A 72,089-nucleotide genomic window follows, 5' to 3' on the forward strand; every position below is an offset into this window, starting at 1 on the left:
TAGAGACATATCTTAACTTTAATGTCACTTTTATCATATCAACTACCTAAATACAGCATGTTATATGCATATGTGTTTGGGACAGAGGGAATTCATCTCATTCGTAGCCGATATATGCTGCCCATCATAAATCAAAGCACGAGAAGACAGAGGTCAGAGGAAAACAACAGAAAAGGTGACAATGGACGATACACAGCGCGCACGTCAAACGCTGTGAAAGCAAAATGGGCTCCTGCGTGCACTGTGAAACCTGCGTTAAACTTGCGCTCACACTGGTCACCAGATTGTTGAAAGTAACATCTGATATGATTATGAATACTGTGTGAAACACAGTAAAAACATTTGTTTTGTGTGCATGACACTTCGTTTTTTTTTATTTTTATGCAAGTTTAATGAAAAGCAATTATTACTTGAGAATACTGATAAGGACTGACATGGAAAACAAACATTAATTAGCCTAGCGTCATCTAATATGTTCTGCCTGGTTTTATGCAAGCAATAGAGGAAAAAATGAAGATGATCCAACATACTCTAGCTTGGTGAGGATTTCTATACATACCATGATGATCAACGAAGAAGACTGGTGCATGGTCTTTACATTTCCTGGATTATTATTATGAAACATCCTCTGTAAAATGTAAATTTCTTGCAATTAACCGTTAGCAACCAACAGCACACATGCATGAGCGAATGTAACTATCACTGCCTCTTAAATAAAGCAACATGCTGCATAACATCATGTTTCTTGTTCTGGACTGAAGCACAGTCTCTACTCTTCAGCAGATGGTGACCCACAAAACTCAGACAGAAACAGAAACCCTTTAAATCCTGACGGAACATTAAACAGATCTCAGCATCTTCACTTATTACACTCCAGTTTGTATTGACTATTTATTTAATAGAACATTTCCTATTGAGGATTAACAAAGGTGTAGATAAAGGTCTTGAACATTGACTTCTTAACATTAGTTTTTCTCTGTCTGCCTTAACTGTGTTTGTAAAAGACATTATTATGGTAAAGATTGCAAGAGAAATTCTGACCAGATGAAGTTGGTTACTTTCTTCACCCTTTTGATCCAATACAGCCATGAGTCTTTTTGGGAAAGATGCAACAAGTTTTTCACACATGGATTTGGGGATCCTCTGCCATTCCTCCTGCAGATCCTCTCCAGTTCTGTCAGGTTGGATGGTAAACATTGGTGGACAGCCATTTTCAGGTCTCTCCAGAGATGCTCAATTGGGTTTAAGTCAGGGCTCTAGCTGGGCCATTCAAACAAGTCACAAAGTTGTTGTGAAGCCACTCCTTCGTTATTTTAGCTGTGCTTAAGGTCATTGTCTTGTTCCCAGGTGAACCTTCGGCTGAGTCTGAGGTCTTGAGTACTCTGGAGAAGGTTTTCGTCTAGGATATCCCTGTTCTTGACCGCATTCATCTATCCCTCGATTGCAACCAGTCATCCTGTCCCAGCAGCTGAAAAACACCCCCACAGCATGATGCTGCCACCACCGTGCTTCACTGTTGGGACTGTAACAGACAGGCGATGAGCAGTGCCTGGAGTCCTTCAGGTGTTCTTTTAGCAAACTCCATTTGGGCCTTCATGTGTCTTGCACTGAGGTGAGGCTTCGGTTGGGCCACTCTGCCATAAAGACCCGGACTGGAGGAGGGCTGCAGTGATGGTTGACTTTCTACAAATATCTCTTTTGGGTTCTTCTTTACCTCTCTCACCAAGGCTATTCTCCCCCGACAGCTAAGTTTGGATGGTCGGCCAGCTCTAGGAAGGGTTTGGGTTGTCCCAAATGTCTTCCACTTAAGGATTATGGAGGTCAGTGTGCTTTTAGGAACCTTAAGTGCAGCAGATTTAAAAAAAAAAAAAAAAAAAAATTGTAACTTTGGCCAGATCTGTGCATTGCCAAAATTCTGTCTCTGAGCTCTTCAGGCAGCTCCTTTGACCTCATTTGCTCTGACATGAACTGTGAACTGTAAGGTCTTATATAGACAGGTGTGTTGCTTTCCTAATCAAGTCCAATCAGTATAATCAAACACAGCTGGACTCAAATGAAGGTGTAGAACCATCTCAAGGATGATCAGAATAAATGGACAGCACCTGAGTTAATATGAGTGTCACAACAAAGGGTCTGTCTGAATATAATAAATGTGATATTTCAGGTTTTCTTTTTTAATAAATCTGCAAAAATGTCAAAAATTGGCTGTTTCACTGTGTGGCTCATTTCAGTGACAAAAACACATCTGTATTGACCATCATGGAGAGATTATGCATCCAACCTTATGTTTTATCCTGTTTCTGATGAAGATAAAGGTTTTGAGATTGGAAATGGATGCTTTTGAGTGGTAAGTTTAGTCTTTATTTTCAGTAAGACCTACAAAACGTAACATCATTATAGCTATAACTTCCGCCTACATGTGAACTAGCATATAACATTAACTTTACACGTTAACTCATATCGTCAGTAGTCACAACTTTTAGCTAAACAGCGAACTGGGTAACGGTAGTGCACAAATATGTTGTTTTTACAGTACAGGGTTTTTTTTACAAATTGAAGATGCCTTGTCAAATTACTATCGTTTCAACTTAAGTGGTGGAGAAGGTGACATTAGCTAGAAGGATAGAGTGAGCGATCTGTAAGCAACTACACTAACAGTTAGCTCCTGAGTAATGTTTTGTTGATGAAATAGGCTAAATTATAACTCTGTCTGACAAAAGTGATTGCCATATGTATCTACTGTTGTATTTTGTAGATTTGTATGACAACACTGGCAGGAAATAATATTAAGTTTGGCATTTGTCATACTGTTGTATACTACTTGGAGTTTCTTATTGTTACTGTACTAGCATCTTGGGTATCTAGACAACACAGGATATTATCGCTAATGTTGTCTCACTAAGAAACTTTCAGTTTAATCAGAAGTTGCTTAGATAGTCAATAAGTGAATAAAATCACCACTTACTGCTCGCGGGGATATTAGTTCGAATTGCCGCTTCCCCAGTATCAGACGCTGAGTGAAGCCTGCTATTGTTCAGGCTAGAAAAACTGTCCGTGTTTCTTTGTGGGAGCGGGGCTGATTTGTTTCCATTTCTCCTCGAGAGGCTGTGCGAGCCTCAACAGCGCAACCGTCAATTCATTAGCTAATCACGTACATTATATATTATTATCCGGGCAAGCCTTAATCTCGAGCCCTGAAACTGATGTAACGAAAATGTAACGAAACGTTGTAGAAATGTAGTGGAGTAGAAAGTATAATAATTGCTGCAAAATGTAACGAAGTAAAAGTAAAAAGTATGCACTATTTATTCTACTTAAGTAAAGTACAGATACGTGAAAAATGTACTTAAGTAAAGTAACGAAGTATTTGTACTTTGTTACATTCCACCACTGCTTGCATCCTGTCGTCATCATCTATGTGGGCTGCCTTTTACATTGATTGGTTTTTAAACGGACATGCATCTGACGTCCAACATCTTTGACAAGAATGAATGAACAGACCACTAGTAAACAGTGCGCATTGCTTGAGTATTTACTTTCGTTCAGAATTGTTTTGTTTACAAGTGGACATTTCAAAATATCTATACACATATTTCTCATGTCTGTGAGGCAAGTAGCCTGCTGGGTTTTGGGTTATTTATGAGACATATGCCAAGAGCAATGCAAGGGATAGCTGCGGCGCCTGCATGTCACGATTGTTGTCTGCTATTAATTAAAATTAAGATACAATATATACAAAACAAAATTCACTTTAAAGAAAGGCTTTCTACAAAACTTAATGAAGAGGTCAAAATCATTTCTGACCTTCTGTCTTCTGTCATATTACGCATCTTTTCTCCTTTCTTAATCAGTATAGCCTAGATTACATTTAAAAATAACATTATGATATTTAAACATAAACAGGAACTTCCTAATAATGTATGTATAATGTAAATAATCTGAAAGTCCAAAGCATACAGAAAATGCTTTCACACTAGAAACGAAACAAACCTTTGTTCAGTTTGATCTGGACGGAGACTACCTGTTTGTCTGACCAGATTTCATCTGTTTGGTCCGGACCGTGTTCCAGGGGAGGTTTCACACCTGTAATTTTGATTCAGATCAAAACTGAAAAGTCCAAAAATCTGGACCAAACAAGATAGGTGTGAAAGGGTCCTTAATGACACTGAATCGAATGATAACTAAAGCAAACACTGATCACCATAATGGTGACCAAACATTTTCAATAAAAGATCAACATCTAAACCCCTGGTAATTCTCAAAAAGAAATATAGACAAATTACTGAAATAAAGTCAGTTTTAGTAATAAGGTAGGAATACGAGAGATTTAATGTCTTTTCAGTTGATTTGATCTAAAGCTGAGGCTGAAGTCAGATGACACTGTTATTGAACTGTACTTAACACTAAACTGAATTGAGCTAAATAATTACACTATTGTCTTTTTAGAGCTGATTTACAGCAGAATTAGAATTAGTCTCATATTATAAGTTAACATTTTTGATTCTGTTATGTTCCTGTTTATTATTGAGAAGTTGCTTTGAAACTATATTGTATAAAGCACTATTAAATGAAGGTGACTTAAGTTCAGGCTGGTGATTTTGTGCAACATTGTATCCCTAATGAAAAAATAATTGAAGAGTAAAAGAGCACAAGAATAATCAAATACCTATATTAAAATCACAACCAAAATCTTGATCATCTTCTAAATCAGCTACAGTCTGAATGTAGTGATCACTTGAGCATTGGAGTCGTTAAATCAACAAGGGAGTCAGAATTAAATTGAAACTAAATTTAAATAAAACAAGTGATTTCTTACAGAAGGGCAAGAAAAACATACATGCAGTATAATATATAACCCACAGCATTGAATTCAGTCATGGGCCAGTGGACGGTCCTTATGGTACTGCAAAACAACACAGGATGTCAATATTAAGAGAGTTATTAAAGCAATAAGCTGAATGATTTGATCATGCATGCAGTTTGATATGCTTTAGAAATCTTGCTGTCTGGATACTTTTACAGTGTCTAATTCATAATTACTCAGCGTATTAAAGCAACGAAGCACCGCAGCCTGTATATAGATAGACTTTGCACACTTATCCTGAAGTGAAATACTCAAAGAGTGTATCCTAAGACAGAAGACACCACAGACTTCAACTACACCATGTACCCCAAAGTAAAATCTGACATTGAATTTAAAAAAAAAAAACATTTTAAAATATCAAAGTTTTAAGTCTTATATCAAGGTTCTGGTTGGTTGAGAGCGGAGCGGTTTGTGTGGACAGATTTTAACTGTATTGTACAGATCCACACATTACTGGAAGTCAAATCTCATCTGTCTTTCAGACGTCAGCTGCTCAGACTCTGAATAGAAGAACAAATTATAATAGGCACATTAGGCAGTGCATTACAGTGATTTTACCATCATTTACATTTTATATATTTTACTTTATGAGCTGGGATTGATTATTGATTATAATTCATATAATGATTATTGATTATTGCTAATTATTTGTTACCTCACAGGAATCGTCACTCTCCTTGTTCGGTGAGATGTCATGCTTTCATTCTCTATAAAAAATATTTAATAAAAAAACTGAAATAAAACTGGAACAAGATCCAAGGAAATGTTCTGTTATTATGTGTTTAAAGCTCAAATGTATGTGTGTGTGACAGTGCAGCCCTAAAGAAATACTATTATAAAACATTACAGCGCAAAAACTATTTATCATGGAGTTTGTCATAACCAGCAGCAACTTTACTTTACTTTACTATGCTTAAGGTGTTGTGCTGGGAAGCTCCACTGGGCAAAAGAAATACTCATCATACATGGACGAGGGGATTTTGAAAGTTAAAAAAAAAAAACATATATCACAAATGTTGAGACAAATTGCTTGTGGCTGGAATTCTGTCCCATTACAGGTCAGGAAGCGCTGTAATAATTAAAGGGGGTATTTTTGCAAACTGTTGGCCATGATGTTCAATATTGTTGTGAGAGTGTGTGTGTGTGAGAGTGTGTGTGTGAGAGTGTGTGTGTGTGTGTGTGTGTGTGTGAGAGTGTGTGTGTGTGTGTGTGTGTGTGTGTGAGAGTGTGTGTGTGTGTGTGTGTGTGTGAGAGTGTGTGTGTGTGTGTGTGTGTGAGAGTGTGTGTGTGTGAGAGTGTGTGTGTGTGTGTGTGTGTGTGTGTGAGAGTGTGTGTGTGTGTGAGAGTGTGTGTGAGTGTGAGAGTGTGTGTGAGTGTGAGTGTGAGTGTGAGTGTGAGTGTGAGTGTGAGTGTGTGTGTGTGTGTGTGTGTGTGTGTGTGTGTGTGTGTGTGTGTGTGTGTGTGTGTGTGTACTTGGAGTTGTGTGGCTCTGGTGGTTGGTTATCCTGAAGTGTTTTCCCCAGCAGTGCATCTTTGAGCCGTGCGAATGAACCTCTTTGATTCAGTGCACCGTTGCCATCCTGCACAAACACACACAGACTCAATGCACAACATACACATGCATACACACACATTAGTTTGGGCCACTGTATTCAGAACAGAGTACGGTAGTTTGATTATCTCAGTGTGTTGCATTATAACTGTTTCATAGAAAGTATAAGCCTTTATATTAATCTCACACACAGTGTGTTCTGTTTGCTTTATTCAACACAAATCTGCATTTCTGCTACACATTTCTGCACCAGAATTACTCAGAAAAACTATGTTTGACAAAAACGTCTCGGTTACGTATGGTAACCCTTGCTCCCTGAAGGAGGGAACGGAGACGTACATCGGAACCACCGACGAATTGGGATCACTTCTGGGAGCCCCTATCAGTTTTGAGATTAAAGATAACAGGCCAATGGCCATTGGCGTGCGTTTTGCATACCGCACCCCGCCCCGTGGCGCGGGTATAAAGCGGAAGCAATCACCACGCACTAATGTTTTTCCCTGAGGAGCCGAACTAGTGACTTGTCCTGCAGTGATGGTACAGCAACTGTGGCGACGGGACGTACGTGTCCATTCCCTCCTTCAGGGAACGAGGGTTACCATACGTAACCGAGACGGTCCCTTTCAGTCAGTTACGTTCGACGTACGTTGGACGTCACCAACAAATTCCCGGAGGTGCATCCGTCATGCACCTCCGGGAAGAATGGCACCGGGGTGGGACGCGGAGAACCAGCGTGACCGCCCCCAAGAAACCAATCATCCAACCTAGAAGGTTCGGGATGTGGTGGAGGGTTCCACTCAAGTCCGACCTTTTTCGATGGCCTGGGAAAGCATAGCATCAACCCGGGGTCCGACTCGACCGTTGCCAGTCTCCCAGAGGGAGGCAGTACAGTCGAATCTTCATCCTCTGAGGACTGAAACTCCCCACCGATCGACATCTGCTCATCCATGGGAGCCCCGAAAGTCACAACTGGACGCTAATGGGAAGGGCCAGAAGCTTCTCTCGGAAGCACCACCGGCTGCGGAGCTTGTGACGTACCTCGAACAAGGGATACAGCGATTTACATATTGAAATGATTCTGGAGACCTAACTCAACTCTAGATCATCAAATATTTCAACCCAAAATAAGCACAAAACAAGGGAATTTGGCATAATGAAAATAAAGCCTATTTAAAGAACACCGACATACTTTTTAATTAAGCACATTGTCCTCCTCGTTGTAATGTGAATAAAAATAAAATTGTAAAATATTAATATATTATGGTTATACTGTATACTGCTATACTGTGTAACACAGGTTAAATAAAGGGGATTATTTAATTGATATACTATCTAATTATATCATATTCCCTTAATAAAAGATATCAATAAGAGATGTAAAAATTAATAAAAATAAATAAATACATGCAAATTCGTTCTAGATTAATCCTCAGTGATTGACGAATGAGAGCTTACATTTACATTTATGCGTTTAGCAGACACTTTTATCAAAAGCGTCTTACAACTCAGGAGTACAGGAAGTGATCTGTCAAGAAGAGGCAAAGAAATGCAGAAAGTCCCCTAAATACCAAGATTTGTATACTACTCAAAGTAGCAAAAACCAGAAAAAGGGAAGAGTTATTATTATTTTTTTTTTATGTTAAGATTAAGTGCTCATGGAGCTCTTAGTCATTTTGCGCCGTGTGTGTCAATGAGCATGCGCGATGACAGAAGAGATGACCTTGATGGAGAGAGCAGACGTGATCGATCAATGCAATCCTATCTGATCAAAATTTTGATTTACACCCTTCGAAAAGTACAAGGAAGTTCAAAATGTAATTACTTCGAGGCATTCTGAGTAAGAAGCTGCCTGGATTGAGTAATATATTCTATTAGGTGAGTCAGTATAATATAATTTATGACAAATAGACTGTATTACTTCATACTAAGATAGAATTACTGCTACTAAACAGTAATTAAGTTGCTGTAGATTGGTTATTTTCTCTTTAAATTGTAGTTTTGTTCCAATTAGTTGTAAATGTCTAATGTGAACGTGGTCATTTGTACATTGCAGTTGGCGACGCCATTTTATGACCTCGCACGCCTGTAGTCGAGGTGGGCCTGTGTGAGAGAAAACAAATCGATCAAAGGTAATGAATTAGTTCATCCATCCTGTGAAAATGATGTATGATGCTGGTTATGTGATTACTTGAGTGGTTATAGTGAACCGAGTGGTTATTTGTTCATTTCAGAGTCTCAACGTCACCATTGTTGGCCACGTGTCTGTATAAGCGAAACGCTTTTGATTCAGATAAACTGATGTGATTATATCAGTTTATGAAGAAATTGTAAAAGTAACTGTGTATTAGATGTTATTCTGGATCTTTGATGTGGAATTTATTTAGAAATTCACTAAATGAATATTCTGGTCTGTTATCAGGCCAGGGTTTTTGTCTGTCTTGTTTCTTCTCTTTCTTCTTTCTTGATTCTTGGAAACGTGACACCCGAGCGATCTTCTGTAGCACCCTGTGAACTTCACCAGATGGCGAGCCAAGCAAACCAGAGTAGAAGAAAATACGTCATGGAGAGGATGACGATATCCTTTCTTTGAGTCTTCTCATGAAGCAAGACATTTCGATCTAAAGAACTCTTAAGGGTGTATGGTCATCCATAGACCAGATCAAGAGACGTTGAAACCTTATGAGAACACTTGAGGTCTTTTGCGACGGCAGCCATATTGCGCCAGAACGCTCACCACACACCAGCTGATTGGTGGAGAGGAGAAAGAGTGATGAAGCCAATCAGGAGAGGGGGATGATTAGGAGGCCATGATGGACAGAGGCCAATGGGCAAATTTGGCCAGGATGCCGGGGTTACACCCCTACTCTTTATCGAAGGACATCCTGGGATTTTTAACGACCACAGAGAGTCAGGACCTCGGTTTAACGTCTCATCCGAAAGATGTATTGATGTACTGAATTTTTTAATTTTTTTAATTATTTTTTATATTTTTCTTTTGCATTTTTTAGCCCTATTTTAATTCCTTTCTATGTAAAGCACTTTGAATTGCCATTGTGTATGAAATGTGCTATATAAATAAACTTGCCTTGCCTTGAATTGACCGGTCTGTGCATATATTTAAGGGAAAAAACGAGTGCAATAAGAGGGAATTTTTCAGTTTTTTATTGTGTATTGTCCATGTGATCTTGTAATTCAATTTCTTTTATTTTATTAACTTTCTATATTATCTTTAAAAGTGAAATAAATTATATTTCTATTTCTAATTTAATCTTGTGCTTCTCAGTACAACCTGGTACCTCCTTAGCGATCCCTAAATCTTCTGACAAGTCCAAATCCTAAATGTATTACATAGTAAGCAATCCACTTAACTATAGCTAATTTTTAGACAAGTGCTACGACTGCCTAAGTAAAATATGTTTATTTTTTTTATAAAGATTAATTTTTTGAGATTTTAATGTAATGAAAAACACATTTTAAAACCAGCCGGTGCTTATTATTATTATTATTATTATTATTATTATTATTATTTTTATTATTATTATTATTAATACAAAAATAGGCCTAAGTTCTCACTTCTTTTTTTGATTTTGGGGTAAAAACTGATCTGGGTGTATTCTTGTGAGACCCTGACACCTGCAAACACACACAAATAAAGATCAAAAATCATACTAAAAAAACCTAAAACTAAAAGCATCTTGTGTGAGATGATCAGTGTAAAGTAACATATGCCGCTAATGAAATGGGTTGCGCTTCATTTACGCTGCGCTGAAGGATGTTGAAAAGAAGCATCAGCATCACTAATGAGCTGCGAGAACATCTTCAAAGCTCAACCAATAAAGAAAAGATGTGAGACAAATGACCAGAGAGGTTTGTCCTGTACCTGTTTCTGAGATCTCGAGGCACATTCCTCCAGCATGTCCGCTGCGGTCATCTTGCCCTGTCTGCGGTACAGAATGGCTAGATTCCTCAGCGTCACATTTATGATCGGACTGCAGACAAAACAACTCATCCGGTCAGGAGAGATACGAAAACAAGAGAACAATCAAACAAAACTCACAGTGCAAAAATGATAGAGTTCAATTTCTTTCTCCAGGATATCATTTCTTGTTTTATTTCTTTTTGGTTTGGGGGGTCGTTTCATTTCGACCCATTTATCTTCTTGGTTGAAAAACACTGTTTGACTATGTGAGGACTCATTCATGACTACAAAAACTTAAACTAAGAATCAGGAGGAAACAGCTTTAAGAACATAATGGTCCTGCTCTCCTGCCGCTTTGTGGTGTGTTTGTGGTACCTGTCGACTTTACTGGCTTTGTGCCAGCTTCCATATTCTTCACACGCGGCGCCGTCTCTGTGTTTCTCCTGAATAACAGCAGACAGACGGTTTGAATGACAGCAGACGGGCAGAAACACAAAAACGAATTACATTCATACAGGAGCGGACTTAGCCTATCAATTTAGGCGTCAACCTGGGCCCCCCAAAAACCAAGGGCCCCCTAAAATGCTTTTTATATATGATACGTGTTCAGCGTGGATGCACAAGCGGTTGCTCTGGTGTTCATTACCACGAGAAACACGTGTGCGTCCACGTTGAACGTGCATCATGTAGAAAGTGTAGGGCCTTATGATTTCCGCTATTCTGTAAACGCGTACATAAACACATCATGGAATGAATGCCGCAGATCCGCTGTTTCGTTTACTACTGAAGCACACATGACGCTCGCCTTCATAATTCATGCACACAGAGACATAACACATGCAGGATTCATATTTAAATAGCATTTTTACCGTTTAATATTCACATACACTAGTGGTCCATATCGGGCCATATCGATTTGATTAAAGTTTGCTGACTTGCACTGGATTTATTCATTCAAAATTGGACAAATTGTGTGTTAAACTAGCCTAGAAATCTAGACGCACCCTAGCGGCAGGAAAATCTAATCTGCCGCGAGTGTCGTCTAGCAACTCTCAATACCCTTCTAAGCTGTATTCCCCTAACTCTTGCCGGACCAATCACATCGTGTATAGAGTCGGTGGGCGGGGCCATAATGACAACAGCCGAGTTGCGTTTGCGTGCTTCTAGTAAACACAGAAACTGGCGAACGGCGGTGTTTTGACAGCTTTGACTGTCAATTTTTTTTGGACAATTTTTTGGAATAAAAGATAAGTGTTGTATGCCTTCATTTGATTAGCCTACCATAAAAATGTAAATACATAAAACAAATAAATATATATTTTGTTAAACTGGTAATAAATTGTTGTTAAATCAAACACTTTGTGCCTTTGTGCCAAGGCACAAAAAATGTGTGCCTTGAATGCAATGTAAGTCGCTTTGGATAAAAGCGTCTGCCAAATGCATAAATGTAAATGTAAATGTAAACAAGTTTCAAAATTTCAATGAATTAGACATGCTTTTTGATTAATACAATTTAAACCATCCAGAATAAAAATAAAATAAAAAAAGGATTCTGGATTTTTCTTTCTTTCTGGAATTTGGAATTAAAATAAAACTGATTACATAGGGCTCTACAAATGAAAATGGCATGCATCTGAAGTTATAATTAAATACAGAGCATTATGTTTATCATTTTAAATGGCGCTCACATTTATTTCTGTGAAGGACCCGAGTAGATGACTCATGCACAGTTACTTTCCACACAGACACACTTCATTTTGGATTAAAATAATTATTATGTGCCTGATTCTGTAAAATGTAATTTGTGGGGATGGAGGGGTCGTGCAGCAGCAATAATCACAACAGTGAAAATAACCTCAAGGTTATAAATGTACAATTGTATACCATTACTGTGTTTTGCCTGGGGCCCCAAATCACTAAATCCTCCCGTTACACAACACACACCTTGCTCATCTCCTCTCTCTCCTCAGCGTGCATCCAGATGGGTTTGTTTTCAGCTGAAATAGACACACAAGTAACATCATTACCCATTAAAGGCACATAAATGAGCCAAAGTTTCAAAAGGAATGTAAATGTAATAATCAAATGCCATTTCAAGTATCCTCATCTCATAATGCTTGTAGTTTTCATGTCAATAGAATATAAACTTGATTTTAAAAGGGTTACCTCACATTCTCAGAAAGCACTTTATTGTCTTTTATTAGATTTGTCTCAGGTTTAGTCCTCTGAGCAAAGGGGATGTCTCTCCATCCATCTTTGTGGCCCTTCAACACTAATCTACTAAAGTCAGTTTAATAAGTGCAAAGAAGAAGTGCATTTAAATAGAAGAAAGAAAGAAAACTCCCAAGCCACGTTTCCACTGTCAGGGCTAACTAATGTTAGTTTTGTTCTCTGTCACTGTTAGGGCTTGATCGGGCCTCGTCGGGGCTTTATAAGGGCCAACGGCCAGTGTTTTTTGGCCCTCCGAATACCTTGGTCCAAAGAGGACCAGCTCAGGCTTAAGGAGTGGTTACGAATAAATCTGGAGTTTAACCGAGTCTGAAGATGGCAGCGCCGCGGATGATTTTATATATCAGCTAACATCAGCATTATCACAATTGTGTATTTATTTTATCTGTCAGTACGACTCGTCTCTTTATACCAGACTGTGTGATATCCATGGTTAGCTCCGCATGTGTCATAAAATAAAGTAACTTCGGTTTATTGGGACTTTCCTCTGCTTCTCTGACTGAAAAGATAAAGTGTAGGCTATTGGGTCTGTGCTAAAACTCTGTGTAACATGTTAAAGAATGACATACATTGTTTTTAATGTTTTATTTTCTATTTTGTGGTTATGTGAGTTTATTTCACCAAAACGTTGTATTGTTCAGTCATTTTATGTAGTTTTTGTAGGTATTGGGAGTGTTATTTGTAACGTAAGTGAGCAGAGTGATGGTAACGTATTGAATTCTCGTGTTGCTCTCTCAGTTTGCTTTCTGTTTGACTGAGAGAGGTACGTGTTTACTTCAGTGCGATGTAAACGTGAAATATATCTGTTCTGACTTAAGTTTTTGTGCACATGGTAACTTGTACATGTATTTTATGATGAATACATATACATTTATTTGAAATGTGTCAATAACTTTTTTTTTTTGAGCACTTAAGAGATGTCTAACATAGCTAACCTCGTGTTTTGTGTTCATCTATTCTATAAGTTTTATTATATCATGTTTCAGTTGTCCTATTTCTTATGTTAGGCTGATTCTGATTGAATATAAGAATCCTGAACTCTTGCTCTTTTAAATTGTACAGATATTTACTCCCAATACCGGGTTTAAAATATAAAATGTTCTTGTATTGATTTATATTCACTGGCACTGAACAACAACATTTACATTTTGTTTCTTGCATTTGATTGAATGCAGTAACTATTGAAAAGTAGATGGTTGTGCAACACAAAGTGGATGTTAATGTAAAGTTGTAGGCCAGTGGTTGATGATGGGAATGGTGTGCGATATTGTGCACATGAAAATTGATCTGTATATAATTTTCTGATTTTTGAATGTGATTAAATATGCAGTTTGCTTCCTGTTTGATGGAAAGTGGCTGATCCTGATTGAAGATAAGAATCCTAAACTCTTGCTCTCTTAAATTGTACAGAACACAACGCAATAGTCTGCGAAGTGTAGAGCGTGCCAGCTACATCCGCAGGTCCTATTTTTGGTGGAAAATTTGTTATTATTATTAAATTATTACTTTCTAAATGATAAACAGAAACAGACGTGACTGAATAAGTGTGTCCTCTTTCTTTAATGAAATAACTGTAAATACCACTTTTCTGTGGGACTAATGTGTAATCTTGATACAAATTAATTCATTACGATCAATGCATCACTTATTATTGTAAAACTGTGGTAAAATAGGGTTTTAAATATTTAAGTAGGCTAAATGACAAAATGGACACTTATCGTGTTCGTTTAGTGATCTTGCTAATTTACAGTGATTTCCCTTTTGTTTTCTGATAAAGCTTCCATTTGTTTATTGAAATGATGGGTTTGTGTGACGTTGGTCCAGTGAGGAGTGTTAAGTGCGGTGGAAAACTAAGCATGGTTTTGGGCTCGGTGCTACAGGTCTGAGGCAAGCAACAACATCCCAGTCTCTCTCTTGAATCAAACACGGAAGTGACTTAAACTGCAATTCATCGACTGGCCGCCAGAGACAGTATCTGCATCTCCCCCATGTTAAAATGCCCAACTTTACAGCAGAAAAAAATGTTTACAGCCTGATACAAAAAGGGGGTTTGGTCTATACAGCTAATTTTGTCCTTCATGACTGTATTGCAGAGTTCACACATTTTCAATCGCCGACAGGTCCAGATATTTAGTATGCCAAATCTCTCTCGCCGTCTGTGATTCTCTCAGAATCTTGCCCATTTTCAGTTATCTGGATGGTGGCGGCCAGCGCTGCCCACTTTGGGCTTTAAAACTGCTCTTCAGAAACCTATGACACTACGTCCATAGTTTTATACAGTCTGTGGTCCATGGTAGCCCAGCTCGGCCTGTTGAAAGCCCTTGCTTGCAATGGCCCAACAGTAGAAACACGGCTAGTGTTCATTTTCCTGTCCCATGAACTCGTGCCTCATTACAGACTATACACAAATTTATAGCAGCATCATTGTCAGATCTTTCTGAACACACCACCACTGAATGGGCCGTACTACATTTTCTACTCTACTGTCCAATCAAATAAAGGCAAAAAGTGCAAACAAACAAAACAAAATTGACAGCTCACCATCCACCAATCCAAACTCCTTCTCATGAGCACAGGTCAGAATCTCTTTGCAAAGAATCTCTGCTTCTTTACTTTTGCCTTGTTTGAGTAAACAGAACGCCTGCAAAGAGACGAGGAATATTTCACTGCTGTCATTCAATGAAGACTGAATAGAGTAAATCTGAGCATGGCTGATGATTGGACGGGTATGAACATGCATGTGTGGGTGAAGAGAACAACCAATGACTGATAACAGAACAAATATAAAATAAAGAGCTATGTCTTGAGTTTAAGAACCCACACATCATCAAAACTGAGAGTTCAACTCCACAGCAACAACACGTTTTAATGGAAATATTAATATTTTCCTATTTTATATTACAGTTTTGCATATATTTGGTTAATTAATTATGATGGCCACTTAACAAGTGTTTTGTTTAATGTGGTCTACAGAACCTCACACTATTTTCTAGCAGAAAAGCAGTTTGAGAAACTAACCAGGTTGTTCTTGGCTTTGGCCACGTTGGGGTTTCCTGGCCCGAGGCTGGACTCGAAGGTCTTCAGAGCTCTGCGATAATAACGCTCACTCTCCTCATACTTGCCCTGATTCTGACACAGCAACGCCATATTATTCAACTGCTTTACCACATCAGGATGATCCTTCTGCAACACCTGTAAGACACACATCATGTGGTCCGTCTATAATGACTAAACTCTTTAATTATACATGTATGCGGCAGAGTGGAAATCAGGTCACAACGATACTTTTTTTTTTTTAAACACAAGACAAATTTACCCATACAGGGGCAGACTGTGACTAAAAAGTGGACTTCTACCACAGTGCGGACCATTATGCCTGGTCCACAACACACCAAACATAGCACAGTGGCTCGTTAAGTGCAGAGGATTACCATGATTAAAAATCACCAAATGAAATAACAGGTCTTTTTTTGCTTATTAAAGGTGTCATGAAATCGTTGATTTTTTTGATGATTTTTTTATTCTGTTCTCTGAGGTCAACTAATGACGTTTGTGTGGTTTTTACATTCAAAAACTAATAGGTAATGGGCTATTTTCTACACTGGTTTTGAGGCTCTCTCCTGAATGCTGGGTTTTGATGGGCGTGACGCGCTGGAGACTTGAAAGTAAACGCCGACGGGCTTACGTTTTGGTAGCCAGTCTGGAAAACACATAGGCCTGGGACTACGATTACATTTAAAAAAAGACTTTTTACTCACATAAGTGTGTTGCACCATTCCTTTCAGATCCAATATAGAAGACCTGAGAGGATACTGCAGTTAAATGAAGTGATTGCGAACACACGTACGGTCTTCCCCACTTGAGCTGGAACTTCATTAAAAATAAATGAAGTATCACACATTCCTAATATTAGGATCTGAAGGAAGCTTATTGTGACTGTGAAGACTGTGTTCTTCCACAATATCTTGCTATCTTCTTCGATATGTTTAGTGCTGCTGACTAGCGTGATCCGATTAATCGGTGGGAGGCGCTACTGAATTAGACGTGCTTATTATTCTGTAGAGGCGAGTTTCGTCACTCGATGACATCAAGATGCAAACACGATCGTTTTCTGAGCGTTTTCAGCTCTGAAACTTACAGGATATTTGTATATTACCATTACCTTTTATAAATCAAAAGCTCAAGGGAAAGTTGATTTATCAATTCATCACCCATTTAAAAATAATGAACGATTGCCTTACTTCTTTAAGGGGGTATATTCCCATCCTAAACATGGACAAAGTTTCAAAAAATAAGTTGGATGTTTGATGGAGAATTACTGTGTCAAAAATACTCCTTCTGGTTTCGTAAAGTTTTTTTTCCGAGTATAGGTCAGCTTGACGTCAAAGGGTCGGAATGTCCTTGTATGGGCCATACGGGCTCTCACTGTAGTCACAGGACCTCACCAAATCAACAATGTCACCAAAGAAGTGTGTTTTTGATGGAACGGTGACGATAAAGGTTGCCGGTCGTGCTTTGGAAGCAGGCGGTGAGTAAAACTGCTTCAAATGTCTATGTTGTTGGCTATCGTAGCGTAAGTAAACATCAGTAAACAACACGATCGTATAGATAATTTATCAATAAAGCATGCGATGTATGGTGTGTGTTTAAATGCATTGGTTTAGCTGACCACTATATGTGTCTGTTTGTTTATTGTAAAACCACCCAAACATAAACCTAGGGGACGTTCTCACAATGCACATTCAAATGTGCTACTCCATTGTTTTTCTGTGTAACGTTACAGTAGTCTGACATGCGAAACCGTTTTGCTTGCTACTGCTAAGGTTTAGTCGCATACAATAGTCCATAAACCGAATCATGTCCTCATAAACTGCGAGTAAACACACACAAATGTTGACAGGCCACTAAATACAGTCCATACCACAGAGACGGACGTCCTGCTGCTGCTGTTTCTCCTGTTCAATTTATTTCAGCCTCCGAATGATTCTGGATCATATCTGTATTAGTTGAATCTGATCGATAGCCATGGTTTATTGGGGTAACATTTTCTTCTCCACGCTTGAGGATGTCAGCTTTCAGATGCTCTCATGTAGTAGCTGCGCGCTCGTCATTCTTTAGCTCCGCCCACTCGATACGCCTCCAGCCGCTCGGTTTTCCGGAAAGACTCGGTACAGCCTATCTTTCTTTTATAATATTATAAAACTAACGACTTTTCGGAGATATGAAGGATGCAAAACTTCTCTATAGGTACTCAAGATTGACATGAGATTGATACCCCCCTCCCCCCCTTTAAGTTACCATTTGTATGGTGTCTTTTAGTACACGTGAATTTTGAATAATTGTTTCTGATCTCAACATTCACCCTCTGCTGGTGTTTAGTGTAACATTTCTCATGAATACTAAAGGCATCATATGACGTTAATGGGTTGATGACCCTGCTGAGTTTTAAGGGGTGACGTGGTGACAGGGCGGTCATTCACTGACCTTCTCTCGGATCTCCAGGGCTCGTTTACAGAGTGGCTCGGCCTTCTTATTCTTGCCTTGTTTCCCGTATATAACACACAGATTATTGAGAGTGGCTGCCACCTGAAACACAAAAATATAATACATTTTAGACAAATTTGATTCATCTCACAACTCAAGAAATGGAAAATCATTCATGTCGATACCATGCACTCCATGCTTCTGACGAACCATTAATAAATAGTTAGTAAAAAGGACATAAACAATGAGTGATTACAACAATGATGTTTAAAAGTGTGTGCTGCAGACATGATGGAGAATTATGCAAAGAAATGACATTTGTTTATACAGTCATTATAAGACATTAGTTCATATTGAAGTAATATTTAATCTAGATATTAGTACATGATTCTTCATGTACTGTTATTGTACAGTGTTACAGAGTAAGATTTACACATTTATGCTACATGAACAAAACCAGCTAACCATGTGATGCTTGTATCTTAGAGCTCCATCAATTGAGAATAACATTCATCTAATGCTCCAAATACATTAACCACTAAGAAATCTGACATGCTTTCAAAATAATTTGCATCTTTTCACCAGCCTTTGCTTTGATATTTAATAAATGCATATAATAGTAATGAAATACTTTTGAGCTGTGTTTTCAGTATAATATCTCATATCTTTAAATACCGGTTTACATTCTAACACCTTTTTTGTTGTCATTACACACGATAGTAAATTTCACATGAATTGCTCAAATCAAGATTAATTTGACTTACGGCAGGATGGTCTTTCCCAAGTGTCTTCTCTCTGATGGAAAGAGCATCATTCAGAAAGTGAGCAGCTTCTTTATATTTTTGCTGATCCCTGAGACAGACAAACAGAGAGACTTCATCCAGTCACTCAGATGTATGAAGTAATGTAAATGGATTCTGATGTTTCTTAATCCTGAGTGGAAAAGCCACTTTCAAATTAGCTTGAGCCAAATGTTACGGTGGTGAAATCCAATTCAATGATTTAAAGGGGTGGTTGATTAGGATTTGACTTTTTGAACTTCAGTTAGTGTGTAATGTTGCTGTTTAAGCATAAACAACATTTGCAAAGTTACGACGCCCAACTGAGAGATATTGGAGATATCCCTTATATGTGCAGACGCCCCTGTTTTTTTATATATATACAGACTTCTTAATGTTTGTCAGATTTTATAAAAATATTTTTGTAACATGGGATTTTTTAGTTTTGTAATCGTTTTTTTTTTTTTTTTCATTATTAGGGGCCAAGCACCAAAGGGCCTCTTGAAATCGTTAGATTTCTTATTATTATTATTATTCCGCCATTGAAGTCTATGAAAAAGTTATGAAACTTTGCACACTCATAAAGGTCAATACCAATATTAACCACACCATATTTGGAGTCTCTAAATCATTCCCTCTAGCGCCACCAACTGTCCAAATTTTCACTCATGTTTATGTTAATAACTTTTGAACCCTAATAGGTAGAAACAAAAACATTTCCTCTGATTCTGTGGCTCAAGCCGATTCGTTTGAACCCTATGGCGTAATTTTCCGTCAGGTAAATTTTCCCGCCATTTTTAATTAAACGAAAACCAACTTTTTCGAACTCCTCCTAGGCCGTTGGTCCGAATTACACAAAAATGTAACCCAATCAACTTCAGACCATGCCGACAAAAAGTTATGGAATACAAGTTGATTAATCAAATTGTTTTTGATAAAATCGCGAACAAATTTTTACGTAGCCGTTGCAAAAATACACTTAAGGCTATATCTCCGCAACACTATTATATTTAAAACAAACTGGTACGTCATCAAGCGGCAACCTCCCGCAGTTTCTCTTGAAGCTAATACGGAAGTAATTTAACGTAATGGCCACTAGGGACAGGCTCCAGAAGAAGCAGGATGTCATTGAGCCTCATGTTAAAATTCCCAACTTAACAGCAGAAAAAAAGCATGTTTACAGCCTGGTACAAATTGTGGCTTTGGTCTGTACAGGTAATTTTGCCCTTCAAGACAACTGTGAGGGAGGTGATTTTTTTATAACCCATTTGTTTACATTATATAAAGCCATAATGTCCTGCATAATTAAGGGCGTGGCCACATTGATTGACAGATAGCCATTTATTCGGTTGATATTTTATAATCTAGTTTAAATCTAGTTAACGTCTTATTTAGTTTATCTTAGACCATGGTGTATATATTGATATTTTATTGTAATCAGCAAAATAATTGTGTTCTTCACTGAACCTGCAATAATGCTGAAAAAAAGATGTTAATAAAATCTTACTATCTATCATTGTCAATCTAGAATGTAAAATGGCATTTTTTTATTACAAAACAAACACATGCTCCTCATCCTCACTCCATGAAGCAGGGCTTTTCTTTTTACCTGTATACAAGGGCCAGGGTGTTGAGCATGGTGGCCACGTCGGGGTGATAATGCCCGGATGTTTTCTCCAGTTCCACCAGATGCTGTTTGCAGAGCGACACGGCCACCTCATACTGGCCTTTAGATGCGTACTCAGTCACCAGCTTATGGGTGGCTCTGAGGTGGGGGGGAATCTCTTTGCTGGCCTGCTGAGTGGCAGCTGCACTGATGTCATGGTGCTGCACTGGAGAGGTCAAAGTTCACAGGCAGGGTTAGTGTGACAGGACAGACAACAGCTCAGATGTGAGAGTTCAACAATGACATTCACACACTTCCTTGAAGGTGATCCTCCTCGTCGTTGGGAAAGATATCACTCAGAGGACCCTGGACAGGCAGATCATCTACAGACTCGCTGTTTTGGACGATGTTCTGCATCTTCTTCCAGACTCTGAACGGCAGGTTGTCCAAGTAACGTGACACATTAATCAAAGCTCCAGAAGCCATCTGTGGATCCGGCTGTGAGATCTGGACTCTGGAAGAACATTCAGGAGTCAGAACTGCAGTGGCTTTGGATCAGAACCAGAGAGACCAGAGACCCCAGCAGATCACTCACCTTTCCATTAAGACTGGAAACTTCTGCAGAACAAACACACCATTTATCATCAATCAATCAATCAACCAATCAACCAATCAATCAATCAATCGATAATAATCAAAAACTCAATCAATGATGTGAAATCAGACCTTCAGAAAGCAGACGTCGCTGGCCGTCATCATCTCCTCCATGTCTCTGATTGTGTGTGAAAGAGCCGAGATGTGTCTGTCCATCTCCTCCAGCTTCTCCTTCATCATCTGCTTCTTCTGCTCCTCTTCCTCTCTCAGTGCAGTGATCTTCGCTGCTTCTTCATCTCTGAGAAACCGATGAAGCTTCTTAAACTCTTGTTTAATCTGCCTCTCTGTGTCCTCGGCTTGAGACTGAAATCACATCACATTCACTTCAATCGTCTGAATCTTATTCTGGAGACACATATATCTAAAATCGCATTAGCCTCCATTTACAAATGAAGCCATTTTAAATTACTTTTTATTAAGATATAATAATTATTTAAAAGCACATACTGAACTTCAGTAAAATTAGTACTAGCCCAATTCCCAGTTGGGACACTGTACAAATAGTAAATAAAAAAGAAATGTAATAATTTAAAAATCTCAAATTATATTTTATTCACGATAGAATATAGATAACATCCAATTTTGAAAGTGAGACTTTTTGAAATGTCATGCCAAATATTGGCTTATTTTGGATTTCATGACAAAAAACTAAAAAGTTGGGACAGGTAGCAGTAAGTTAAATGTACATATAAGGAACAGCTTTTGCAACTTATTAGGTCAATTGGCGACATGATTGGGTATAAAAAGAGTAGCATTGTCTCTCAGAGGTCAAGATGGGCAGAGGATCACCAATCCCCCCAATGCTGCAGCGAAAAATAGTGGAGCAATACAAGAAAGGAGTTTCTCAGAGAAAAATTGCAAAGAGTTTGAAGTTATCATCATCTGCAGTGCTTAATATCATCCAAAGATTCAGAGAATCTGGAACAATCTCTGTGTGTAAGGGTCAAGGCTAGAAAACCATACTGGATGCCGGTGATCTTCAGGTCCTTAGACGGCACTGCATCACATACAGGAATGCTACTGTAATGGAAATCACAACATGGCCTCAGGAAAACTTCCAGAAAACATTGTCGGTGAACACAATCCACCGTGCCATTCGCCGTCGCCGGCTAAAACTCTACAGGTCAAAAAAGAAGCCATGATTCAGAAGCGCAGGCATTTTCTCTTGGCCAACGGTCATTTAAAATGGACTGTAGCAAAGTGAATAACTGTTCTGTGGTCAGACGAAACAAAATTCGAAGTTCTTATCGGAAAACTGTGATGCCATGTTATCCGGATTAAAGAGGACAAGGACAACCCAAGTTGTTAGCTCTCAGTTCAGAAGACTGCATCTCTGATGGTATGGGGTTGCATGAGTGTGTGTGGCATGGACGGCTTACACATCTGGAAAGGCACCATCAATGCTGAAAGGTATATCCAAGTTCTAGAACAACATATGCTCCCATCCAGACGTCGTCTCTTTCAAGAAAGACTTTGCATTATCCAACATGACAATGCCAGACCACATACTGCATCAATTACAACAACAACATGGCTAGAAGGACCCGGGTACTGAAACGGACAGCCTGCAGTCCAGATCTTTCACCAGTAGAAAACATTTGGCGCATCATAAAGAGGAAGATGCGACAAAGAAGACCTAAGACAGATGAGCAACTAGATGCCTGAATTAGACAAGAATGGGACAACATTCCTATCCCTAAACTTGAGCAACTTGTCTCCTCAGTCCCCAGATGTTTGCAGACTGTTATAAAAAGAAGAGGGGATGCCACACAGTGGTGAACACGGCCTTGTCCCAACTTTTTTGAGATGTGTTGATGACAGTGTTTAAACATTTAATGTCATATGTTGTATTCTGAATAAATTATTTAAATTTTAAACTTCCACATCATTGCATTCTGTTTTTATTCACAATTTGTACAGTGTCCCAATTTTTTTGGAATCGGGTTTGTATTTTTATACTAGACTACTTTTTTAACTTTAGTTAATGTGTAATGTTGCTGTTTGAGCATAAACATCTGCAAAGTTAGAACGCACAAAGTTCAAAACAATGTAACATTTTCTTTTAAAGAAATCGTTTGTTAAGGACTACAACAAAGTGGCTGGTAGGGACTGCAATGATCTTCTCTTAAATGTACATAAACCTTGCCCGCCAGAACACGCAACAAATGGGGTGAGGCCATGTTGAGAAGATAGGTTACAACCGTATTTAAACTAAACTATACCTGTTCTTTCTTAATGCAGCAGATATTCTCTGACTCATCTTACAACAGTTTCCACACAAGCGGTTTATAGATTTCATGTCAGATTAATCGATGACTTGAAGATAGTTAACTCCACATCAGCTTAAACCATTTAAGCTAATAAATTGATCAACCAACCATTTAGAAACGTCCTGTCTCATTCTACATGTTGTCACTTCTTCTTGAGTCTCTCCATCATTGTCCGACTCTGATTTGAACATAAAAGGCTGATGTTTTCAGAAGCTCATTTGCATTTAAAGTGACACAAAAAAATGGGCCATTTTTTCTCACCCACAAAAGTGACAATTTTAACATGCTATAAAAATTATCTATGGGGTTTTTTGAGCTAAAACATATACCAAGTCTGGGGACACCAGACTTATTTACATCTTGTAAAAAGGGGCATTATAGGACACCAAAACAAAATTTGGTGATGATGGAATTGCTGGTGATGTTTGGTTTCAATGGTCTGTGAAGACTAACAATTATAAGGTTTCAAATTAAAAAGTTTGCTAAAATTTACTAAAATTTAAAATATTTTCATCTGTTTGCTTGATGGTATTGTCCCGCTAAAATGAGTCAAGATCCTGTGGTAGCCTAATAAGATATCAGATCAAGTGTGCTCCTAATAATTAATAAAATGTCAGAGTGAGATCATATTTGTGTAGCGGGAAAAACCTGACGTTTACTCGAATAATATTTTATTAGTGTTTTTCTACCTTTACTTCAGTACAGGGTTTGTGCACACCATTGCAGGATGTAGGCTAGTGTTGTATTCTATGTGCATTATAGTGAAGACAACACCGAAACACATTTTCATATGATATATGCCTATGAAAGACAACAATCTGAGTAAGTATGGGGTGGTGTGACACGCGTAGATTTCTCATCTAATGGCTGACAGACTATTGGGTTTATTAATCACATATCCTGTGGTCACCCAAACTTGAGAATCAAAATGCGGAAGGTGATAGGTTAGCAGCTATAGCTAACAGAGACTTCCGCTTGGTCATTTTACACAAGCCACAGTGTGTGAGTGTGTATTCAAATCAATTAACATGTAACTGTCAGAAAACACAATTCAGCTGTTCTAATAAAATGTGCAAATATGTCAAAAGAATCGATCCCTTACCTTAATTTGTTGAGCTGTTTTCTCAAACTCTCCTTTAATGTTTTTATTGCGTTTGATTTTCTCTTGTAAGGACTTCAGTGCTGTTTTGAACTCCTCCTGGAATTTAAAAGTGAATAAAAGAGATTTCTGTCATATTTTTAATGTGATATATAAGTAAAATGGTGCAGAGAAATTATATTATATACACGATATACAACTTATATAATCTTTTATTCTCACATATAAATCTGGCTTACCTTATGCGATGAAACCACTTCCCCAATGGGTCTGAATTTTTGATTGTCGTGCTGTTGTGGATCTCTGCACACCGGCTGTTTGTCCTCCAGGCAGAAGAGTTTGAGTTTCTCACTGTGTAAACTGCACAGCTCCGCAGATCCTAATGAACGCCTCTCATTTCGCTCCTTCAGGAACGACTCACACAAGTTTTTTAACACAAGATTACGCGGAGGTTCATGTCTTGACACACTCCTGCAGACAGGACACTCCTGAGTTTTCTTGGTTTTCCAAAACTTTTGAAGACACTCTTTACAGAAACTGTGACTACATGATAAAATAACAGGATCTTTGAAAATGTCCTGACACACAGGACAAGAAATATCCTCGTCAGACAATGAAGCCATATCCTCTGTTTGAGCTCCAGCAATCTGAGCTTTACTTTCACTGTCTGAATGACGTTTGCTAAAAGTTATCTGTTCAGAAACAAACTTTTCCAAAAATCCTTCTTGAAAGTGTTTTTCTTTGATCTCCACTTATTCTTTTATGACTCTGTTGAGACATTAAAAGAGTCAGTATGACAGAAATGAGAAATGACAGTCACTTCCAGGTAAGTGTCGTAAGAGGGAGGAGTTTTTGCACCTGTATGATCTTGTCTGGCGTTTTTTAACAGGTTGTCTGCCTCATTTAATGCTGGAAGGTGATTTAAAATATGAATGATTATTTGTCATCATCAGACATCTGATCTTAAAAGACTTCAGTACATGGATACAGATGACATGTTTTTATAATATTTCAAAATCTCTATTATTGTTCCCAGAATAAAAAGCAATCAATCCTTCACCTTTTCAGATGTATTTATAAAGTGCTTCAACCCGAGTGTTATGCAAAAACACACCTGGAAGACTCTGATGCCATCTGGTCTGATGCCGTCTGATGAGACCAAACTCGACATTTTTGGACTGAACTCCAAGTGCTATGTTTGGCGAAAAGCAAAGACCACCCAAAACACACCATACCATGTGAAGCATGGTGGTGGCAGCATAATGTTGTGGGGGTGTTTCTCTTCATCGGGGGGTGGGCGATTGCTCAGGTTTGAAGGGAAAATGGATGCTGCCAAGTACATCCAAATTCTTGAGGAAAACCATAGACTGTAAAAAAAAAAAAAATATGGACGTAGTGTCTGTGACGTCACCCATTGGATTCCGATAAGCCGTTCTGACGCTTAAAGTAGGGGCGAGCTGGGCGTTGCCATCTTGCGAGCGAGTCATCGCGTGTCACTCCTGGATAACAGAAAATGGGCAAAAGGCGGGACGTGGGCGGAGCTGAGGTGATGCCATGACTATCGATGGCAGGTAAATGGCTATCCACCTGTCACTCAAAGTAACCACGCCTTTAATTATGCAGAACTTTAAGGCTTTATATAATGTAAATGAATGAGTTATAAAAAAATTCACCCCCCTCACAGTTGTCATGAAGATCAAAATTAGCCGTATAAGCCAAAACCAAAATTTGTACCAGGCTGTAAACATGTTTTTTTCTGCTGTAAAGTTGGGCATTTTAACATGAGACTCAATGAGATTCTGCTCCCTTCTGGAGCCTGCCTCTAGTGGCCAGTCGAAGAATTGCAGTTTACATTACTTCCGTATTGGCTTCAAGAGAGATCGCGGGAGGTTGCCGCTTGAGGAAAACCTGTGTCTAAGACAGCTGAAGATGGGCAGGTCATTCATCTTCCAACACGACAATGCTCCTAAACATACCACCAAAAACAAACCAATGGCTTAGGATAGGAAGGTGAATGTCCTTGAGTGGCTTGAGGAATTCTGCAAGGAGGAATGGGCAAATATTCCCTAATCTAGTACAGTCTAGGGTTGTAAAGGGGTGGACTTTGATTTGATTGTAAGTAGAACTTTGAGCAACAGAAAAGCATAAATGTTGAATGTAATAAACATATTCCCTATCATTGCTGTAAAATAAAAGCACCACCCACCCAATTTAGCATCTCTGATTTACTGGTTAGCTAGCCACTGTATAAACACATTTTGGTATTTGCTAATAAAATTTTAATACCATAGATCAAATACATAGCTCAGGCATGACCTAACATTGTGTTGGTCCCCCTTTTGCTGACAAAACAGCCCTGAACCGTCGAGGCATGGACTCCACTAGACCCCCTGAAGGTGTGCTGTGATACCTGTCACCAAGATGTTAGCAACAGATAATTTAAGTCCTGTAAGTTGCGTGGTGGGGCCTCCATGAATCGGACTTGTTTGTTCAGCACATCCCACAGATGCTCGATTGGATTGAGATCTGGGGAATTTGGAGGCTAAGTCAACACCTCAGACTCGTTGTTGTGCTCCTCAAACCATTCCTGAAGCATTTCTGCTTTGTGGCCAGAGGATTATCCTGCTGCAAGAGCCACAGCCACCAGGGAATACCGTCTCCATGAAAGGCTGAACATGGTCTGCAACAATGCTTAGGTAGGTGGAGCATGTTAAAGTAACATCCACATGGATGGAGGACCCAAGGTATCCCAGCAGAACATTGCCCAAAGCATGTGTTCCCCAGGTATGTAATGCACTTACCAGTAGCTCGTCTGTTTGATCGGAACACACAGGCCAGCCTTCGCTTCCCACGTGCATCAGTGAGCCTTGGCCGCCCATGACCCTGTGGCCGGTTCTCCACTGGTCCTCTTGGAGCACTTTTGATAGATACTGACCACTGCAGACCGGGAACAGCCCACAAGAGCTGCAGTTTTGGAGATGCTCTGACCCAGTCGTCTAGCCGTCACAATCTGGCCCTTGTCAAACTCGCTCAAATCCTTACGCTTGCCAATTTTTCCTGCTTCTAACACATCAACTTTGAGGACAAAATGTCCACTTGCTGCCTAATATATCCCACCCACTAACAGGTGCCGTGATGAAGAGCAGAGGTGGTAAAAGTACTCAAAAGTTATACTCAAGTGAAAGTATATATACCTAAATAAAAAATACTCCAGTAAAAGTAGAAAATCCTCCATTCAAACATCACTTGAGTAAAAGTACAAAAGTATCCGATTTAAAACGTACTCAAGTACCGAAAGTAAAAAGTAAATATTCAAATTAACTGTAAATATCAATAAGCAGATAAAATCTTTTGGGACTGATATGCAATGCTTTAATTGAACAAATGATAAGATTAGATACTGCAATTAAGAATTTGTTAGATTTGCAATTAATAAGAGACAATGAAGCACCTTAACGCAGTATAGGGGTTAAACTTAAAATAGACATGTTCCATAACATTAGCTCCATAAAACAGATGAGGAGCAAGATACTATTAACAAATTCAAAATTAATTCAAAAGCCATAACCACAATGACATATTACATAACAATTAGTTAATAGTCATGTGCCTCAACAAGTAAAGTCATACTATAATTTTGCCAATTGTTATGATTAATAATGAATTAAACAGACAACTGAGAGTCGGAATGCGTGGCTTTTATATGACTTAATCAATTAATCATAGAGAATCTCCATTAGTTGCTGATGCAGTAATCATTAATAAATGGGTTAGTTCTTCATTAGTAATATATTAACTCATGATTATCCGTGCATTAGTTAGGCATGAATTATAATAGTGCACCTGTATTGTAAAATGTTACCGATGTTTTCATACACTGTAAAAAATTTGTGGTGGTTTTTGTTGGTTTAACTAAAAAAAGTAAGTAACCTGGTTGCCTTAAAATTGAGTTTATTGAAATTAAAAATTTGAGTTGATACAATGATGGAAATTAGTTTAATAAATAGAAACTCAAAATATTTTTGTATCTGAACCACTTAAAAAAATCTGATAAATCATGAAAATAGCACAATTTGGCATGTTTCACTGCGTTATCAGAAATAACACACACATAATTACCCAATATGCTTACAAAATCTTTTAATAATATTTTAATAAAGGCTGTCGAATCTCAAAAAAATTTCATTGTATTAACTCAAAATTTTAATTTCAATGAACTCAAAATTTTAAGGCAACCAGGTAACTTTTTTTCGAAATATTTTTTTACAGTGTAGTAAATAGTGTGCCGCAAAATAAAAAAGTTGGGGAAACACTGAGCTAACGTTAGTGTGGCAAACCTGACTTGACAGCTTTTCCAAGTCTATACCCGACTGGATCATCCATGACCGACCAGACCGGTTTGGAAATCAAGTGTAATAAATACTTAATACTTGGAGCGGGCATGGGGAAATGTATTGGAGTAAAAAGTAAACTTTGCCTTTAATATTGTAGTGGAGTAAGAGTAAAAGTAGATGCAAATAAAATATACTCAAGTAAAGTACAGATCCCTGAAAAAAATACTTAAGTATCAAAGTATTTTTACTTGATTACTTACCACCCCTGATGAAGAGATCATCAGTGTTGTTCACTTCGACTGTCAATGTTATGCCTGATGGGTATATTTACCCAAGCAATATCATCAAAACTTACTCAACTGGATGTAGTCCTTGGGCTCAAATGCACACACAAGTGTGTCTTCAATAGTCCTGTGGAAGTCAAAACCTGGAAAATGTGGAGAAATCTCCCTTTTGTGAGTTATGGGGAAATTTTTTATCTATTTAATTTTTTTCAGGGAGTGTGTCATTTTTAGACATTGTTGCTTTAAAAATGATCTCACCTTAATGTTTACTCAGGCAATGGATTTGTTTTTACAATGCCAACAATGGTATCATTTTGTTGCACAATTGCTTGCAGCACAAGGAAGTTTTAAACATAAATTACGTAATTCATGTGAATCCTTGCCAAGATGGACGTTTTGACATTATTTTGTGCAGGATTCAAGAAATGCAGGGTGTGTGGCCTCAATAGCCCTGCAGGAAGTGCTGTGTGCATGTGTTGAGGGATATGCAGGAGGAAACAATTCAACTGAAATTGCATTATATCAGGTTATTTTAGCCAAGATTATGCTGAAAGATTTTTGTCAACTACATTTAAGTTCCTTGAAATAGACTAACCAGGAATTTTTCAAAATGTATTCCCATGGAAAGTTTCTAGCCTTAAAAAACCTGGGAATTTTTCAACCCTACAGACATATCCAACAACATGAATGGCTGTAATAAAAGTAAAACATTTTAAAACAGGGGGCTGGTGACTTTTTAACCCTGTTATCCTAGTTTTGTTTTTTCAGGCTGTACTGCAAATAAAATGACTATTTCAAAGGGAGGTGATGATTTTCTGTGGGCACTGTATATCTGTAGTCTTTGGTAGTATTGACAGCTAGTGGTTGGCAATGGGTACTGCAGGCCAAAAAAATTAAATATACACTGTTTAAACTCATCAAAATAAGTTTTTTTTTTATAAGTTAAACAAGATGCAACTCATTTTTAAAAGTCAGTTTAACAATTTAAGTTGAAATAACTTAACATCCAAGTCGATTGTCCTTAATTACAGGCTGTAACTTCTTTCTTTTTTTTTTACAGTGTAGTCTTTATTGACAGCTAGTGGCTGAAATGGGTACTGCAGGCCAAATTCAACATTTTGGAGAGTTATCTCTCCCGCCCCCTCCTCCTTAGACTCACACTGGTTGCCAAATTGAGGACACAAAGGCGAGGAGGAGTCTTAAACGGCAAGTCGGTTTATTCTGGTTTTGATACGCCTCTAGTCACAGAGCTTTTAAGATGGAGGCTTTTTAGGTTGGGAAGAATCTGTGATCTCTGACCCAGTCAGATTGCAATACATTGTGTTTTCCACCAACTGGCAAGCCGGGGTGACAAAATACTATTGGGTAAACTGACACAGGGCGGGATCACACAGATATTTTCACACAAAAAGAGACATTCTGAGACAGAAAGCACATTTCAAAGTAGAACAGCTTTGTTTTTCAGGGGGGGAAAAACAAGTATTTGAACTCGGCATATTTCTTAAATCTCTGCAAACACACAGTATTTTTATGCTTTAGTACAGTCGAATAAAGTACATACAGCACCTTTAAATTCCACTCTAGAATTAAACAATGAGTATATGAACAGCAAACTCTCTCGCACGTCAGAATAGCAAAGAAAGTTCATTTTAAAACACAACCGTTTAGAAATATACTGAACATAAAAGGCCTTACCATCAGCTGATCGAGATTGACATTATTACACACAGGATGGATAAAGAGAGAGACAGTTCTGTGTGAATGCACTGAAGTCTCAAATGACAGAATGAGAGTATATTATAACCGACCACTTGCTTCTGAACAAAACACAAAAGCAGATTCACGCGTTTAAAGCATTTCCTTCAACTGGAACGGTGAATGTTTCCGGGTAATAAAAAACATTAGTGCTCCATTCGAGACTGCCATGGCAAAGGGATAAGATGAACCCCACCACCACATTCAATTGTTCTCTTGACTATAGGCGTCACTTAATCCCATTTGTGTTAAACTTTTACACATTTATTATTTACACATTTACACCCTCTATACACCGGACGTGAGCACATCAGAAACAATTCCTCATCGGTCAACCGATATTGTTTTTTTGATGGCCGATATCTCAGAGCACAGGGCAACATAAAACCGATACGTCACACTATTTATCAATTGCTGCAATTAATATTTTACATAATATTCTCTAAATTAGAAAACGAATCAATATGAACAAAACTGATCTTGACTCAACTTCTTGATGTACTCCTATTATAGTATTTTCACCATTATTGGGATGGGTGCCTCCATATCATTCAGTGCACTTACTATTGAAATAATAAAACACTATTTCTGTAGTTGTTTCCATACACCTATTTTTGATGCATATTTCAGGATATCGCATACAACACGCTGGATGGCAACATGTGCGTAAATTCAACAAAAATGCACATTAAAAAAATATGTGCTTAAATGAGTCGGCTAAAGAAGAAACCATGTGCTTAAACTACAATAAAAACACATTTCCCGATCAAATCCTTGATGCGCATCTAAAAAAACGTGACTTTGCGTGGTGGGACGGCATAACTGGACCAACCAGCGGACCGAAACGCCTGAGCAAAGTCTGTCATCAGAAGTGGTTACGTTTGCACGAGCTCTGAAATCTGACACTCTAAGTAAAGTCACGTCAAGTTTACTTATATAGCACTTTATACAATAGATTGCTTAAAATCAAGCAGCTTTACCGTATTAAACATGAAAAACGGTGTCAGTGTCTCATCTCATCACAATTACAACATTTTCTACTATAAAGCAGCTCTCCAGTGTTCATGTTTTCACTAGCGGACGTCTGACCTCCACGGATTGAACAGGAGAAATAAAGCGGAAAAGAGCTTCACAAAAGAAGGCGGCGCCTCCGCACACACACCCATCTATTACGCAATCGCCACGGACCAATGGGAGTTTACCAGCCGGAGAGAACTTTTCCAGAAAGTTACGCTTTGGCAAGCCGTTTCGAACCCCCAAAACGAACTTTGTTTTGGCCTGATTTTGTTCAAAATTACATCACATGAGTTCAATTTCGCTCGATAAGGTGCCGTTTACACGACTGCATTCCCAAACAGCGGGTATTCGCCTCACAAAGCAAGATAACATGACCGCGTTTAGGCACAAGTAATTTATTACATAAGAAAATTATTATATACAGTGGCTTCTCCTACGTTTCTTTGTGACATTGAGCGCCAGTTTATCAGAAAGTGACGATTTTGTTCTCTTCGACTCACTGGATGGAAACGGTGCTTTATTTACAAATGTTTCACGCGATATTTCAATGTTGAAGTTAAATTCGCATTTTTAGATGGAAACAGCCATTGAATTATTGTAAAACTATTGATGGCGAGTCGACTCTGAATAGCCCCAGGTGGACTCCAGCACAAGAACCAACTCCTGTGTCCAAAAATCACTCACTTTTATCCTACACGTAGCTTACTTTAGGAATAAATAACAGTCAGTGTAACGTTAGTTTGGAATTATACTGTATATATCTAATTGCCAGCTTTGTAGTTTAATTGATGTTATAAATATGGTTTATAAGGCAATATAAATATTCTTGTATAATTCTGAAACAATATTCAACCTTGACTGTTTTGTGTCGCAATCTTCCCTCTGTAAAAACAGACATTGCAATAGCTAAGAAAACGCTAGCTATTCAGCTTTTAAAGGCAATGTCATTGCTAAACTGGTCTAATTTGGACAGTTGCACAAAAAGTGTGTTTTTAATAAGGGGAATTTAAGGCTCAGTGTGTGAAAATAAATAAATAGTGTAATAATGACTACAATATTGTATTATTCCTGACTCTGTTTTGATGTTAAGTACATGAGATGATTCCAGTTACAATCAAATCGACTCGACTTGGAATGGGACAGTCCAAACCGAAATGAGATTCATCAGCGTTTAGCTCACGGGAGCACTAATCTTCACAATGGTAACTTTAAATAACACAACTGAAAATTCATATTTAACGCATATGAGACAATGCACAAAAACGTATTTGACTATTAAAAATATCCGCAACTCTCGCATAGACCTGCTTCATTAATTGTTCAAATACAACAGCCAATGGCAAGTCTCTGGCAACATTTCATTATGTATATTTTTTGTGTTCATGTCACGGATATAAGAAAGAGGTCAGTTTTGAGAAATGGAGTATGTATTGTTTTTTTTGTTTGTTTTTGTTTTTGTGTGTGTGTGTGTGTGTGTGTGGGTGGAATTGAATAGCTTTTGTGACTCCGGGTCACGAAATGTATTGGAGTGGCAAGCGGTGCCTTCTTTAACCGGGTATGCCGGGATGCATGTCGAGAAATGTGACACAAATAACTGAAAAGTGTTAGCTACTCTCAGTTGCTTACACATAGCAACACAGCTAAAAGTATGTCGGACCTTTTATTGAAAATAGCCTAAATTTACCTGAGACATGCCTTCACAAGCACCTGTGATTGTGATGTTTGAGTTGGGGAGGCGCAACGCACGAAAAGGAAATTAAATATTTATGTATTTCCGCAAGGTGCCACTAGTCTCGCGGAAACTACACCCTTCACCTTTAAAAAACATCGGCTTATGACACTATCTAAAATCGGAGATGACGAATAAGAAACACTATGACAATTGTCAATTTAAATGATGCCGGACATTTATATTTTTTAATTAAGAATTAAAAAATAAGTATAATATAATAAATAGAAGTAGCCTATTATAAATAAAATAGCCTATTTTTCCATTGAAATGATGCAAATTGATGACTTTAACAAACCTCAGATAGTTACAGTAGAGGTCTGTCTTTATCAGTTTAGTAAACATTTAATTTCCCTATGAAGAAAATGAAATACTAAGAAAAAATTACTCATTACTTTTTTCTCTCCCACTTGAATCAGTCTATTTAGTTGTGTATCAAATATAACGTGATTTTCACTGATCGAGATCTGGCGGCAGCAGCAGGACATTTTTTCCTCTTGGACATTTTTTCCTCCTTTAGCTTTTCCCTGTGCATGAAATCCCCCATATGCCAGATAAACAATGAAAAATTGGGACAATTATGACACATAACAACACAGCTTAGGCGCCAAAGCTGCTGTGCATTCGCTTTCCCGAGACTCTCCGAAAATCTGAAGGTTAATTACTGTCGTCTGGCAAATAAATAAGTGTTACATAAGTTTAACCAAAATTATATCACGTAAGCTTTATGGTACACCTCAAAGAAGGGCATTTATAGTAATTGATAGTGTTAATTATCAAGTCCACGAATGGCTTTGCAGTTATTATGGTGTATAGGCATAATGCAGATGGTGTATTTAATTAATTTATCTCAGTTGTTGTAGGCAGGACTCGTGCGTTTTATCCTGCTTGGCTTCATTTAGAACAAAATATCTGCTCATATTCTGTCCGGATAAGTTGCTTGATATTAACGTCTTGTTTATTGATCTGTTGCATAAAAGCAATATGACATTGTCAGTGTTGCTGTAGTGCTGGATATCAGTCATGTGATCACCAAATCACAGCCGTACTGATATTCAGATCAACAGCACTCTTACTCATGTTATATGGATTAAATACTGGAAACATGATAAAAGCAGGTCGGTCCAGACCTACAGCTCACGGGTAACGTTTACTGACTATCTGACGATAAGATCCTCAGAGGGAAAAAACTATAGAAGAACGGAGAGACCGTGTCATTGAAGGTGGTTGTGATGGAGTGTAGATAAGTGTTAGATACAGGATCGGAGAACGACACCATTCCTCGGTCATAGTCCAGATCGACTCTCACACGGTCAAGCTTCTGTTTAACCAGATAACCAGACTCTTCAACCAGTCCGTACTGCACACTCCAGACATCAGTGTTAAAGAAATCACCTCCCTTCCTTTGGTTTGACGCCGTGGTTATTCCAAGTCTCCAACGTGAGCTCTTTTTAACCTCCACATCCCAGCAGTGTGTTCCCGAGTTAAAACCCTCTGAACCCAGAACACAGGGATAGAGGTCAAATCTCTCTGGATTATCCGGAAGCAGTTGTTTGTTCCCACCCTGCTTCACTCTAGTCAGATCATCAGACAGGATGAGACACGGATGAGCCGTGTTTGGATCCAGAATCACAGGAGCTGAAGAGACACAAACAACAGGTGCTTTTATTCTGATGTTCATATAATGATCAAGGGCCCTGTTTTAAGGATCGGAAGGTGCATTTAGGGCGTGTCCGATAGTTTAACTACGGAAAAAACGGTCGACACATGGTCTAAAAGGGTTATATGTAGTCTCTTGATGAGTCATGGGTGTGTTTTGGGCGTAGCATGCAATAAACCAGAGTCTCATCCATTCCCTTTAAAAGCCAGTTGCGCTTGAGCATGAAGGATTCACTATTTTGCGAGTGCATTTGCCATTTAAACAATGCTCTGGAGGACGTGAAAATGATAACTGGGTTGGGCTGAAACTAGCAAAAACACTTTCCTGGCGTCGCATTGCGCCGGGTGTATGACAGAGCCCAAAGAGTAAACCGTACACAGATTATTATGAACTACGAACACAATTTATCAAGCACATCTGAGATCTTTAAATCTGTAAATATGTGTGTAACAGGACAGATCTTCTCTAGACTCACTGTTTTGGACGATGTCCTGCATCTTCTTCCAGACTCTAAATGGCAGGTTGCCCAAATAATGTGGCACATGAATCAAAGATCCAGAAGCCATCTGTAGATCCGGTTCTGAGCTCTGGTCTCTGGAAAAACAATATTCAGAAGTCAGAACTGCAGTGGATTTGTGTCAGGGGGAGATTAATTTAGGTTAAGCTGTAGTGGTTCACAGCAATCAGGTTTTTACTTTAATGTCTTTCAATCTATTTTAAAACTGCCTTGTCATACACTGCAAAAACTGCTTTTCTTACTTAGTATTTTTGCCTTGTTTTTAAGTCCAAATATCTAAAAACGCTTCGATTAAGATGCATTTACTAGACAAGTTACAGTTTGTAGTTTTGTGAAAAACTAGCTAGAAATTAAGTGACTTTTACTTAAAATAAGCAAAATAATCTCCCAATGGGGTAAGAAAAATAATCTTGTTTTCAGTTTTAATTAAGAATATTTTTCTTACCCCATTGGCAGATTATTTTGCTTATTTTAAGCAAAACCTCACTTAATTTGGAGTTATGTTCCTCTAAAACCTCTAATTTTTGCTTATCTAGTAAATACTTCTTGTTTTATTTATTTTTTTGATGTTTGACCTAGAAACAAGACAAAAAAAAATAAGTAAGAAAAGCCTTGGATGGATGGATTTTTTAAAATAACAGGCAATTGTGACCAGTGTGTATTAAGTGCTAAAGGATTGATGAATTGATCTTGTTAGTCCAAAAACAGCTTTTATTTAAACCAAGCGGCCCAAACAACTGATGATATTTGATAGTGTTGCATTTTTTATTACTATCATTATTAGCCCTACTTGGTTTTACCTAAGGTTTTACCACTATTATCTAGGTTGTGGCGTGCCCCTAAGGTTGCTTTGACCCCACTTCGCTCTAAGGAATTGTTTTGGAGCCTTTTCCTCCACATAACACAGAGTCTGAGGGGGATGTGCGGCCCCACTGGCTTGGCAATGGCATTAGATTGACAAACCAGTGGCATAAGTCTGATGAACTGCTCATGTGTTTTGGTGGTCAAAACAGAGGAGCGGCTATCACCAAGCAGAGGATGTCTCTTTGGGTGGCATTTTTGCAGCCAATGAGGATTGCGGCTTAACTTCACCTCTAGGTGTATGTGCTAATACTACTAGAGAAATGGCTCTTTCTGAGGCCCACTTTTCTTCCTTTGAAGATATATGTGTTGCGGCAGGTTGGTCCTCTCCGCACACTTTTATCAGCATTTACCGACGTATAAAATCTGGCTAAAATATTTGCCAAAGCCAATCCTACTGCTAAAAAAATGTCTTCGATAGACATTCAAGCTTACCCATGAGGAAGCCATACCCCTTGTGGACTGTGCTCAACTCCCATTGGGCATCGCAAGCTTTCTGAGCTGTAAGCCAGCGCCATCACAACCACATCTCAATGTGATATCTGTTGTTTTGAAACAGGCTGTCCTTAGGTGCGACCACAAAAGCACACACAGTGCTTATCAGAGAGCTTGAAATGTCCGATGCGCTCAACATAAACGTGCAGCTCTGAATGGAGTCAAGTGCACTTTAGGAACATAACCCTTTTTTTGGTTTCAGCACCAGTCTACAGTCATTTGAACCAAAGTCCATGCAAGACTTGTTAACTGATAGTGTGCCTGTCTAAGCTCTTAATACCAATGGCAAATGCCATGAGGGGACTGTAGAAGAGCATGGCAGGTTATGTCTTAATAAAGTAATCAAGTCAACTGGCTGATTATCTACTTCGCTATGGAAGACATAACAGCCACATACTTTAAAAGCATTGAGGGGTGCGGCAGCCGTCTAAGCGCTTCTGCAAGAAAGACAGAAAAACTAGAATGGGGCAGTTTAAAGGATCCACTCTGTGAGCAACACCAGCTTTCAAAGACTTTCCATTTATGAGCATAATGACGCCTGGTAGAAAGGGCTCTTGCTTCATTGATAGTCTAAAACACGTTGAATTCATGCGAAGATGAATTCAGTATAGAGTTGGCGAGCTCTATACTGGGTAAACCCAGCCTGATCTGCCGGCGATTTGATTTCGCCCTGCAACTCAGTCTGGAAAACCTGTACATTTATTTCGACTTCTTCTGTTACACTTTTGAGGGAACCAATCACAGACTAGATTATCCACCTGACGGTTTTAACACGATGACGGATAGAGAACCGATGGGTCGTTGCCCGTTGATCAAGCCTCTTGTGGTCTGATTGGTTGAAAGACAATCCAATTGCGTACAGTGTCTATTTGAACTATGCCCGTTGATCACACCTCTTGTGCAGTAGAAAATACAGAGCGGACTCCCCAGACCAATGTTCAAAGCTTGGTCTGGTGACAGTCAGACAAGGCGAGCTCTGCTCAGCGGCAAAATATGCAGATTGCACAGCTCTTGAGCTTTTTACCCGACCTCGGTGCTCCAGGAATGGATGTCACTTTAGCCCTATTCGGACGGGATTAGATTCACATGGGGACATGGGGGTAAAGACATTTTACCTCAGGACGTCTGTAATATTAATGGCCAATTCGCACAGGATAAGACATCTCAGTAAAACTAGCAGAAGTGGGAGGAGTAACTTGCTTTACGCACCTCCTTGACGTCATGTGCGTATGACGTTACCGTTATAACGTTAGCAAACACAACCTGAGCGCCAGTCTGAGCTCCGCCTCCAATATATATGTGTGTTTTAATAAACAGTTCGGTCCAGTCTAACGATTCTGATTGGATTATGTTGGTAATAGACACTTTCCTAGAGCTAAAATGTGTTGTGCCTCTAATAAGTGCTTTTGATCTTCTTTTTGCTTTAAATGATATGCGGAAAATACCGGACATTTTCCACAGATTTGTCCCACCACCTACAACGCAACCGAATGCTTCAAGCGCCTTCAAGTTCGCAAAATGCGCTTTTTTAAAAACTTTTAAACAGGAAATGACGAAATTTTCCCATACATTTTTACAGCGGGTCTATTCGAACGGGATTAGTATTACCCGAGGTCATTTTTCCAGACCTTTTTACAGAAGGTAAAAGTCTCGGTAATCTTTACTGACATTGTCCTTAATGTCTACCGAGATGGCACATTCGGGCGGGACTAAAATCACAGAGAACCTCTGGTAATAATTACTTTACCCCCACGTCCCCATGTTAAACTAATCCAGTCCGAATAGGGCTTTTGGCTACGAGATCTTGGGATGCACAGAATGACGAAGTGATATAGTCAAGGAGAGCAAGAATGCGTCCAGTATGATTAACTGGAGCACTTTGCAGGACAGCTTTCTCTGAGTCCTTGAGGTCTGTGAGGGTCAGGCACAGGTGCTGGTCCAAAATGACCAAACTCCAGCCAATGGATTGGGGCTTGCCACATCTTAGTCACTTCTCTGAGGCCTGCTCTTTCACGGCTTGACTGGAGAAAGCAGGAAAATCCGAATTGTCACTATGATGCATTGTAGAGTCCACTGTAGGGCTTTAAGACCAGCCCAGTTGTCGCACTCCACATTTAGTGCTCCTGAGGAGGGGCAGGAACTAATTCACTTAATTTCGCCACTGGAATCATCAAATTCCATCTCAGTTTCCGCTGCTTCTTTTTCTGGGGCTCAGAGTAGGCGGTGGAAGGATGCTGTGGCAAGATGCCAGCAAAGGCATCACCAATAACAAGGGCTATCCTGAGGCGGAGAGTCCTGAGGCTCATGGCTTCTGTATTGGTGCAGCCCAGGCAGAAAACGCATCTGCCGTGGCCATCCATAAGCTAAATGGGTTATGAATAGGCTAAGCAATGGGGCTCGGTGCAGATTTGTCAACCGCTGAAGCAATGAACCACATCAAGACATACTCATAAAGGAGAAATATACTCATAAAGAAGCAATGTTGCTCAGCGCTGCTTTTTATAGGTAGTTGGCCCACCCCTATTTCACACACTTAAACACGACTGAACCAGTGCAATGGCGTTACTTAATCAGGCTTCAGTGTGTCTTCATAAAAGGAGTTTCCCCATAGCGTCAGCTACTAACGCAATGTCGAGTGAACCGAAATCAAAAGGGAATATCGAATCATCATAACAATATTTATAGTGTTGTCCAAAGTACCGACCGCGATACCGGTACGGAAATGTAAAAAATGTGACGCTGAGCGCTGCTGAGCAGGATCGTAAACCACTCATATTGCCCATTGTGCTCACTCGCTCATCGAAGATGTCTGTGAGAGACAACAATGACCAGCGCTTTACAAACATGTTGTTAATAAATGCACATCAGTCCCGCTTTTCACAGAGCGCTTACACGGATACACACGGGAGCGATTGAATGCAGTGACGCCTGCTTGTGCTTTCAAATGCTCCCGCTCTCAAAACACTTTCAAACACTCCTGTGCGTTGATCATTGTAGCCAATCACAGGCACATCCGATGAGCGCATGAGCACTATGGCCAGAGGTGTTTATTAGAGGTCTGCATTCCTGCGGCTGTCCGGCGGGACCGACCAGATATTTTTCGCTGCAAGCTTAAATTTTCAGACTAAAACACGGTAGCAGTCGGTAACTCTGGTGTAATTTGAACGAGAGCGGTCGGTCATTCAATATCACGCTCCTGACGTCCTTTCAGAACAGCATTTTTTCGCTTTACTTAATCTTATCAACCACCTGGTATACAGGCTGCACTCAGCACCGTTATGCACTGCATGCATGGATCAATTCTTTCTGCGTCATGCATTGTTTTTAGGGGGGTCTGTGCATAACGGTCCTCAGTGCAGACTGTATCGGTGGTAAATATACAGCCCTCAGAAAGAACAGGCGCAGGTTGTCGATGACTGACAGAGCAGAATAAGGATGGCAGAGCTAAATGGTAAATGGACTGCATTTATATAGCGCTTTTATCCAAAGCGCTTTACATTTTTGCCTCACATTCACCCATTCATACACCGACGGCGGTGTCAGCCATGTAAGGCGCCATCCAGCTCGTCGGGAGCAGCTGGGGTTAGGTGTCTTGCTCATGGACACCTCGACACTTGGTCAGGTGGAACCGGGGATCGAACCACCAACCTTTCGGTTTGTAGACAACCTACATGAACCACTGAGCCACTGCCGCCCAGAGCTAAGTGTGGATGCGCTGTCCTTGAAGGACGTTAAACTTGGACTGAAAAATGGTCAGTTTACTGCTAAAGCCACGTTAGGCAAGTCTGATGTATGGGAGTCTTTTTCATGCGGCTCAGATTTCACGATGGAAGCCTACATATTTTGCTCGTAATGAATGACATGTCGTATTTTATTGTTTCTCAGACACTTTTCCTGTGTTGACAGCAAAATGTTACGAATTTTGTATTTTGACAATATGAATAAAAATGAACAAATAGGCTTTAATTTTTGTAGGCTACATTTTTATTTTTTCTCTGCAACATTTTTTCCCCTACTGATTAAAATTTAGCAAATGGTTGGAACAAAGACGGTATATATATCGGAAACGGATGGGTGCGGCGAATAATCCCAGCGAGAGCGGGACATAAAAAAACAGCCCCGCGCAGACCTCTAGTGTTTATGATTCCAGCTCAACAGAGTCACATTTCTTAAAGGTCCCGTTCTTCGCGTGTTTTCGAAGCTTTGATTATGTTTACAGTGTGCAATATAACATGAGTTCATGTTTTGCGTGTTAAAAAACACAGTATTTCACACACAATTGACTTATCTGTACAGCGCTGTTTCCTCTGTCCTAAAAACGGCCTGATGATCTCCTTGTTCTATGAAGTTTCTATGAAATCGATGGTGTCTGAATGAATTACTACACTTTTATATGCTAAGTTTTTCGGATTAGTTTCAATTACCATCTAACGTTAGTTAACAAAGCTAAACAGCGTTGCAGTTTGTGTCATGAGTTACATAAACTGTTAAACGGACCAACTTAAATAATAAAATACACTTAACGGTTACGGTCCATAAACAACGCCTTCTCCAGACAAAGAGGGAACTGTGTCGTCTCTTAAGAATAATCTTTCTGCGCATCCGGCATTAAACTGATTGAGATTGAGGAAGCAGTCCTCAGCAAAATGTGCTGCACAGTTTTAAATTGTGATTATAACTTTCCGGAACCGAGTTAACCATAAACTGTAGCCATTGATCTCTACGTACAGCGTCCGTGGGAAGGCCAAACAAAGGTGATTTGACTCCGGGATGAAAATAACAGCGTTTCAATGGCATGGCGACAAACACACTCTACAAAAACAATGCTTGCTATTCTCGACCTGCGAGAGCAAAAGAACCATGCCCCCGAATTTGCGTGTTCTTGTGGGCGGAGGGTTAGTCAACAAACGGTTCTAGTGACGTCACTCCTGAAGGAAGTGCAGCGCTGTAGTCCAAACCGGCCGTTCGCTGTAGGCTTTGAAAGGGAACTTCTGTTAAATAAAAATCTCGCTTGGCATTGAACTTTGAGCTTTATAATTTTACAGGTATTATTTATGCTCTAACAGCAACATTACACACTAACTAAAGTTTGAAAGATGGAATCGCAAAGAATGGGACCTTTAAATTTCAGTACCGACTTGGTATCGCGGTCGGTACTTTTGACAACACTAATCTGCCCAGAAACACAGAGACTGCCCTAATCTGTGATCTGTGGACCAAAGTCTGTGGTTTTCTGAATGGAAAACCATTTTTTCTTCTTCAGTTCCTCCTGTTTTTTTGCCATTTCAGCTGTAGCAGAGACTGTTTTATGTCCACTGTGCTGATCCCCCATACAAAGCACACAAATACACTTCTGGTCATTATAGCAGTAAATCTCCAGTGCTTTATGATGCTTAGGGCAGATCTGTGTAGTTTAGGGCAGATCATTTAAAAGGAAGAAATCAGCAGACAGTAATGTCTGAAAGGTAGATCATTTGGCATTCTGAATCTGAATCAGTGGGAGTCTATTATTTCAGGTGCTCATTTTTTTAGGGTCTCATCCGCCTATCACACATTATTATGTGGCGCTCATGATTGCTGACTAGTAAACTGTATAATAGTTTTTGTTAACAGTGTACACGGATAGTTTGTACTTTGACATATTGATCATATTAATATACATTGGCAGCTGATTAATGCATGATTACATTTTTGAAAATGTTTGGTTATACAGATGTTACGTTTGGTAGCAATTTGTTTTTGTCAGCTAAAAGAGAGTATATTTGACTACAATGAATGAATATGACAGCATAATTAATAAATCAACAGGATATTTTCATCAACTTACATGACTTAAAATATCAAAAAAGTATTTGTTGGGTGTGAATAGTGTGTGTTTTTAGTTCTGAACCAGAGAGACAATAGCAGATCGCTCACCTTTCCAGTGGGACTGGAAACTTCTGCAGAACAAACACAGCATTTATCATCAAGAACTCAATCAATCAATCGATCGATAATAATCAAAAACTCAATCAATGGTGTGAAATCAGACCTTCAGAAAGCAGACGTCGTTGGCCGTCATCATCTCCTCCATGTCTTTGATTGTGTTTGAAAGAGCTGAGATGTGTCTGTCCATTTCTTCCAGCTTCTCTTGCATTACCTGGTTCTTCTGCTCCTCTTCCTCCCTCAGTGCCGTGATCGTCGCTTCTTCTTCGTCTCGGAGAAACCGATGAAGCTTCTTAAACTCTTGTTTAATCTGCCGCTCTGTGCGCTCGGCTTGAGACTGAAATCACATCACATTCACTTCAATCGTCTGAATCAACGCACATCATCAGCCCAAACGTCTGGACACAAATTGATTGATTTAATCGCAAGATCTAAAGGGTTTGAATGTCTTTACAAACCATGAAGATGTTTGAGAGACCATCCAGAGTGAGCAGAGCTGTTATCAAGGCAAAAGGTGGCGACTTAAAAGATTAAATATGATTTTGACTTGCTCACTACACCACTCCCATGTTTCCATTTGTATGATTTCATAGTTTTGATGACTTTGCTATTATTCTAACATGTGGATAGTCCTAGTAAAGAAACAGTAGGTGTGTTTAAACTCTTTGTGTTGGGATGGTTGAGTATTTGACTCACCTTGATGTGCTGAACTGTTTCCACACACTTCTCTTTAATGTCTTCGCTGTGTTTAAGCTTCCTTCGTGAGGATTTCAGTGCTGCACTGAGCTCCTTCTACAAGTCAACAAAACAAAACAATATTACGACGAGAATGCACTGATATGTTGAGCAAAATGATAGAGAATCAAGAGTTCATGGGTGTGATGTTATCTTTATGACCTGTATTTATTGTCCTTTACACATTACATGAAAATATATTTGCCTTGTCCTGTAAGAATCTGTGGGTCTTATAAGACAACACATAAATATCCCATAGGATCATTTCTACAGGATTTTTACTGGGATCCAATAGGGTCTCTCTCTCTCACACACACACTTGTTATTGTGAAATATGGGGACATTCCTTAGGCGTAATGGTTTGTATACTGTACAAACCGTATTTTCTACCCCCCTACATTGCCCCTTCCCCTAAACCCACCCATCACACACACACACACACACACACACACACACACACACACACACACACACAGTCATTCTGCATTTTTACTTTCTCAAAACAACTCATCCTGAATGATTTATGAGCATTTTGTAAAGTGGGGACATGGGTAATGTCCTCATATTTCACCCTCTCCTGTAATACCTGTGTCAGACCCATGTCATTATACACATTTGTGTCCTGATATTTCACAAACACACACGCGCACGGTTACTCTGAATGGTTTATTTATTATAATAAAAAATAAGATTAAAAATATTACAGGACAAAGTGAAATTCCATTGAAATAAATCAGACTGTCCAATAGGATTCTAAGAATCCAATAAGATCGTACAGGATAAACTGAAATGTTTGTTGTTGTTGTTTTTTGACAAGAGGTCCTACCTTGTATGAGGGAACCACTTCACTGATGGGTCTGAATGTGTGATTGTCGTGTTTCTGCGAGTCTCTGCACATTAAACACGCAGGCTGTTTGTCCTCCAGACAGAAGAAATCCAGTTTCTCGCTGTGTAAAGCGCAAGAAAGTTCTTCGACAGACCGTGAATCCATTTTCTCTATTATGAGCTCCAGCAATCTAACCTTTACTTTCACTTCCTGGTTATGGCTTCAACAATAACGAACAGCCACGAGTACCACGACGATCTGCTGTCTGATCAGAAACGAGCTTTAAAACAATCCCTCTTGTTCTTCTTTGTTCTTCGTGGTCGCTGTTTGCTATTTTCTTTTTTGTCGAGACACTGAGGAGACAGTCACACTGTGGCAGAAACGAGTGAAATAATAGGACAGTCACGTCCGGTGTTACAATATATCCGGCTCCTGAGATATTTGGTTCCGCTAGTGGCGCATGAGTAAATATCCACCAATAGACCTCTGGGTTTTGATTTTTCTAAAGATGAAGTGATTCAAATTAGATTTCTCACTTTCACACCTAAAATAGGTTCAGTTTAACGTTATCAGTTTTATTTATCCTTGTAATGAGTCCCTAAAACAGATTTAATCTGGATTGAAATGAGTTGCACCTTTTGTGAGTCGTTGGAACATTTTTTTTTATTTGCGCAAATTATGGATGAAAATATTTTTTTTTTAAAAATTAAAAAAAAATCTGGGATGACTTTTATGTTTGGTTAAGTTTGGAATATGTAAATTACAAATACCAATTGACTTTGATTTTAAACCTATAAAATCTTTTTCTTTTAATTATGATGATGGTGTATTTTTGGTTAACAATATTGTGATGTTGGCGAATTACGTAATACATAAATACAGATTCTTAAAGAACCCTCACAATTTGTTTTTTACTTTTCCTTAAATATTTAATGATCTTAAGCCTACATAAAATAAAAAATAAAAAGCCCATTATAATATGTAATTAATTCAGATTTTTTTATATATACGTTTCTTTAGGTTTATGTTGTTCGTTTGTTTTGGTATCGTGTGTGTGTGTGTGTGTGTGTGTGTGTGGGGGGGGGGGGGGGGGGGGGGTTGTGACATATGAGGACCCAAATGTGTATAATGCCATGGGTCTGACACAGGTATTACAGGAGAGGGTGAAATATGAGGACATTACCCATGGCCCCACTTTACAAAAGGCTTATAAATCACACAGGAGGAGTTTTTATGAGAAAGTAAAAATGCAGAATGTTTCCTGTGATGGGTAGGTTTAGGGGCTGTGTGTATGCGTGTGTGTTGGGTAGGTTTAGGGGCAGGGGCAGTGTAAGGAGATAGAAAATACGGTTTGTACAGTATAAAAACCATTAAGCCTATGGAATGTCCCCATATGTCACAAAAACGTGTGTGAGTGTGTGTCAAGCAATAATAATTAAAAAAATATATATATTCCACAAATCTTCCTTGTTGTGGGCGTGCCGACGTGCAGACGAGTGGAACTGAAATTGTGCAATTGCAACTTTTTCCTCTCGCAGTTCGGATTTCTGAGATATAAACTCGCAATTGCTCGTTATAAAGTCTAAATTTTGAAGGGGGGGATTTTTCTTACAATTGCAAGTTAGGCCTATGAACTCAATTCTGACTTTATAATTCACAATTGCAGCTCTGAGAGAAAAAAGTATTGAAAAATGGGTGACCAGAACAAAGCACTCATCAAAAGGTTATGCACTTGCCCAGAATGTTCCCCTAACATTCCTTTGGTTTGGTTATTATTTTGGGGATCAAAATAAGAACGTTGTGGGATCATTCTATATTATTTTTTTGCTAACCTAAAAAGAAAGTTCTGGGACTTGTGTACATTCTCCCAGATGTTTAAATCCAGAGAAACAAGCTATTTAAACCAGGAGACGGACCGTGCGTCGTCCATCATCGGGGATAGCGTTACCCTCCATTTCTGGTTTTATTTTGTAGAAACAATGGAAACACCAAAAACGCTTTAATATACAGTAGTATGTGTTTTATTAGACAAGGGAACAACTGTTTGGATACATTTACAGACAGAAAACAAATTATTGTACAGCCTTTTCTCCATCCATCTAGCGCCAAAAAACTACATAGTGTGCCTTTAACTGCTATAATCAATTATATATTTCAATGTTTGCATTTTATTTGAATGTGTCCCTGTTACAGTGTAATTATACATTTATGTACTAACAGGCTAATAGTAATTAACATGTGCTTACTATAAGATTAGGATTCACTGCATGTAATTAAGCCTAATTTATAGTTATATTACTATAGTAAATACATGTAACGTGTAATAAGGACACAATAAAATAAAGTGTCACCCAATGCTAATTATAATGACAACACGATTAGGGATATTTTTCTTTGGTATAGCTCATGCTAATTGTGCTTAGGTGACTTGGTAATTAATTTGATAATTATATAGCCTATAATTTGAGGCAATGGGAAAACATTTGTATTTTGGTGTTGATAAGGGGTTTGAGCCTTACTGGTGGGACGAAATAAGCAAGAAATTATATTATATTTCTGTCTGACTGTTTGTTTGATTTATTTATTGTTTTTCACGTTGTTTTTTTTTTGTTCTATCTTTATTGTTTAAATCTGTATTTTTTCTTTACTCTGTACAGCACTTTAGTTAGCTTTGCTATGTCTAAAAGTGCTTTATAAATAAAATGTACTTACTTACTAAGAAATTAAGGACAACGGAATCACAGCAAGGTGGATTAGATACATTTTATCAGGCCGCAGACAGTTTTATTCAGTCATTGTTGTCAGAAATTACTATAGGTAGCACATGTAGGCTACTATTAACATTAATGTTAAAGGCTCACAAGGCCAAACACATCAAAAGAGTCAAATTAAATTGTATTCAATGATCACGAATCGCGATTATAATTCGCTCATTTGCTCTGCTGTATTACGCCTGCAATGCCAATCCATCAGGTGAAACCGCTCAGACGATTTAGCCAATCATAGCTACTACAAAAATTATAAACTGTCTTGAAAATGTGAACAGTTTCAGTTTATAATAAATATTGAATATTAACATCGAAACTTTATACATTAAACAAGTTGCTACATGCAGAGCGTTTCTTTCCTTTGTGCGGTGCCTGTCAGGAACCGAATATAGTGTAACACCGAGGGCGCCAGGGCGGAGTTTACCTCAGCTCGACTACAGTAATCAATAATTCAGTATGATGGCATTAGTCTGCCACAGTGATTTTTTTTTTTGTCAGCATTATCTGGTTAAATTTTATTTCTGGTAAAAATAAATCCGATATGATTTATTTTGATGTTGAAACACGGTCATCTTTTGGACATCCACCACCTCAAGTTTTGAGTCAGTTGCACACGTTCACCACTAGATATCAGTAAAGCCGCGCTGAAATCTCTATTGTACACAACACTTGCACATACAGCAAATTAAAATCTGTCCTGTGGCTTCTGCTCTCAGCCGCCTTTAGCATTAATAGACTTCAAATTAAGCAAGTTGTGTTCTGCTAAAAAAAAATTGGTCGCAGCATTAAGATTAATTTATGAAGGGGAGAGTCTGTCACAAGTGCTTAGGACTACATCCTAATATTCTCAGCAATTAGTCAAAATTCCTCACGATGTGACAACATGCCCCTGTAGGGTCGACACGTGCCCGGTCCATTAGCTTTTTAACACTTGGCTTGTGTCTGCCTTTCAAAAATAGCCAACACATTAACTGGATAGAAAGTGGGACAAGCAGGCCACGGTTAACATCATCATTTATTTACATACATCACACACACATGCTCTCAGTTAGTATCACCAGGGGCGCTGGACTGGGGGGTAAAGGGTACCGAGTACCCAGGGCCCGAGGCAGAGGGAAGTCAGTTTTCGATACATACATATACATGCACTTACATTTGTATAGAATTTATGTACAAATGGCTTATTTTGTTTACATTTTAAGTGTTTTTATGATAAAAATGCAATACCCCCACCCATTGGTATCACTATGGTATTTGGTACGGGGGCCCAGAAAGATGGTTTGTACCCAGGGTCCAACATTTTGGTGCTACACCGCTGAGTATCACCCAACACATGACCAATCCAGACTGGAGAGTTAAAGGTCTACTCTAATATTTTCTCGGACGTTCATTTTTAAGGCATTTTATTCAGTAGGCCTACGTTTTTAAAGGGATAGTTCACTTTGTCACCCCCCTTTTTGAGAATAATTCATGAATGCTTTGGAATATAGACTTATGTTTGGTCTTGATTTAAAGATGACAATCAGCGGATTATTGCTGAAGTGAAAGCATTTCAAAATATAAAATAATAGAAAAGTTATGGAAGTTTAAATATATTGAAAAGGAAAAATACAGTACTAAATATTTTTTTATTTTATATAAAATAAATATTTTACAAAAAATGTTTTACTCGAAAATTACTATGAAATCTAAGCCATATGTCTAAACCAAATTGTGTTCCGAATTTGAAGTTGATATCACAAAAATTGAAGTCCCCATGAGATTTTGTTTAGGCGCTATACCAAAAATAGCCACCGGGTGTCATTCAATTTCCATTGATTGTTTATTTTTGATGTATTTTCCTGTAAATTTCTGTCGAAATATCACTTCCATCATAAAACAGTCACCTAATATGGAACAGTGAGACTCAAACCTTTCAAGTGATATGTGTTTTGTCAAGATATGAAAAGATTTTCATTATAAAGTAGTTAAAAGTTGTAGTTTTGTGTAGTTTTTTTTTTTTTTTTGAGAGGCACTCATCATAAATTACTATTTTACTGTCATCACGTAATTTTTTATCAATAAACAATGAACACATATCTCTTCAGGAGGGTTAGACCTTTCCAACAATATATAGTTTGTCATGATTACATTAGGATTTAAGTGAAATATAGTGACGTAAACGTAGGCGTCCCGTATACGGGGTTAAATTGAAAATGCTGTCATCCTTTACTCACCCTCTACCCTGTATGAATTTCTTTCTTCAGCTGAACACAAGGGAAGATATTTTGAAGAATGTCAGCAACCAAACAGTTACCTGGAGCCATTGACTTCCATATAGTAGGAAGAAAAAAATACTATGGAAGTCAATGGCTCCAGGTAACTGTTTGGTTGCTGGCATTCTTCAAAATATCTTCCCTTGTGTTCAGCTGAAGAAAGAAATTCATACAGGGTTGAGGGTGAGTAAAGGATGACAGCATTTTCATTTCAAAGTGAACTATCCCTTTAAACGCTTGACATCGGTGACCGGCCGAGGTCTGGCTGTGACAGCACCTCCAGCGTGTGTTTGTGGAGATGTTTTACTGCTCCTGCAAACTCCTGTTTATTGTCTATTATGGGTCTATTCGTCTCGGCGTAACGCCGTTGTGTGTATCCGCGGGGCCTGATTCATTGAGATCGATGCCGCTTCCGCCTCTCTTAGGTAAATGGTTGCCTAGGAGACGGACAGGTGCTTTCCATCTTACAGTCCTGTGGGGGAAGCGGGAAGACAAATGCTCTCCTTTACTTCCCCATCGCCCTGGAAACACTGGAACTCGGTGGAATGTTCAGCTCGGCTCGCTGGAGTTCTATCCGTGAACGTTCCAAATCACACGCACATTAAACCTAGTTTGCACTTCACGGGCGGCGGGGAAAGTGGCGACTGTACGCTCTTTCGAGTGTCGTAGAGAGGATGGGGTTTGTGTGCGTTTACATCACACCAGTAAACTGATAACAGCATATCATCTTACTGAAAATAACCAGTTTTCCCCGTTTACATGCAAACCAAACTGACAACGGCAGTAATCCGCGTTTACATGACTTTATTAATAAACCGGGTTATTTCCTTCTGGTTGTGATGTTAATAAAGCGTGTCAGCGGGAGATTTACGGCTCATATTACCCCTCATGCAGTTATGCAGCTTTTAGACTGAACCTCTTCTGCTTCTGCTGCAGGAGATGAGAACACATCTTTACAATTTACTGGCTCTTAAAAGAGTCTGTGTCTGTGATATATGTCCTTATTTCATGCGAAGCGCTCGCTCGATCTGTCTGGATGCGTTTAAATCTGCTCTAAGTTTGTGTTTTTGTCCCCTATCACACATGCGCACTTCAATAAGCTGACAGAAAGCAGGTTAATGCGTTTACATGCAGCGCAAAATCGAGGTAAGAGGCAAAAAAACAATAAACTAATTGAAATTGTAGCCTACATATAGTGCAGTTCCACTCTTTAAATGTAATGTTAAACGTTGATATTGATCATGTTCTATCCAGTAAGTAATGTTAATATAAATCATACACTGGCAGAATAAAAAGGTGGCATTTTATGGGAGCAACGACCTGTCACTGGGAGTCCCTTATGAAAACTAACCATGGTTGTACTACAGGTTGAACAATAGTATTTGTATGGTTATCACTACAAGTAAACATATTTTAACCATGAAATATGAACCACAAAAATATGATCTAAGTTGCAATTAAATATAATGTTAATTGGTATCTTTACCCATTTTAATAATAAATTAAATCATTTAAAGTTCAGTTTAGAGGTATTGTATCGTATCAGTGATACTGGCCTTGTATCTTCTTAAAAAACAAAATGGTATCGCCCATCCCTAGTATCTGAAGTCCGTGTAAAGGATTCTCTTTTGGAAACAGGGCGGAGACTAACATCTAATTTGCATTTAAAGGGACACACACAAAATGGCTCATTTTGATCGCACCCAAATAGGGGCACATTTGACAAGCTATAATAAATGAGCTGGGGGGTATTTTGAGCTGAAACTTCACAGACACATTCTGGGGACACTTTATATCATATCCTGTGAAAAGAGGCATACTATGTCCCCTTTAAAGGGACAGTTCACCCAAAAATTAAAATTCTGTCATCATTTACTCACCCTCATGTTGCTCCAAACCTGTGTGAATTTATTTCTTCTGTCGAACACAAAAGAAGACATTTTGAAGAATGTGGGTAGGCAGACAGTTGACATAGTAGGAAAAAAAATGCTCAGGGCATCAATGGCAACCGTATGGACTGACCACAAACACAAAAAAGGGTCACTCATGGTGCACAACGCTTAAAAAAACACAGTCTGCATGTATATAGTAACTAATATACGGACAAAATAAACTCCACCAAATGCTGAAGTAGACAAGTTTATTTATGCAATAATAATGATGATCATATCAATGGTTTAGTAATAAATATGATTTCATAATAATGATGATAATAATGTCATCAATGAATAACAAAGAGAGTTTTCATCTGAGGCTTTTAGCGATAGAAGAAGAGAAAGAAAACACAAACTGATACCGTCACAGATCTGTAGGGCTTCACATTTATCTTTCAGTATTTCACCTTTAAACCTTGTTTTTTTGTATTTATTAATTTTTTTTAGATCTTTTATCATTTGAATGCTTACAAAAATGAGAAAGAGATAGATTTTAAAAATCCTTACAAATAAACCTTATCGATTTAGAACAAAATACAAGATTTTGCTGGGGTGGAGCGGAGAGGGGGCTGATATTTACAGCACAGCAGAGATAGAAAATAACAACCGTTTACCACGGTAAAACCAGACAGATGCTCTCTCGTTCACTTCTCTCTCTCTCTCTCTCTCTCTCTCTCTCTCTCTCTCTCTCTCTCTCTCTCTCTCTCTCACACACACACACGCACGCACACACACTCTCTGTATTCCTTCACCCTGGATAGGATCTTTTCAATATAATACACATATGAGGTGCAGTAATGTCTGATGCAATATTATGAGTGTAGATGCTTCAGAATTATAATATATGATCTATGAAAAGTGTGTGAGACCCGGATGCAATCTTTGATTTTGAGGGGATGATTTTAAATATGGTCAAATGTGTTAAACAGCAGAATGCATCATCAAATTAATAAAACAGTTTATTAAACAAACATCAATGGTATGGAGATGTGTCGAACTTTATGAATGATGAGTGATCCAATCAAGAGTTATTAAACTAAAAAACATAATGAAATATTTTCTTTACTTGAAATAAAATAAATGTTTACTGAAACAAAGGAAATATTTTATTCAGTATGTTTTGATCAACATTTCTCTTACTATACAGTCCCTGACAAAAGTCTTGTCGCTTGTGTACAAATTGACCTAAAGTGCTGCTGAAATATATTTCTAATCAAGATTTTTTTACAAGAAATGGCTCATTTTAATCCCACCAGCTTTTGTGATAATGTTTCAGTGAAAAACTAAACTTTCAAAAAGTATTCTAATATTCACAGCTTGGTAAAGCCCATTGAGTCAATTTTTGCAAAGACATAAGTGTTGTCACCTTGTCATATGAGCTTCACCTGTGACTAATAATGGATCAATTAGGTCTCAAGTGTGTATAAAAAGAACCCCAGTACACTAGACCTTCACATCAAGTGCAACTAGACCTCTGCAAACATGCCTAAGATTCACCCTGAGACTAAAGTTTTGATTATCAAGAGGCTGAAGACCAGATCCACTGCTGATGTGGCAGACACCTTCAAAGTGTGTCTCAGCATCAAGTACAGAGGATTAAAAAAAAAGATTTGAAGAGACTGGAGACGTTTTTGACAAGCCCAGGTCAGGCAGACCCCGCAAGACAACTGCTCGAGAGGACCGTTTGTTGGCTCGAAAATCCAAGGCCAGCCCATTTTCCACTGCAGCAGAGCTCCACGAGACCTGGTCCCCTGAAGTCCCTGTGTCAACCAGAACAGTTTGTCTGATTCTGTCTCGAAATGGCCTCCATGGTCGAATCAGTGCCCAGAAGCCAGCACTAAACAAAAGACAATTGAAAAACTGTGTGGCATTTGCCAAGGCCCACAGCCTGCTAAAAGGATGGACGCTGGAAAAGTGGCAGTAGGTGGATTTTTCAGATGAATCTTCTGTTGAATTACACCACAGTCGCCGCAAATATTGCAGGAGACCTACTGGAGCCAGAATGGATCCGAGATTCACCCAGAAAACAGTGAAGTTTGGTGGCGGAAAAATCATGGTCTGGGGTTACATCCAGTATTGGGGTGTGCGAGAGATCTGCAGGGTGGAAGGCAACATCAATAGTCTAAAATACCAAGAAATCTTAGCTACCTCTTATATTCCCAACCATAAAAGAGGCCAAATTCTGCAGCAGGACGGTGCTCCATCGTATACTTCCATCTCCACATCAAAGTTCCTCAAGGCGAAGAAGATCAAGATGCTCCAGGATTGGCCAGCCCAGTCACCAGACATGAACATCATTGAGCATATGTGGGGTAGGATGAAAGAGGACGCATGGAAGACGAAACCAAAGAATATTGATGAACTCTGGGGGGCATGCAAGACTGCTTCCTTAGCTATTCCTATTAAATTTGGATCTCACAGCACCACAACTTAATTTGTTGACATATTTTTGTATTTGCAGTAAATTTGTTCAATTTCTGTATAGGCGACAAAACTTTTGTCTTGCCAAAATTTGACCTTTCTGTCTTGATTAAATTATATTTTTTTCTGTGAAAATTATTTATTTCAGTGCATTAAACATCATTTGGGAGGGTTTTAGCTTTTCATATGAGCTATTTCTAACACCAATTAATTAATTAAAAGTCAGGTTAATATCAGGTATTTCTAGAAAATAGATAAGCGACAAGACTTTTGTCAGGGACTGTAGTTTAACTTGTACTAAAAAAATCCTATTGGGATTTTAGTTTATCCTGTGGGATTTTATTGGATTCTTATCTTATTGGACACTGTGTTTTTATTTAATGGGATTTCAATTTGTCCTGTGATATTTTTTATTATTACTTTCTATTTAAAAAAATAAATGATTAATGAATGAATTACTTTTTAGAGTAACCTTGTTTAAAATCATTAAAATCATCACACACTGTTATTCACCAAAACAATGTTGTCGTGTAAGTGAAAATGCATGAAATGTTTTAAGTTTATAGTCAAAAGGAGTGTAAATGCCTCCTTAATTAAACTCTAAACATGCAGAAGAGTTTCGGTTGGGCGTTTAGAGCTGCGGTTCAATATAAAAACAATAGTCAATGTGAAGAAATATAAATGTTTCAGAGTACAATCTGAATAAATATAGCATGGTTTAATTATGACTGGATTAAAATAGAAAAATGTCCTACATATCACACACACACACACACACTGATCTCAACCCCTGTCACCCCATAATAAATATGTGTTACGTATGTACAAATACAACTACTGTTACACTCTTGACATATAGGAATACATTCTTCAAAACGTGTGAAAGGGAAAATGTGCTTTAAAAATTCCAGCCATTTCCCCAAATCAAACTCTCTGTTCGTTACACCCCCCCTCCCCTCCCGCAGGTGTATCAAACCCCAGGAATACTTCATAACAGCTGACAAAATTGACCAAAGAACAGGTTAACAGTCACTGTTTGTGTAAAACAATTTAAAGGAAGCATTTAATGTAGCCGTAGATAAACATGTGGATATATTTGCCATATAGCACTATGATAATTCAATGAATAATACGTCTCTTTTTTTCTTCTCTCTTCTGTTAAATACTAGATGCATCCGTGGTTGGGTTGGTTTTGGCTGGAAGTGTCCCCTGGTTTACGAGTAAACATCGATATCTCACGCTTCAGTCAGGTGAGTTTCACTGATCAGCGGATCCCAAACGCGGGAACGCTTGTTCGGGCGGAGCGTCACTTTAAATGCTTTGCATAAATTGTTGCATAAATATTATAAATGATTTACAAAGAAATTCGTTCTGCTCACGTTTCATGAAAATATGGAAACTCATCCAGAAATCTTCACTGAGATGCATCGAAATTAATGCAAAGTTTGAACATATCTATACATTTTCTATAAATTTATTTCATAAATGCGGCCCCATCGTGGAAAAATATGGAAACTCATCCAGAAGTTTTCACTGAAATGGATCGAAATTAATGCAACAAATCCTTCCCTCGCGGGTCAAAATGACCCGAAGTCCTTAAATTACACTGGTAATATTTTTTCACATTTTAAATGCAACTGTTTTGTAATTTTGTGTTAATTTTTATTTTATTTATCTTTAAATTACTAGATTTTATCAATAAATAAATAGTAATTTAGATTTAAATTCAAAATAACTCTCAATTTTATGCAAAACCCCTTTAATTCAGCTCAAAATATCTCTTACATCTTGTGGAAAAATAATATCATATGACATTTCACGACTCTAGATGGCATTATAGCTCTATATGGCGAAAATTCGCATTTCTGTTGGGTCCTAAAGCCAGTTTCTCTTCAGTGTGCATTCAGATACACATGTAGACACTATAAATGCATTTTTAAAATACAATTTTAGCATTTTTTGTGTGAATTTTGAGAATTATTAGGTTTTTCTTTGTGTACTGAAGCATTACATTCATTCCTGAGGGGGGTCAAATTGACCCGCGAGGGAAAGGATTTATTACTTGTTTACATTTAAACAACAAAAAACTCCTTGAATGCATTCGTGGTTCAAGCGCGACATAAGTCAGAGGGTCTTAGACCACTCCAATCCACACTTAATAATACAAAATACAAAAATGTAGATTACGGAAACTCATCCAGAAGTTTTCACTGAAATGCATCGAAATTAATGCAACAAATCCTTCCCTCGCGGGGAGCTTATTTAATTTTGGGAATATATATATATATATATATATATATATATATATATATATATATATATATATATATATATATATATATATATATATATATATATATATATATATATATATATTTTTTTTTTAATTTATTATTATTTTTTTTTTAATGCAATTGTTTTGTAATTTTGTGTTATTTTTTATTTTATTTACCTTTAAATTACTAGATTTTATCAATAAATAGTAATTTAAGTGCATTCTTTCAACTTAAACTCAAAATAACACAATTTTATGCATAACCCCTTTAATTTAGCTCAAAATATCGCTTGCCTATTGTGGAAAAATAATATTATAACATGATATTTCACTGACCTTATAGCTCTTTATGGTGCTGAAAAAAAAGCTGTCTTATCTCTTCAGTATGCATTCAAACACACATGTAGACATTATAAATTAATTTCTTGGTAAAGTTTTAGCGTTTTTAGTGTGCATTTTGAGAATTATTAGGTTTTTCTGTGTACTGAAGCATTCCTCACATTCATTAATTCCTGAGGGGGGTCAAATTGACCCGCGAGGGGAAGGATTTGTTACTTTTTTACATTTCAAACACAAAACTTCTCGAATCCACAATTTTTTTTTTTTTTTTGTGCATTCGTGTTTCAAGCGCGACATAAGTCAGAGGGTCTTAGACCACTCCAATCAACACTCAATAATACAAAATACAAAAATGTAGATTTCGGGTCAAAATGACCCGGGGGAAGGATGAGGGTTAAATAAATGTGAATAAAAGGCAAATTAAATGCCTAAGGTCATACATTATATAATATGTGCAGTGTTTGAATGTAAAACAAAGTTAATAGCCTTCTAAATGAAACATGAACGACTGAATGAATATCAGTGTAAAACCATTCCTATGTAAATTGTAATTTGAGACTTTGCTCCACCCCTTCTGAAGCCCCACCCTCACCTCTGACTCCGCCTCCGGACACCATTGATCAGTAGTTGACATCTTTAATTTCAGAGTGCTAACCAGGAACACCACAGGAAGTTGGTCAGCAGCGTGGCCAATCAGGAGGGTTCAAGGAGTGGCTCCACCCACTCGAATCCTGGAAGATGTCCGATGAAGTCTGATGACCAATGAGGACGTGAGCGGTGACATCCTTTCTGGGAAGTGTGTTTGCAAAGCGGCCAATCACAGAGAGCGCGACGACTCCACCCACAGGAAACACATTTGTCATGCAGCCTTCAGCATGTGTTGACTCCTCCCCCCACCGTCTGATTGGTGGGTGATGTTGTGGGCGGGGCCGTAGCGTGAGGATCCCTGCAGAGTCATATCAGTGTCAGTTCACTGTCCGTCTCCGTTCCGATAACATATAGAAAAATAAAATGTTTCTGGATGTGTTTTCTTTCTTTCTATAACTTGTAGTAGCTTATATTCTTATCCTTTATGTTCTCCACTGGCACACGACACACACTTTTCTTCATTCTCCTCTTTTTCTCACGGTGATCCTGTGTTCAGGTCAAATCTCTCACTCTTCCTGTTTTTTTTTTTCCTTGCACTGTATTTACTGAAAAAGCAGAAGCAGACGGATGAGCATTAATGCAATCATTCTCGTTTCAGATCATTTTTCAGTTTTAGGGTGAAATTTTACAGCAGCCCCAAAAAGTGTTTGGACCAAGCGTGCCGCACACGTCCTGAAAAGTGAAGCCAAAGCGTCCCGATCGCCCCCTGGTGGCTGAATGCAGTATAGCTCATAAACCCCGCCCTCTCCATGTAATAAAACTACATTTCAACCATCACTTCAGGAAGTTCTCATCATGCTGACAAATGCTCAAGTGCCCATTTTCCCAGCGGGTTTGGTTTTTTAGTTATTCGATGCTATAAAAAGGGACTGTAACGTCAAAGATTGACAGCTGAGCTTGAGATTGACACCGTTTTCAAACTAAAAAATGGCGATACCGTGATTGTTTCTGTGTAAACGACCAGAATAGTGAGTGAACACGTAAAACACATGTGCATGACGTGTTTGGTCTATAGGTGCACGTTTCTTTACAAAGAGAAGTCGCCACCTACTGGCTTGACATGAATAACACAGCATTTCTAATCGTTCTCGTTTCGCAGATCTGTGCGAACCAGGATCGTTTTGACAATGCTGTCGTCTGTATGTGAATAACACGAAACTTTTTCATTTTTAGTCGATCGGAGTCGTGTAAGCACCCTGAGTCTGCGGGAGCGGGACTGATACCGCGCCTCACCTCCTCAGGATCACTACTGCACAAATTTGGACGTCATGGGCAACGACTATTCCTGGGATATTTTGGCTTCATTTTTCTACTGTGGAAGGAAGTGGAGACACGATGTCCGGGGCGAAAGATGATGATTATAAAAGAAAACACACTTTTCTTTACACACACACACACACACACACTCTTCTCCTCACAAACACACAAACATGCACCCACACACACTCCTGCTCACACACACTCCTGCTATCTCTCTCTCTCTCGTAGACACACTCTCCTGCTCACACACACATACAAGCATGCACGCACGCACACACACTCTCTCACACACACACACACACACACACACACACACACACACACACACACACACACACACACACACACACACACACACACACACTCACACACTCACACACTCTCTCGCTCGCTCACACACACAATCATACTTAAAAACAAACAAAAAAAGAAATATAAAATAGTTAAAAAAACTATAATTTAAGCATTTTTTGTTATAGGCTATATATATATATATATATATATATTTACACACACACACACACACACACTCTTCTCCTCACAAACACACACACACACGCACGCACACGCAATCTCCTGCTCACACACACAGACACACACTCCTGCTCTCTCTCTCAGACACACACAGCGCTCTCACACACATACAAGCATGCACGCACACACTCACTCTCACACACACACTCTCTCTCCTCTCTCACACTCTCTCTCTCACATACACACTCACACTCTCTCGCGCACACGCGCACATGCATGCACGCACACGCACGCACGCACACACACGCGCACACACAATCATACTGCAAAACAAACAATTTTTTTTTGTAAAAAACCTATAATTTAAGCATTTTTTGTTATAGGCTATATATATAAGTGTGAGTGTGTGTGTGTGTGTGTGTGTGTGTGTGTGTGTGTGTGTGTGTGTGTGTGTGTGTGTGTGTGTGTGTGTGTGTGTGTGTGTGTTGAAATGTTAAACAAGAGAAACATACATGAACTTACAAACTTTTTCTTTTTAAAAATCAATCAAAACTTTGTGTGGATGATAAACAAGGCAATTTTAAAGGATATTTACACATTTCAACAGGAAAGCAAGATAGAAAACATGTAAAAAAATAAAATAATGTAATATTGTGTATAATATATATACACAAAATTCCAGAATACAGTTTTCAAATGACATGAGGGCAAGAGAACGATTCCTCACGGGTGTATTGTATAACAAAATATCAAGGCAAGTGTAATTTCTTTTAAAGAATGACAAAAGCAAAATCATAATCACTGTCCCTGAAATGTGTCCAGCTACGTGTTTGGAGCCGCTGTAATTTACTCACTCGATCATCACCAACTCCACAATTATACAAATATAGTTTAGAAAGTCAAAGCCAAATCATTTGACATAATCATAACGTTTACAGGACACAAACATAATTAATGATTCTCAAATATAATAAATGTATATTATATAATAAAGAGACCCCAGCTCATGTAAGCTCTTTATTTTATATTCATGAATTATACTGAAGTTGTATATATAAACATCAAATATCATTTTAATGGGCAAAAAGACCACGTCATATACAGCGTTGAATATATCAAACCGAAGCACTCTTGACAAAACTCTCAGACAAAGAAAAATTAATTACAGAGTTTGACATATTAACATTTCAAATCCACTATATATACTGTATATGTGTGTGTATTGAAACGCTTAGGAAGATATACATGTATTTACAAACCTTTTTGCTTCTTTTTTTTTATAACTAAGTGTCTTTTATGTCATTTTTTTTGCTTAAACAGCAGTAAACACGCTGGTCTGAGTCGAGACCTGAAGACTTCATAGATGAGAGTAATATTCATATCAATACTTGTGCTGATATGCTGACTTTATGAGCTGCAGGATAGCTTTGAAAAGAGCTCATACGACCCCTTGTGTAATTAATAATACAGTATATATCAAAACAATAAGCAAATACATGTCGTGTGTAAGTTTAAACCCATCTGCTGGTTGTTTGTACATTAATGTGAGTCGACACAGTGGAAATATACAATAATTCACATCTTTGACATCTACAGAGGCTCTATCTGGTTGAATATTATCATCCTCAGCAGCATTATCATGTCAAAAACAGTGCAGGAAATACAGAGAGGAGACCTAGATATACTTGTGACGTGATTTAAACTGGATTGTAAACTATTCTTTTACACTTTCATGCATTTTCCCTTCAGAGAAGATGGCATTTTTTAAATATTTAGACCGAAGTTTTATTCCCGGAGTCTTGCTCTTTGGTTGGTCATAAACCCACCCAGCCCTTAATATCTGAGACTGACAAGAGCTCTCTCTCTTAAAACAGCAAGATAAAATCCCTAAACAAACAAAAAGCACTGTTAATGCCTTATGTAAACGGGGTCACACGCCGCCCGACAGAAATAATAGAGTTATCTCTGAGAGATGCAGAAATCTGCAGCTGATTTGATCAAATCGGACGTTCTTAACACTCTTGAAAATCAACGTTCTTTATTGGAATGTTCCGTTAAGAATCTTTAACATCCATGGAATCTTTAGAATACTAAAATGTTCTTCACACTGGAAAAAAAAAATTGTTCTGTTGACTGAAATATTCTTCTGGGGTTTTTCTCTCGGGGCTTTCACACCTAAACCATTAGCAGAAGTGTACTGCGAACCCTAACGTTCAGCTGAGCAGAGCCAACTCAAATTAAACAAATTAGTTCAATCAAATTAACTTTTTAAGTAATCTGAACTGTTTCATTGTTTTGAGTTTAATGAACTTGTTTCTTTTAATTTAGACAAACTTACATTTAACCGAAACTTGGCTGGGATTTCTATTTCCCAGCATGCTTTGCCATGACACTCAAAAGGGACAGTAAAGTGTTATTTAATTTTTTTGTGCAATATTAATGTTAAAGTGGAGATGTAGTACACTGCAAAAAAAAAAAAAAAAAGTTGTCTTTTGTTGGTTTAACTTAAAAAAGTAAGTAAAAATTTTTAGCTTATTGAAATTAAAAATTTGAGTTGATACAATGAAGGAAATTTGTTTAATAAATAGAAACTCAAAATATTATTGTATTTGAACCACATAAAATTTTTTAAAAATCATGAAAATAGCACTATTTGGCTGCGTCATCACAAATAAAACACACAATTACCCAATATGCTTACAAAATCTTTTAATAATATTTTACTAAAGGTTGTCGAATCTCAAAAAATGTTCATCGTATTAACATTGTAAGTAATCTGAACTGTTTCATTGTTTTGAGTTTAATGAACTTGTTTCTTTTAATTTAGACAAACTTACATTTAACCAAAACTTAGCTGGGATTTCTATTTCCCAGCATGCTTTGCCATGACACTCAAAAGGGACAGTAAATGCTAAAAATAAGTCTTATATAATTTCATTTTTTTTGTGCAATATTAATGTTAAAGTGGAGATTTAGTAGTGATTAATGTTTTGGGTCCCACTTTATATTAGGCGGCCTTAACTAATAAATAAATAAATAAATAAATAAATAAATAAATAAATAAATAAATAAATAAATAAATAAATAAATAACGTACTAAGCATGGTGTTACTAATTTAGTTAGTTAGTATGAATTGATTTAGCTTGTTAAATACTAAAAATATTTAAATTACATTAAGAAGGGACAGTTAATGCTAAAATTAAGTTATATCATTTTATTTTTTGTGCAATATTAATGTTAAAGTGGAGATGTAGAAGTGATTAAGGTTTTGGGTCCCACTTTATATTAGGTGGCCGTATAAGCATTAAAAAAATAAGCAACATATTAAGCATTGTGTTACCAATTTAGTAAGTTAGCATTAAAGGACAACTCCGGTGAGAAATGCCTCTAGGGGTGATTAACAGATGGTTACCGAGTAGATCATTCTCTGGGATGCGTTTTCATGGAAATCGAATGTAAAGAGTTTTATCTCTAAAAACAGATTAGCTTATAACGCTAGTCTATGGGGCACAGAGTAAGTGAAATTAAATCGCTAGTTAATGCCACTAACAAGACTCAAAATAGCCTCACACTAACACGGTAGCATAATGAGGGTCCCTACATGCAAACCGAAGCATTGAGAACTTTGTAAGTGTACAAACAGTTTAATAAGAAGATACTTTATAAACACAGTACATTACGCGTTTACAGACGGCGGCCATCTTGGAAAACAGTCTTGACGAGTCGAGCCACGAGCGCTGTGCTAAGTGATGAACTGTGACTTGGAATATCATATGGTCCGTTGTTTCCGGAAGAAAGCACTGAACGCAACAGAGAAAATACATAAATAAAAATAAACATGTCCATGTTATTACATTTCACAAACTTAATTACTATCGACCAGCTCACTTAGCACAGCGCTCGTGGCTCGACTCGTCGAGACTGTTTTGCTCCTACTTGAGAGTAAAATACGTAAAAAGTGCAGACACTTCTCAACCTTTACACAAAGTTGTTGAATTGCGCATCTAAATTAAGTTAGCATCATACTGGTGGTGTGAATGCAACCTGGAGAAACATTTCATCCCCAGGGGACACCCTGGTGGCTAGTTCCTGTGACGAAAAGCCCTATTAAATCACTGCGGAAACTCCCGTTATTTTCAAGAGTGAAAGATTCTGCCGATATATAGTGTGTAAACATTGAGAACTTCACCTCTTTCGCACGAGTCGACGTGCACTGTTCAATGCAAGTTCAGTTCAGCCCTAATTCAAATCACATCTTTTACAGCACATGCACATTACATCCGTCTGAATTCAGTTTGACATCACATTCGAGCTCAGAACTGGGATGCTGAGACTTCAGGGGTCCGTATTTATCAAGCATCTTAGAATCACTCACAAGAACACAGCTAAGAATTTACCTAAGAGTAAAAAAATTCTGCGCTTAAAAGTTAGTTATCAAGCATCCCAATCATACTTTAAGTGAAGTGTAGGACTCAATCTTAAGTGTCAGTCTAAGAGTCGATTCACGACACTTTGCTGTGCCACAAAGAGGATTTTGGATGATGTCATAGGCATGAACCAATCACTGAACAGATGTCCTTATTTAAGAATATTCTCAGATAAATCCACATCGAATGGTGACGTTCCTAATGCCTGGCTCACACTACAGGAGTTTTAAAATCCTCTCCGATTGTAAAGTCTGGGTGCAGCACACACTTCAGGAGAATCTTTGCAGATTTTCTTCCCTCAAATCTTAAACATGCTCACACTACAAGATTTGAACATCGAGGAGCATCACACACTACAAGTGCGTCACGTGATCTACGCAGCAGATCATAAGCGTGAAAACTAAATGGAAAGGCCTACTGTAGCATGAAAACTCGCTGTATCAATAATGATCGTTTGTTGTGAGAAAAAAACAAAACTGTAAGAGTAAACCAGTGTGGGTTAGACAATGGTTGGGGAGACGGGCTCAACATAGATGGTCAGTTCTTCAGCGAGAAATGGAGGTGATTTTATTAACCTTATTTGATCCTGTCGTTCTGGCGCTCTGTGTGTGTGTGTGTGTGTGTGTGTGTGTGTGTGTGTGTGTGTGTGTGTGTGTGTGTGTGTGTGTGTGTGTGTGTGTGTGTGTGTGACGTGTTTTTCCCCTCAGGGTTGCCGTATAAAGGTGGAGCATGCGCACTTATTGTACTGGAGTGTCGCGGGTTTTTCAGGCTGGTTATTACGTGTGTGTGACTGAGAATAAAGTGAAGGAACGTTCAGACGACTGTCATCTATTGTTTTCTTATCTCTGAGTATTTGAGGCGAACCTGCACGAGCGCTAGGTCACACTAGTGCGCCAGAATGTTTACCGTTATAATGTTTACCGCTGCCTAGTTCAGAAGCCATCGTCACCTGTTAGTGTAGATTTGTGCTGTCAAATGAAAAGCTAGAAATGCTGATCTCTCTCTCTCTCTCTCTCTCTCTCTCTCTCTCTCTCTCTCTCAGAGCTACAGCAAACTATGGCAGCTCAACTCGCGGTCGCCATTTCAAAATGTCCGTCTCGTCGTAGACTTGTTTCCTATTGGCTATTGTGACAGTACTGACGTTATTACAGTCTTGCTCATCCTGATAAATATCAAACACATTGGATATGATCGGGGCGAACCCGATTTGCGTGAGAGCAGATCGGGTGGTGCAAGATTTGATCTGTGAACGCCTCACATTACCAGATAATCTGCGCCGAACATCAGAACCGATCGAGTCCTGGAAAAGATTTTTTCTCCGAGTCTCGGGAGGGAAAAATCGGGCATAAATCGGCCTAAACCTCCTGTAGTGTGAGCCACGCATAAGAGGAGTTTACATCCAACACACACTTGACAATGAAGAGTTCAAGAAAATACATTATAATGTACACATTTGAAATGAAAGATAAACATGTTTTCATCCATGTCTTAATTACAATTTTTAAACTAGTGTGCTGTTAACTGACCTGCCTATTTATAGCCTAGATTTTTTTATATAATCAGCCACCGTGGATTCCAAAAGAAAACCGAACTGGCAGGAGGAAGAAGCGATCGCTACTGCTTGCTGAATTAGTCGAACAGCATTTTTTATTTATTTATTATAAAACCCAACGTTAACCAGCGCTGAAAAAGATGATGCCTGCTCTGTCCAGACGATACCGTTTGATTAACTGCTCGTCGTCAAACACATTCTCCCTCTCTTGAAAGATTTGCGCACGTCTCTGTCTCCTCAGCGCCATCACAAGCCCTTACTGGACACTCCTGACCACTTCAGAGACCTCTCGAGCTGTCTTAAATAACTGGGAGAGTAAAGGCGCTTTCACACCGGACGCGTAACGAAAAAGCGAAATGAATAAGCGAATATTTCGCGTCAAAACCATTCACATCAGCCGCGACACGAATTTGCGACGTTTCAGAGCTCCAACGGTCCAAAACATTCGTCTGTGAGAAAACACGGACAGTGAAGATGAGCTTTTCATTTAAAAACTATCATGGCCGGTTCTGAATCTGCACTTACTTTCTAAAGTCTTTGGGACAATTTGAGGAGCTCCTCCTGAGACGGCAGCGCATCTGACGAGACAAACCGCGCACTTCAGGAACCAATCGGTCCGGACTGTTTCCAGTCGAGTCACAATGTAAACATTTAAATGCCACAGACATACTGATGGCAACACATTCACTTTCCATAATCGCGGACACAAGGTTTAAAAAAACGATTTATAAAAGGTTAACTTAAAGGTCCCATTCTTCGCGATTCATCTTTCAAACTTTAGTTAGTGTGTAATGTTGCTGTTGGAGCATTAATAATACCTGTAAAATTATAAAGCTCAAAGTTCAATGCCAAGCGAGATATTTTATTTAACAGAAGTTCCCTTTCAAAGCCTACAGCGAACGGCCGGTTTGGACTACACTGCTGCACTTCCTTCAGGAGTGACGTCACTAGAACCGTTTGTTGACGAACCCTCCGCCCACAAGAACACGCAAAATAGGGGGCGTGGTCTCGTTGCTCTCGTTGCGCATTCAGCGCTGGCATCTCCCCGTTATGGTAAGAGGTGGGACCTTTCCGGGCAAAGTGCGCTAAGCTGCTGTCCAATCACAGTGCGGGAAGCGCTGGTCCAATCAGAACTCGTTACGTGTTTCTGAAGGAGGGACTTCATAGAACAAGGAAATCATCAGGCCGTTTTTAGGGCAGAAGAAACAGCGCTGTACAGATAAGTGAATTGTGTGAAAAATACTGTGTTTTTACACGCGAAACATGAACTCATGTTATATTGCACACTGTAAACATAATCAAAGCTTCGAAAACACGTGAAGAACGGGACCTTTAAGTTATTGCTGTCTGTAAACACAGCTGCAGGTGCACAGCTTTGACTAGACCTACAGTTGTAATCTCATGAGATGTGCCATACCTGGTAAAGGTTAATGTTGACTGAATAGCTCGTGACATCAACTGGACATTTCGTCACCTTTGTTTCCTTGTATTTTATTGGTTGAAGCCGTTTTTGTCGCCGCTAGAGTAAAAAAAATCGAAACTGAAACGAAAAAACGAAATGTCGTTTTTCGCCTCGGCACATTCGCATTCGGTGTGGAAGTGCTCATTACACAAACAGCTGATCAAAAAAGAAAACCATCGGGCAAATTATTCTCAGCACTTAAGACTAAAATAGCACTTTGAGAAGCTTGATAAATACGGGCCCAGGTCTGTAAAGTCTCGCTCACATTTAATCATTCAGTCATCTAGATGAGCTCTCCGCATGGCTCCCTATACCTCTTTTCATGCATTCTCTCTCTTTACACTTTCCTTTATGCCTCGCTGTCTATCTCAGTGTGTTTTCTTAAATCTAGCCATTTCTACTTGTGACAGAACCGTGCCAATTTGTGCCACATAAGAAAACAATTATGACCAAAAAAATGTATTATTATATACCAAGTCAAAATGGACAAGTCATTATTATGAGAAATACGTCAAAATTGACATAAAGTCATAATTATGACACAAATTGACATATAAAGTCATACACTCTAAAAAAATTATGGGTTGTTTTAACCCAATGTTGGGTCAAATACGGACTAACCCAGCAACTGGGTTGTTTTATTCGAGCGATTGGGTTGTTTAAACCCTGTGGTTGGGTTAAATATTTGCTTAAGACAACCCAACCCAATTGCTGAGTTAGTCCATAATTGACCCAACATTGGGTTGTTTTAATCCTGCGGTTGGGTTAAATATTTGCTTAAGACAACCCAACCGCTGGGTTAAAACAACCCAATTGCTGAGTTAGTCCATAATTGACCCAGAATTTTTTAGAGTGTAGTTATGATTTCAAAAGTGCTAATTAAATAAAACAAAAAACAAAAACATAATTATGACAGGTTGAAATTTACATATTAGGTGAGTTATTATTTAAAAAATTATAATTATGAGATAAAAAGTCATAATTATGAGATACTAAGTCAAAATGGACAAGTCATTATTATGAGAAATAAGCCAAAATGTACATAAAAAGTCAGAATTATGACACAAATTGACATTTAAAGTCATAGTTATGATTCAAAAAGTGATAATTAAGAAATAAAAAAAAACAAATATGATGTTGAAAATGACATGTCATAGTGATAATCGAGATAAGTCATAATTGTGACATTAAAAGTAGGAATTATTACATACCAAGTCAAAATTAACATGTCATAATTATGAGGGGAAAAAAGCCAAAATTAACATAAAAGTCATAATTATGACAAGTTGAAATTGACATATAAAGTCATAATTATGATTTAAAAAGTGATAATTAAGAGGGAAAAAAATCATAATTATGACAAGTTGAAATTGGCATAGTAAGTGATGGTTATGATTTAAAAAGTGATAATTATGAGATAAAAAGTCATAATTGTGACATACAAATGAGCAATTGTGACAAGTCATAATTATAAGAAAAAATGCCAAAATTGACTTTAAAAAATGAATTATGACAAGTTTAAATTGACATATTGAGTCAAAGTTATGACTTAAAAAGTGATAATCATTTTTCAGTCAAAACTTTCATCTTGTGCCACAACTGACTTGCCGATTTCAACAGTATGTCATAATTTCAACTTTTTTATCTCCTAAACTTAATTTCATAATTTTGTCTTGCCCATTTCTCCTGTGTTCCCGTTTATGTCTACTTAAACCTGTGTCTCCTTATATATATTCTTAAATCTAATAACTTTGTTTTTTTAATTTCTCTGCATATCTGAAACCTCCCAAAGTCTTAATAAATCTCCTTATGCTTTCTTAAATCGATTTATTTCTCCATATATATTTTTTTAAATCTACTTTCTGTCTACATATTGCTCCCAGAGTGTCTTCGTTAACCTATAAATGACTATTTCCACATATCAAACGACGGATTGATCTTTAATATATGACTGTCCATGCGTCTCACACACACACACACACACACACACACGTCTGTTTTTGTGACATATGGGGACATTCCATAGGCGTAATGGTTTTTATACTGTACAAACCGTATTTTCTATCCCCTTACACTGCCCCTAAACCTACCCATCACACACACACAGCCCCTAAACATACCCATCACACACACACACACACACACACACACACACACACACACACACACACACACACACACACACACACACACACACACACACACACACTTTGAAAAGTGGGGACATGGGTAATGTCCTCATATTTCACCCTCTCCTGTAATACCTGTGTCATACCCATGTCATTATACACATTTGTGTCCTCATATGTCACAAAAACATGCCCACACACACACACACACACACACACACACACACACAAACACACATACACGCTCGACATCAGTTAGCGCGAGTGAATCGTCACTGTGTACAGAGGTAAATCTGTTAGTGCAAATGAGAGAGGGACGAATCCTCTCATCTCTGGAGCGACATGCATAGAAACCCTTCGCTGCTTCAGACCACACACTCACACACACACACACTGCGGTATGCCTGCTGGGACGGGTGTGTGTTCAGAGAAAACTTGAAGAGAGTCCTGAGATATTTCTGTCTCATGTCTGAATTCACACTAGCAGCTTATGTACACAATAAAACCCCATAAAATGATCAACGATGAAACAAACCAAACAAGCCAAACATCTAAACGGCTTCCAAGCAGACCAAACACAAATGCCAAAAAAGGGAAATCCACATTAATGAGCTGCTCTTCTGATTTCCACAACGTCCACCACGGCTTGAGAGAGCGTCGTCGGGAGGAGGTCATGGGGTGACCTGGAAGCATTAGTAAATGGTGCTCCGTGTAGCAGAGCGAGTCTAGTGTTAGTTTGAGTTATCAGTGCTTTAGTCTCTCTTTAGTAGGGCGTGAAGCGGCTGCAGCCTCCTCTGTACAGGCTCGCCTGCAACATCAAAGATGACAGAGCACCAATCAGAGTCAAGCTGGCGGCCACGGCAACGGCGGAACTCCCGCTCCCTCAAACTTCCTTCCTTTAGAACACAGTTCCAAGAGTTAAATCCCATTCATTTTCTCCATAGACCGAGGCAGGACCCAGAAAAGGACAGTGTTGAGCACCTCATTTAGTACCCTAGAGTGGTAATATGTACCCTTAAGATACTACTAACGACTTTTAGGGGTAAATACACTGTCAGAAAAAAAGGTACATTTCTGTCACTGGGGCGGTACTCTAATGTACAAAACCAAAAAGGTACTAATACGCACTCCTAAAGTACTAATATGAACCTTTAAGGTACTAATACTCACTCCTAAAGTACTAATATGAACCTTTAAGGTACTAATACTCACTCCTAAAGTACTAATATGAACCTTTAAGGTACTAATACGCACTCCTAAAGTACTAATATGAACCTTTAAGGTACTAATACGCACTTCTAAAGTACTGATATGAACCTTTAAGGTACTAATACACACTCCTAAAGTACTAATATGAACCTTTAAGGTACTAATACGCACTTCTAAAGTACTGATATGAACCTTTAAGGTACTAATACGCGCTCCTAAAGTACTGATATGAACCTTTAAGGTACTAATACGCGCTCCTAAAGTACTGATATGAACCTTTAAGGTACTAATACTCACTCCTAAAGTACTGATATGAACCTTTAAGGTACTAATACTCACTCCTAAAGTACTAATATGAACCTTTAAGGTACTAATACACACTCCTAAAGTACTAATATGAACCTTTAAGGTACTAATACGCACTCCTAAAGTACTAATACTCGCTCCTAAAGTACTAATACGCACTCCTAAAGTACTAATACGCACTCCTAAAGTACTAATATGAACCTTTAAGGTACTAATACGCACTCCTAAAGTACTAATATGAACCTTTAAGGTACTAATACGCACTCCTAAAGTACTAATACGCGCTCCTAAAGTACTAATATGAACCTTTAAGGTACTAATACGGACTCCTAAAGTACTAATATGAACCTTTAAGGTACTAATATGCACTCCTAAAGTACTAATACGCGCTCCTAAAGTACTAATATGAACCTTTAAGGTACTAATACGCACTCCTAAAGTACTAATATGAACCTTTAAGGTACTAATACGCACTCCTAAAGTACTAATACGCGCTCCTAAAGTACTAATATGAACCTTTAAGGTACTAATACGCACTCCTAAAGTACTAATATGAACCTTTAAGGTACTAATACGCACTCCTAAAGTACTAATACGCGCTCCTAAAGTACTAATATGAACCTTTAAGGTACTAATACGCACTCCTAAAGTACTAATATGAACCTTTAAGGTACTAATACGCACTCCTAAAGTACTAATACGCACTCCTAAAGTACTGATATGAACCTTTAAGGTACTAATACGCACTCCTAAAGTACTGATATGAACCTTTAAGGTACTAATACGCACTCCTAAAGTACTGATATGAACCTTTAAGGTACTAATACGCGCTCCTAAAGTACTAATATGCACCTTTAAGGTACTAATACGCGCTCCTAAAGTACTAATATGAACCTTTAAGGTACTAATACGCACTCCTAAAGTACTAATACGCACTCCTAAAGTACTGATATGAACCTTTAAGGTACTAATACGCACTCCTAAAGTACTAATACGTGCTCCTAAAGTACTGATATGAAACTTTAAGGTATTAATACGCACTCCTAAAGTACTAATACGCACTCCTAAAGTACTAATATGAACCTTTAAGGTACTAATACGCACTCCTAAAGTACTAATATGAAGCTTTAAGGTACTAATACACGCTCCTAAAGTACTGATATGAACCTTTAAGGTACTAATACACGCTCCTAAAGTACTAATATGAACCTTTAAGGTACTAATACACGCTCCTAAAGTACTGATATGAACCTTTAAGGTACTAATACGCACTCATAAAGTACTGATATGAACCTTTAAGGTACTAATACACACTCCTAAAGTACTGATATGAACCTTTAAGGTACTAATACACACTCCTAAAGTACTAATATGAACCTTTAAGGTACTAATACACACTCCTAAAGTACTAATATGAAGCTTTAAGGTACTAATACACGCTCCTAAAGTACTGATATGAACCTTTAAGGTACTAATACACGCTCCTAAAGTACTAATATGAACCTTTAAGGTACTAATACGCGCTCCTAAAGTACTGATATGAACCTTTAAGGTACTAATACGCACTCCTAAAGTACTGATATGAACCTTTAAGGTACTAATACACACTCCTAAAGTACTGATATGAACCTTTAAGGTACTAATACGCGCTCCTAAAGTACTGATATGAACCTTTAAGGTACTAATACGCACTCCTAAAGTACTAATATGAACCTTTAAGGTACTAATACACACTCCTAAAGTACTGATATGAACCTTTAAGGTACTAATACGCACTCCTAAAGTACTAATATGAACCTTTAAGGTACTAATACTCACTCCTAAAGTACTAATATGAACCTTTAAGGTACTAATACGCACTCCTAAAGTACTAATATGAACCTTTAAGGTACTAATACTCACTCCTAAAGTACTAATATGAACCTTTAAGGTACTAATACGCACTCCTAAAGTACTGATATGAACCTTTAAGGTACTAATACGCACTCCTAAAGTACTAATATGAACCTTTAAGGTACTAATACTCACTCCTAAA

The 72,089-nt window shown here is 38.3% G+C and overlaps 3 protein-coding genes across 17 annotated transcripts in view; all 3 read right to left on the reverse strand.

Annotated features, from left to right (window-relative positions):
- Nucleotides 1–4,642: 4,642 nt before the first annotated feature.
- On the reverse strand, nucleotides 4,643–25,354 carry LOC137091592 (kinesin light chain 1-like). Its single transcript, XM_067456175.1, has 17 exons — nucleotides 25,315–25,354; nucleotides 24,696–25,224; nucleotides 24,460–24,555; nucleotides 21,160–21,390; nucleotides 21,029–21,051; nucleotides 20,748–20,947; nucleotides 20,437–20,659; nucleotides 18,813–18,900; nucleotides 18,049–18,150; nucleotides 15,583–15,756; nucleotides 15,106–15,205; nucleotides 12,280–12,332; nucleotides 10,711–10,778; nucleotides 10,297–10,405; nucleotides 6,338–6,444; nucleotides 5,520–5,571; nucleotides 4,643–5,364 (listed from the first exon to the last, which is right to left on the reverse strand). Exons 2-16 carry the CDS (start codon nucleotides 25,077–25,079, stop codon nucleotides 5,565–5,567), a joined length of 1,965 nt encoding a protein of 654 aa, XP_067312276.1. The 5' UTR covers nucleotides 25,080–25,224; nucleotides 25,315–25,354; the 3' UTR covers nucleotides 4,643–5,364; nucleotides 5,520–5,564.
- An 8,622-nt stretch (nucleotides 25,355–33,976) lies between these two features.
- Nucleotides 33,977–45,015, reverse strand: LOC137091609 (nuclear factor 7, ovary-like). Its single transcript, XM_067456215.1, has 6 exons — nucleotides 44,595–45,015; nucleotides 43,730–43,825; nucleotides 43,140–43,370; nucleotides 43,025–43,047; nucleotides 35,711–35,829; nucleotides 33,977–35,213 (listed from the first exon to the last, which is right to left on the reverse strand). Exons 1-6 carry the CDS (start codon nucleotides 44,757–44,759, stop codon nucleotides 34,726–34,728), a joined length of 1,122 nt encoding a protein of 373 aa, XP_067312316.1. The 5' UTR covers nucleotides 44,760–45,015; the 3' UTR covers nucleotides 33,977–34,725.
- An 11,400-nt stretch (nucleotides 45,016–56,415) lies between these two features.
- The window catches only part of rbfox3b (RNA binding fox-1 homolog 3b), a 622,784-nt gene continuing 607,110 nt past the window's right edge, over nucleotides 56,416–72,089 (reverse strand). For 9 of the 15 annotated variants that reach the window (XM_067456312.1, XM_067456283.1, XM_067456276.1 and 6 more), the window contains one exon: nucleotides 67,805–69,347. In XM_067456312.1, the coding sequence (XP_067312413.1) occupies nucleotides 69,303–69,347 (45 nt within the window). In that variant the 3' untranslated portion in view covers nucleotides 67,805–69,302. Of the gene's footprint in view, nucleotides 57,780–67,804; nucleotides 69,348–72,089 lie in introns of those variants that run through there. The other 6 variants (XM_067456267.1, XM_067456274.1, XM_067456250.1 and 3 more) reach the window with 3 other exon arrangements.

Source organism: Pseudorasbora parva, chromosome 2, assembly GCF_024679245.1.
Source record: "Pseudorasbora parva isolate DD20220531a chromosome 2, ASM2467924v1, whole genome shotgun sequence".
NCBI classification, from domain to species: domain Eukaryota; kingdom Metazoa; phylum Chordata; class Actinopteri; order Cypriniformes; family Gobionidae; genus Pseudorasbora; species Pseudorasbora parva.

Excerpts from the sequence above, each read along its gene's own strand:
- LOC137091592 (XM_067456175.1), bottom strand. The coding sequence starts at position 25,079 with ATGGCTTCATTGTCTGACGAGGATATTTCTTGTCCTGTGTGTCAGGAC. Across the intron at positions 20,660-20,747 it reads GGAGGATCACCTTCAAGGAA|TGCAGCACCATGACATCAGT; the intron begins GTGTGTGAATGT and ends TGACCTCTCCAG. Across the intron at positions 18,151-18,812 it reads TTGGGAAAGACCATCCTGCC|GTGGCAGCCACTCTCAATAA; the intron begins GTAAGTCAAATT and ends TTTGTGTTTCAG.
- LOC137091609 (XM_067456215.1), bottom strand. The coding sequence starts at position 44,759 with ATGGATTCACGGTCTGTCGAAGAACTTTCTTGCGCTTTACACAGCGAG. Across the intron at positions 43,371-43,729 it reads AAACAGTTCAGCACATCAAG|TCTCAAGCCGAGCGCACAGA; the intron begins GTGAGTCAAATA and ends ATGTGATTTCAG. Across the intron at positions 43,048-43,139 it reads ACGACGTCTGCTTTCTGAAG|AAGTTTCCAGTCCCACTGGA; the intron begins GTCTGATTTCAC and ends TTTGTTCTGCAG.